The following is a 52,040-nucleotide window of genomic DNA, read 5'->3' as shown; positions in this document are numbered from 1 at the left end:
CTGTATCACTTATCCTTCTGAAGTTGTTGTTAGTCATTCATACAACTAGCCGGGCATAGTGGTGTGCGATGGTAGTCTTAGCCACTCGGAAGGCTGAGGTGGGAGGCTAACTTGAGGCCAGGAGTTCTAGGTTAGGTGAGCTACGATTGCACCATTTGCACTTTAGCCTGGGTGACAGAGCAAGCTCCTGTTTCAAAAATAATGATAATAATTGCTACCACTTATTAAATGCTTAATATAAGGCAAACACTTGCTAAACACTTTATATGCTTGATGTAAGCATCAAGCCAGTTCTGTGAAGGGTACCAGCAAGTTTCCCATTTTTTAGATGAGCAGACTGAGGTTCTTCTCACTGTTTCATACTGGAAACTTGCACTTGATTCTAAGGCCCCTGCTTCTTCAAGAACTCCACTTTGGGTTTGCTTCTACTGTCCCCCGGGTCTACCTTTGTGATGGTGGTGAGCTGCTTCCTTTCTGAATCCACTTTCAACCCTACAGTTCTCCAGAAGCTGGATGATGGGACCGAGTAAAGTCAGCTCCCCCAGCAGTGAGGGACACGGAAGCTCCATTCTCATCTACGGATCACAGAGGGGAAGCCAGGAAGAGCCAGGGGACGGTGGACTTGGGGCTGGGAGGTCATTTCAGAGGGAGAAGGGGTGAGAAGCTCTGATTTCAAGTTCCAAAGCCCTAGGGCCTCCCTCTTCTCTGTCTCCCTGCATTTCTAGCTGCCTCAGCAGCTGAAGGCCCTTGGGCGGGTGTAGGAAAGGTCATTGTACCAAGAAGATAGTTGGGTAAATGCTGTACCTTTGTTGTAGGATTCTCTTGGGAGATGTCTGCATCAGTGGGGATGGCATAAAGTAGCCAGAGTCAGGATGTGGGGTCTGACTCAGTGACAGAAAAAGTGGCAGTGTGTCTCTCATAGCCAAAACAGCCCTTGGACCGGGAGTCAGGAGTCTGGGGTTCTCGGTTGGCTCTGCCTCCTGGCACACTGGGTTTCTGGACCTCAGTTTTCTCCTCTATAAAACCAGGGGGTTGGCCGGGCATGGTGGCTCACACCTGTAATCCTAGATCTTTGGGAGGCTGAGGTGGGCAGATCGCTTGGGCCCAGGAGTTCAAGACCAGCCTGTGTAACATGGCGAGACCCTGTCTCTACAAAAAGTACAAAAATTACCCGGGCATGGTGGTATGCACCTATAGTCCCAGCTACTTGGGAGGCTGAGGTGGGAGAATTACTTGAGCCTGTAGGGGGTTGTAGTAGATGATCTCTAAGGTTAGTTATTTTTTTTTTTTTTTTGAAACGGAGTCTCACGTTGTCGCCCAGGCTGGAGTGCAGTGGCGCGATCTCGGCTCACTGCAAGCTCCGCCTCCCGGGTTCACGCCATTCTCCTGCCTCAGCCTCCTGAGTAGCTGGGACTACAGGCGCCCGCCACCGCGCCCGGCTAATTTTTTGTATTTTTAGTAGAGACGGGGTTTCACCGTGGTCTCGATCTCCTGACCTTGTGATCCGCCCGCCTCGGCCTCCCGAAGTGCTGGGATTACAGGCGTGAGCCACCGCGCCCGGCTCTAAGGTTAGTTATAATTGAGGTATTGGAATATTTAGGAAAGAGCACCTAAATATTCTAGGAACTAAATATACTAGGAACACCTGATGGAGATATCTTTATTTCCACGGCAGCTTCGTGGATATGTCTCATTGATGCTCATGGTATCACTCTTCCCATGTAGGTGGGCAGGCATTGTTACCCCTATTTAATAAATGAGGAACCAACAGAGGCTTAGGAGAGGAGTTGCCCGATGTCCCATGATTGGTGGCAGAGCCAGGATCAACAGTGGGGCAGGGTGGGGGGACCTGGCCAGGCAGCGACTGGATGAGACCTGGGGTGAGAAGTGGCAGGGACCCAGTCAGGGCAGAAAATGAGGGTTAGGACTTACTTTGAGGTTTGGATTGGATCGGTAAATTCCCAAGAAAGAGGGAGACTAGGAGGCTAGTGAAGAATTGTGGAGTAAAGGGGAGGATTACTAAGGGACATGGAGTATCTATCATGTGTCAGACGCTTATCTATGTCTCTCGTGTCTGAACAAATCCTTGCAGGAACCCCAGGAGACAGGTTATCTCCACTCTGCAAATTGGAAAACGGACCCAGAGAGGTTCAGTTATGTGTCCGAGACCACCCAGCTAAGAAGCTAAGCATTCTGAACTGGAACCCAGGGAATTTGACTCCCAAACTCTGGGTCCTTTCACTGCTGTGTTCCCTTTGGGAAAGGCTAGTGATGCGGGGAAGCGGCTTATTGCCCCTTGGTGTTTGGTTGGGAGTGGTCGGATTGGTGGGTTGGGGGCGCAAGGCAGCCAGATCTGAGACTCTTGCGCTTGTGACTGGACTACAAAGAGTTAAAGAACCTTGGGCCTCCTCCTCCCGCCTCCTCTGGCCTCCTCCTCCAGCTCTTCCTGTCCCGCTGTTGCAACACCGCCTCACTCTTCCCCTCCCACCTCCTCTCTCCTCCTCTCTGCTTTAATTTTCTCAGAATTCTCTGGACTCAGGCTCCAGTTCTGGCCTTTGGGGTTCAAGATCACTGGAACCAGGCCGTGGTCTCTATGCCCGAGTCTCAACCCTCAACTGTCACCCCAAGGCACTTGGGACGTCCTGGACAGACCGAGTCCCGGGAAGCCGCCAGCGCTGCCGCTGCCACACTGTCCTGAGCCCAAATGGGGGAGTGAGAGGCCATAGCTGTCTGGCATGGGCCTCTCCACCGTGCCTGACCTACTGCTGCCACTGGTGAGACCAGGGACAAAGGGAAGAGTGGGCTGGTGGGCGAGGCACCGCCCGGCCGGCGTGGGCCCTCTCCGGGAGGGGGCCGAGCCTCTCCTGCCCGGGCCTGGTCCTGGCGCCGGCCTCAGGCCTGCAGGTCCTAACCTCAGCCACTGCCAGTGTGGGGTTCCCCATGCATCCACCGCTTGGAGTAGGGGCTGCGCTGAGGCAGGGGAATGGGAGAAGTTTGAGAGGGAGAGAGTAAAAGGAAGCCCTGAGCCCTGACAGCCGTGAAAGTTTGCGAGGGCCAAGGGAATGTGGGCAGGTGATAGGCCCAGGGTGGGGCAGATTTGGCGGGGAAAGGAAAGGAGTGGGAGTAGGAAGGTTAGCGCTCTGGGAGTCCAGACGGTTCTGAATTCTGTCCCTGCAGTCAGCTGGCTGGCCTGCAGTGTGCTGGGCCGTGGGGAGGCAAGGCTGCCTGTGGAACCTGGCAAAGCACACCCTGTAAGGCAGGAGTTTGGCGGCTGGTGAAGTGGGGGAGTGAGTTGAGGAGTGGGGATGGCGTGGTGTGGTGGGTTTGGGATGCCTGTGGTGGGAGGTATTTGGGAATGGGCTGGGACACTGGATGGGGCAAGGCAACCCAGTGGACAGCGTCCCCAGTACCCTGGCCAAGCCCCGGTCTCTCACCTGGGGACATTCTTTACCCTTCTGCCTGCTGCTAGGCGGGTGGCCTCTGTGGGACTGAGCCTTCCCAGGGAACTAGCCCTACCCCCACCTGGTCAGTGTCGCTGGGCCTGTCCTCCAGCTTCCCCTCCCCCTGCTTTCCACAGAGCTAAACAACAATCCCTTGGTTTCTTATTCTACAGTTCAGTTTGGGGAAGTTGGTAGAAAGTTGTTTTCGTCACTGGAAAATGTCCCTTTCTCTGGCTTCAGCCTTGTTTCAATGTATCCTTGATCGTCCTCCACGTCTTGGCCCGGGAATCATCCCGTTCAGATGCCCTGGGCCCATCTAGTTGGGCAGATTTTCCCTGTCCTGTTGTGGCCCTGCCCTGCCCGGCCTCTGAAGGCTGCGCCTACCTCCCCTCTCTTTAGTGCCTTATACTTTTGCTCTCCCACCATTCCTTTCTTTCCAAGAATCTCCCCAGACTCTCCTCAGACTTCTCAGAGCCTCTTTTTTTGAAATCTTTTCTCGCTAGTCCTCCTTCCCCTCCTCTCTGCTCCGCTCCGGTCCCACATTTCCAGCCTCAGGTCCCCAAGCAGCACGTCCCTTGTCAGGGTCTCACTCTTCTCCTTCTCCCTCCTCCTTAGTCCCACCCCCTCTTCCCTTCCTCCCGCTGTCCTTCCCCCCACGGTCTCCCCACCAGCCAGCTGCCCTGACATCCTGCTTCTGTTTTCTGTTTGGGGGCAGCCCTGGCTCCCTCACGCACCTGCTGCACGAACAGGAGCAGCTTCTATAACCGAACCTTCCATGCCTTTGTTTCTTTAGCTCCACAACGGGAGTCATAGTCAGGACCTCATACTGTTGTTTTGAAGATTGAATAGACTGATACATGTTAAGTGTTCCTTTGATTTGTTAAGTGTGCACTCTGGGCTAGACACTGTGATAGGTGCTGGGATTACAGCAGAGAACAAAATCCCTGCCCATAGCTTTGACAGTCCATCAGGGAAACAGGTTGTAGCAAATAGAAAGCACTCAATAAAGTGTTTATATTGCTGTGATTAGTAGTAATTACTGGGTGGTTACCTGTGTTTGGAAAATAGAGGGTAAATGTAGCCTGAACAGGTAAAGGGAAGTGCCTGGGTCCTGGGGTGCTTCAGCCCAGGTGGGATTACGTCTCCTAAGAGACAGAAGCCTGGCCTGGAGCTGGGGGAAAGGGGAAACAAAGGGAATGCAACATCCTTCTGAATGTCTCACCATTCAATGGGCAATGCAGAGCGTACTGTGTGGGGGGTGGACGTGGGGGCGGGGGGGAGGTGAGGTGAGGTAGGGGAGTAGGGAAGAATGATACAGGAGAGATGGTGGCAAAGCAAACAGGATTTTGCTGCTCTCAAAGAGCTTACAGCCTGGGCCGGGCGCGGTGGCTCAAGCCTGTAATCCCAGCACTTTGGGAGGCCGAGACGGGTGGATCACGAGGTCAGGAGATCGAGACCATCCTGGCTAACACAATGAAACCCCCGCTCTACTAAAAATACAAAAACTAGCCGGACGTGAGGTGGCGGCTCGTAGTCCCAGCCACTTGGGAGGCTGAGGCAGGAGAATGGCGCGAATCCGGGAGGCGAGCTTGCAGTGAGCTGGAGATCCCGCCACTGCACTCCAGCCTGGGCGACAGAGCAGACCTGGGCTCCCCAAAAAAAAAAAAAAAAAGAGCTTACAGCCTAGGAACCAAGATGGCTTACAGTGAAAAATGATGTCAGAGCAATCCGGAGGAAAATATCCACAAATGCATGGTGATGTGGTGTCCTGGAGCACCAATGGGAGGAGAAAGAACTGGGGAAGGAGACAAGCCTTAGTCCACTGCCTTGCCTTGCTTAGCAGGTCTCAGCTCCTGTGCTCAGCTCCAGAAAATTCAGGAGCTTCCCCACGCTGCTTCAGTGTCCTTCGCCGTGCAACTGCAGCATTCCCTGTATAGAGGTCAGTGCCAACAACTGACTGTCTTTGACTCAAGCGAGAGTTCTTGAGAGCACGAGCTGTGTATTATCCACCTCAGCATCCCTAGCACCCATACAGGACCTGTCACATAAACTGTATTCCTTAGCTATTTGCTGAATGAATTAAGGAACAAGAGATGGGTCAGATGGGATGGGGGAGGGAAAGCCTCATAGAAAAGTGGATGTGGAGCTGACATCTGAAGTCACTGCCTGTCAGGGTAGCTATAAAGGAGGGAGGCAGAATCGGACACTGATGTGAGGAAGGGGAGAGGAATGGAGAGATGGGATTTTGTGTTGATGGGCAGGGTGGCAGGAAATCAGACACCTTGGTGGGAGTGGAAAGACCATGTTGAGAAACACTAAGAAATAGGAATGGGAAAATTAGAGGGAGTCGGGGAGAGGATGGAGGAAGAGTGTTGAATATGGTCCCAGGTGGAGGAATTCATTTCATTCGTTTATTCAGAAGCTGTTCTCCTAGGGCACACTCTGTGCCTGGACTGTGATTAGAAGTGAGGTGAGGCATCTCAGATGGGTGCCGTGGCTCATGCCTGTAATTCTAGCACTTCAGGAGGCCGAGGCGTGTGGATTGCCTGAGTCCAGGAGTTCGAGACTAGCCTGGGCAACACAGTAAAACCCTGTCTGTACAAAAAATACAAAGATTAGCGGGGCATGGTGGGGCATGCTTGTCATCCCAGCATTTGGGAGACTGAGCTCAGGAGAATCGCTTGGGCCCAGGAGGTGGAGGTTGTAGTGAGCCCTGACCACACCACTACATTCCATCCTGGTGGTGAAGGTTGCAGTGAACTGTGAGTGTGCCACTGCACTTCACCCTGGGCGACAGAGTGAGACCCTGTTTAAAAAAAAAAGAGAAGTGAGGCATCCCTGGAGGTGCCCATTCAGATCATTTCCATGACCATGGAAGTGTTTTGGAGCCAGGCTCTGGAGATGGAGAGGAAGGTTCACACACTTGTGCGTGCCATTTAAAGCCTGAATGAAGATAAAAATGTGTGTAGGATGGGTGGGAGCAGAAGAGAGGCTAGAAGACAACTGCAATAACCCAGGTGTGAGGCAACCCAGGGATGCAGAGAGGGCTAAGAGATCACAGAGGGAGGCCTTGCAAGACGAACTGACACACGGGATGGCAGCAGGGATAGGGACAGGGCCCTGGGGAGGGAGCATGGCAGGGTCTCAACATTCATCCCGGAAGTTGATGGTGTGACATTTGTGTAGGTGAGGAGATGGATGAATTCTGTTTGGGGCATGTTAAGGGCCAGGGGAATGGTCGTGTGGAAGGGTGCACCTACCAAGCTAGAGGAGAGGTGCTCCAACTTCTTTCTGCCTTTGTATCATTCGGACGCACTGTGTTCACTCATCAGTGGTTCTCAAAAGGAGAGGAGCACACCAGACTCTTCAGTAAGGGTGTGTGTGCTTGTGTGTGGGGAGGTGGGGGGATGGTCTGAAAACTCTCCCCTGGAGATAAATATATTCCTACTAGGGGTGCTGTCTTCTCATCTCCCTCTTTGAGAATCACTGGCTTCCACCAGAGTGGAAGACAGATGTGTCATTAGATCCATCAGTTGATCTGTATTTATCTGCTCCCAGTCTGGAGGCCTGGTTCTGGGAGCTGAGAGGACACCAGGGGAGGATAAGATACTTTCTGACCAACACATTATTTGATCTGTCATCTTACAAGGTTCGTGGTCACTTTGGGGAGATCCTATCTGTCAACCAACATAACCATATTATGATAAGAGCCAAAAGTAGATAGGGTCAGTTCACGTGAGTTGAGCCCACAGGGGCTGTGGGTTTCAGGAGCTGGGGTGGAGGAAACAGATATCATCAATGGAGGCTTCATGGGAGGGAGAGGGGATCTCAGCTGGGCCCTTGGAGGAGAAGCTGCCATGACCTCCCCCAACATCTTGACATTAAATGAACAGACACATGAATGAGGGGGAAAGGAAGACTGATTGGGTCCCTGCAAGGTGGCTGGATCAGGGTCAGACCACAAGGCCGATCTCAGCTTCGCCTCCCCACTCTGCAGCCCCAGCACAGGAAGTCACACTTTAAAGCCTTCTCTGGCGGAAATTGTGGGGGAGTTGGAGGGGTGTTGGGCCACCCCCTCAACTGTCTCTCCACAGGCACCCCAGCTTCCTGCCCTTCTGCTCCAGGCTGGAGTCTGGGCCTGAAGAGCTCACCTCCTGTTTCGGCTGTTTTGCTTCACTTATGCAACTGCTGAGGACTGGGCTCACTGGGGCCAGCTGATGCCAGCAGTGGTGCCCAGTGGTGAGGAGTCTGAGGGCCCTGGCTCCCAGGGGTCAGGAGGGCTGACCCGGAGCATTCTGGGGGCCAGGGGAAGCCTGGGAAGCAGGGCTGCTTCTTCCGTCTGGCATCCCTTCTCGCCTGCTCCCTGGTTCCTGGAAGTGGGCGTTCAGGGCTCTGGAGCCTTTCCTGTGCTGCCAGTGGGCTTGGGGAGGGGCTGTGGAGACTCAGAACTGGCCTTATTTCCTAAGGATTGTCTGGGGACCCCAGGGAGGCCCCCAAACCCAGCACAGCTGGCCAGAACCAGCCAGGCTGTGGGAACATGGTGAACCCAGGGTGGGAGGGCAGCCTCGGCTTGCTTCCTGCTGGGACTGGGGTGTGTTGGGGGCTGGAGTGAGAGCTCACGGGACGGGTGTTGAACTGGGAGGAGGAGCTGGGGCGGGGCCTCAGCTAAAGGATGCTGAGGGGCTAGGAGGAGCCAAGTGGCCCTCAGGGAGGGGAGGGCACAGACCTGATGGGCGGAAGCCAGGGTCGAGGGAGACTTCCCTTTGGGATGGAATGGGGAGTGGGAGGCATTTCCCGGAACATGAGGGCCAAGTGGGACAAGGGTCTGTGGCCTGGCTTTTGGAAAGGGGAGGGGTTGAAAGGGGGTTGAGTGGGGATGGGAAGGAGGGACTGGGCCATAGGAAGAAGGGATTAGATGGAGTCCCTCTGGCAGGCTGGTGCCTTCTGCCTTTCTGCTGACTCATGACCCTTGAGGAGCTGGGGAAGCTGCTAGTTCCCTCTCCCCTCCCTGGATCTCCCTCCCTCTGGCCTGAGTCACTGGGGCGGAGTTGCTGGGAAAATATTTCCCTTTCCCGGATCTGACTTAACCCCCAGAGTGCTGGAAAGAGAAGGGAACATGTGGCCTGAGAAAGCCTCTCTCCCGCCCTCCCCGCAGGGAGGCTCATCCCCCACTGGCCAGAGGTCCCTGAAAAGCTCCCTTTAAGGCTGTCTGGGGTTGGCGTCCCCCAGTTCTTCGTCATGACTCTGTCTCTGCCTGTTGACTCTGCCTCAAGCCCCCTGGATGGGATTCAAAGTGCCAGTGACCTTGGGTGCTCCAATAGCTTCTTCAGGGAAAGGAACCACACTTTCAGGACTGGGAAGTTCTTCCCATCACCACCCCAAACCCTTCCTGTTGCCCTGGAAGCCCCAGTCCTGTTCTCAGGGGAGGTGGCACGGCGTTGGCTGGCGTGGGCTGGGGAAGGTTGTCCTCTGAGCAGCGGCGCACACCTCCACCTGCGGGGGCTGCTGTTGTGTTTCTGTGTGTGACTTCCCATGTTTGCGGCTGAGGCTTGAACTTCCGGGCCTGCGCAGCTACAGCTGCAGCATCTCCCAGTGGCTGACTCAGGGTGTGACTGGCCTCCTGCTGCGAAATGTGGAGTTGGTGAGGCTGGGTGGCTGTGGGCTGCCTGGCCCTCCTTCCCTGCCCTAGGGTTTCTGTGATCTGGTGAGTCAGTTGCTCCTCAGTATTTAACAGACGTTGAGGACACCCTCTTATCTTTACACAAAGTGTCTCATAGTAGAGAAAAAAACAAAACAAAACAAAACTGAAGCCCAGGGAAAACCAGAAATGAAGCTGGCAGAGATCAAAGTCCAAGTTGGAGCTAAATATTCCCTCCTGGCTTTGCTTTCCTGGCACTGATGCCAGAACAGGACAAGCCGTTTAGCTGCCGTGAGGTTGGCCTGAGACTGCAAAGCGTACCTTCCAGAATACCGTGGCGTGCAGGGGCTCCAGGACTCCCCAGCACGCCCTCAGCTCCCACCTGACAGTCATCCAAGCTGAGTCACTAGCCTTGGCCAGCTCTATTTGAGTGTTCTGTACACCTTTGCCCACTCCTCCCCCCATCTCAACTTTGTCCCCCGTCTACCCATGTGGGATCCCCAACCTTTCCCTTTTACTCTCCTCCCCATTTGTCATTGCCAACCCCGGGTGTTTGCGTAAATTTTGAGGTGGAGGGGATGGGCCAGGGAATGTGAGGGCAGGAGGCGGAGTAAGGTTTGATACAAGCATGTAAGGAAACTTCCTTCTGCTTCTGCCCACTCGCCAGGAGTGGAGCTCACAGGAACATCACTCGCCCCCACCACCAGCTGACCTTTTTAGAAATACTCCCGGGATGTGCACAGATCCTCACTGTTTACCTCTGTGAATGTTCACAAAGCAATCACACGGTGAACCCAGCACCCAGAGGGAGAAACACCGCCCCAATCTTTAGGGCTGCTTGTTGGAAGAAAGGGCCATCACTGAAGTAACCTGCCAATTCCCAATCAAAAACACATCCTTTCAACATCTGCCCTGTGTCCAGCACTGTTGGCTGCTGTGGGGGATTTCACAGTAAGGATAAAATACAGGGCTGGACTCACGCCTGTAATCCTAGCACTTTGGGAAGTCAAGGTGGGAGGATCACTTGAGCTCAGGATTTTGAGACCAGCCTGAGCAACATAACAAGACCCTGCCTCTACTAAAAATAAAAAAAAATTAGCTGGGCATGGTGGTGCACGCCTGTAGTCCCAGCTATTCAGGAGGCTAAGGTGGGAGGACTGCTTGAGTGTGGATGGTGGAGGCTGCGGTGATTTTATCACTGCACTCCAACCTGGACAACAGAGCAAGATCCTGTCTCAAAAAAAAAAAAAAAACAGCTTAGGTCTGGGGCCTACTAGCTTTGAGTTGAGGGAACAAAAATGAACACACAGGACAACTAGAGAACAATAAGCATCAGATTGTATGATCCCAACTGTCTAAGATTCAAGGAAGAACTCTAACGTTGGTGAGTGGGTTGGCCTGGGCAGCATGTTTCACAAGGAATGACTTGAGCTGGGGAAGTTTTATTTATTTATTTTTATTTTTATTTTTTATTTTTTATTTATTTATTGAGACGGAGTCTTGCTCTGTCGCCTGGGCTGGAGTGCAGTGGCTGGATCTCAGCTCACTGCAACCTCCGCCTCCCAGGTTTACGCCATTCTCCTGCCTCAGCCTCCCGTGTATCTGGGACTACAGGCGCCTGCCTCCTCGCCCAGCTAGTTTTTTGTATTTTTTTTTTTTTTTGGAGACGGAGTCTCGCTCTGTCGCCCAGGCTGGAGTGCAGTGGCCGGATCTCAGCTCACTGCAAGCTCCGCCTCCCGGGTTCACGCCATTCTCCTGCCTCAGCCTCCCGAGTAGCTGGGACTACAGGCGCCCGCCACCTCGCCCGGCTAGTTTTTTGTATTTTTTAGTAGAGACGGAGTTTCACCGGGTTAGCCAGGATGGTCTCGATCTCCTGACCTCATGATCCGCCCGTCTCGGCCTCCCAAAGTGCTGGGATTACAGGCTTGAGCCACCGCGCCCGGCCGTTTTTTGTATTTTTTAGTAGAGACGGGGTTTCACCGAGTTAGCCAGGATGGTCTCAATCTCTTGACCTCGTGATCCGCCCGACTTGGCCTCCCAAAGTGCTGGGATTACAGGCTTGAGCCACCGCACCCGGCCAGAGCTGGGGAAGTTTTAGATCTGCTGCCCCTAAGCTTCCCATCCCTCCCTCTCCTGATGGTGTCTATCCTCTATCTGATTCTTCCCCAGGTGCTCCTGGAGCTGTTGGTGGGAACATACCCCTCAGGGGTTATTGGACTGGTCCCTCCCCTCAGGGACAGGGAGAAGAGAGATAGTGTGTGTCCCCAAGGAAAATACATCCACCCTCAAAATAATTCCGTTTGCTGTACCAAGTGCCACAAAGGTAGGGGCAAGTGGAAACGGTGAATGCCCTCAGGTCTGGGGTGCTGCTTCTTCCTCTGCTTCTTCCAGATGTTCTTCCCTAACTTTGCTGCCTCTCCTGGACTGGGATTTTCTCCCTCCCTCCTCTCCTAGAGACTTCAGGGAATTGGCTCTGGCTGTTGTCCCTAGCATGGGGCTCCTTCCTTGAACTCTCACCTGCAGCCTAACTGCTGCTCCATTCACAGGAACCTACTTGTACAATGACTGTCCAGGCCCGGGGCAGGATACGGACTGCAGGGAGTGTGAGAGCGGCTCCTTCACCGCTTCAGAGAACCACCTCAGGCACTGCCTCAGCTGCTCCAAATGCCGAAAGGGTGAGTGTGCACAGGCTGGAGAGTCAGGCGGGTCTTGACCGGTGTGTGCATGCCTGTCTGTGTGCAGGCTGGTTGGTGTGGGCAGGAAGGTGTGTGTGTTGGTGGGACACTGCATGGATGTGAGTGTGTGTTACAGAGACAGACACACACTTAGGGGAATATCAGGAAGGAGATGCAGGGACAGGAGGATGCAGGACTCATACCTCATCTTCTCCCCTCACCAGAAATGGGCCAGGTGGAGATCTCTTCTTGCACCGTGGACCGGGACACCGTGTGTGGCTGCAGGAAGAACCAGTACCGGTATTATTGGAGTGAAAACCTTTTCCAGTGCTTCAATTGCAGCCTCTGCCTCAATGGGACCGTGCACCTCTCCTGTGAGTGCAGCTCTCCTGACGCCAAGCCCTCTCCCCCGACCAGGGGCTGGCCCCTTCCCCATGTAGCGGCATTTCCTTTCCTTCCCCTCCCATAGTCCGTGGGTCTGACGACCAACTCCTCTCTGGCCGCCCCCTCCCTGTCCCTCGTCACTTCCTCTGTCCTGTGGGGTGAGGGTGCAGGGTGCTCCTTCTTTAGCTATGCTGCACTTCTCCCTACAGGCCAGGAGAAACAGAATACCGTGTGCACCTGCCATGCAGGGTTCTTTCTAAGAGAAAACGAGTGTGTCTCCTGTAGTAAGTGAGTATCTCTGAGAGCTGCTGGGCACTGGATGGTGGCATGGATTGGGATGGGTGACTTTGGTGGGAGCCACTAGTGGGACAACGGATGCCAGGATGCCCCAGAGTGCTCAGGCTCCTACTGGCTGAGTGGGAGACACTTCGTTAAGACACCAAGCAGTCCTTCCCCTTGCTCTTCAAATCTTAAGGAGTCTTTGAGGATAGAAGATCATGCCCCAAGGACTTATAGCCCTTCCAACTCAGATATGTCGATTCTTGGGCCATAGGATCTACGATAGTTCATTGATTCTAGGACATACACTCTGACAGCTCTGAAATCAAACTTCCTGTAATTGATGATTCATCATGGTTTCATTGGCAGCTTTGTGTGTGTCTGGGTAGTCAGGTAAAGAAAAGTGCCTTTTATTCTTGATGGCATCTTAGGTTTGATGAAATATGGTATTTCCCCCTTAGTCTCTGTGTCCAGGCCTCCTCACTCCTGGCTCCACAGTGACTGTTCTTGTCACTCACTTGCAAAGAATAAACTCTGAGGGCTCTCAGAGTTTGAACCCCAGCATAGCCACTTATTGGCTATGTGACCTTGGGCAAGCTTCTTAACATCTCTGAGCCTGACTTTCATTTATTTATTTATTTTTGAGACAGGGTTTCATTCTGTCACCCAGGCTGGAGTGCAGTGGCACAACCATGGCTCAGCCTCCACCTCCAGGGCTCAAGCCATCCTCTTGCCTTAGCCTCCTGAGTAGCTGGGACTATAGGCACACACCACTACAGCCAGCTAATTTTTTACTTTTTGTAGAGACAGGGTCCTACGATTATGCCCAGGCTAGCCTCGGACTCCTGGGCTCGAGCAATCCTCTGCCTCGGCCTCCCAAAGTGCGAGGATTACAGGCATGAGCCACCAAGCCTGGCCTGGGCCTTGCCGTTCTTATATTTAAAGTAAGCATAATGACATTCATTTGGTAAATTTATGAGAACCAAAAACAAACAAACAAAACCTACAACACATCTGACACAAAGCTATTTATTTTCCATTAATCTTCATCTTTTTTTTTTTTTTTTTTTTTTGAGACAGAGTCCTGCTCTGTTGCCCAGGCTGGAATGCAGTGGCGCAACCTTGGCTCACTGCAACCTCTGCCTCTCAGGTTCAAGCGACTCTCCTGCCTCAGCCTCCCGAGTAGCTGGGATTACAGGCACGTGCCACCATGCCTGGCTAATTTTTGTATTTTTAGTAGAGATGGGGTTTTACCAGTTTGGTCAGGCTGGTCTCAAACTCCTGGTTATCCACCCGCTTCAGCCTCCCAGAGTGCTGGGATTATAGACGTGAGCCACCGCACCTGGCTTGTCTCTTCCTGAAAGCACTTTTTTATTTTTGAGATGGAGTCTCACTCTAATGCCCAGGCTGGAGTGCAATGGCACGATCTCGGCTCACTGCAAGCTCCACCTCCTGGGTTCATACCATTATCCTGCCTCAGCCTCCCGAGAAGCTGGGACTACAGGCACCTACCACCATGCCTGGCTAATTTTTTTTGTATTTTTAGTAGAGACGGGGTTTCACCGTGTTAGCCAGGATGGTCTCGATCTCCTGATGGTCTCAATCTCCTGACCTTGTGATCCACCCGCCTGGGCCTCCCGAAGTACTGGGATTATAGACGTGAGCCACTACACCTGGCTTCGTTTCTTCCTGAAAGCACTTTTATACTATTCTATGTGGTTCTCACCATGAGCTTGAGAGGTGGGCTAAAGTGCCTCTCCCTGCTTTCATCTTCCTGCTGGGAACTCACTCTCTCAAGTTCCTTCCAGCACCACCCCATAGAGTTCTCATCACTCCACACTGTCCAGTGACAACTCCCAATGTGGAAGTTCTGCTAGTTCTACAGCGTGCTCTCTGGCTGCCCCAGTAACATGTATTTTTAAATTTTTCATATGCATGTTTGACTCCCCCTCCCCGAAGTCAGGGATTGTAACTAGCAGTGTCATTTAAGAAAAAGCCCTTTAACCTCTCTTTGCCAAAGGATTCTTATCAGCAAAACAGTGATGAAACAGCAATCCCATAACAGCGAGCTAGTTACCTTCTCAAGCACTTATTAAATGAGGCATAATCATTTTGCTTAATCCTCAATCCTGAGAGGTGGGTGATCCCTGTGGTGATGAGGAAACCGAGGCTTGGGGGCTAATGGCTTGCCCAGATTCACACTGCTAGCCAAGGAATGGACTGGAATTCACACCCTGACCCTGACTGCTTTTCACATTTTCTCCATAGCCTTTTCAAGATCCCTGCCAATTCTAAAATTAAATGATTCTGTGATTAACTGTGTTTCATTCTTCTGCATCAGTTCCCAAAACAAATTATATCAAGAGACAGCAAAAATATTTGTAAAGAAAGGATGTCCAACAATCTGTGTTGCTGTTTTTCTGCGTTCCTCCAATGGTAGGGCCGCTATTCACCAGTGCCGTCTCTTCTTTTAGCTGTAAGAAAACCCTGGAGTGCACCAAGTTGTGCCTACCCCAGACTGAGAATGTTAAGGGCACTGAGGACTCAGGTGAGGAGAAGTGACCGTGCTCACCTGCCCTCTCCCTCTCCTTGCCCCGACCCATCCATCCCACCCATCCGTCTATCCCTGTGGCCCCCCCCTGCCCCCTCCTCTGACCAACACCTGCTTTGTCTCCAGGCACCACAGTGCTGTTGCCCCTGGTCATCTTCTTTGGTCTTTGCCTTTTATCCCTCCTCTTCATTGGTTTAATGTATCGCTACCAACGGTGGAAGTCCAAGCTCTACGCCATTGGTGAGTGGGGCCTTTGGGAGGGAGATGGAGCTGGTGGGGGTGAGGGAGGATGTGGGTGGGTGCGATGGACATATGTGGAGGGAGGTGAGGAATGTCCCCTCAGTTCACACTGCTGCGGACTCTGGGTAGAAGGTGGCCCTGGATGGCTGGGGAGAGGTCGAGCTGCATGAGTAGCTCTCTCGTCCCTGGGGCCACATAGGCCCTGAGGCGTGTCACCACAAGTCCCCACTGCCAGCTGAGTCTAGGGTGCCAGGGCTGAGAGAGGAAGTGAAATTTATGATGCTTTCTTTCTTTTTTCTCAGTTTGTGGGAAATCAACACCTGAAAAAGAGGTGAGATGAAATCAGAGAGCTACTCCCAGATGTCCCTGACCGTTCGTCATAATTGCCTAATACTCAGATCCCCTGGAATCATCCTTCACCTCCCGGAGTCGCCTCGTTCCCTCTAAGTCCCAGCCCCTATCCAGAATAAAGAGGGACGGGGTTGGTTTTGCTCCCCCACTAATGCTGCACCACCTTCTCTCTTTCAGGGGGAGCTTGAAGGAACTACTACTAAGCCCCTGGCCCCAACCCCAAACTTCAGTCCCACTCCAGGCTTCACCCCCACCCTGGACTTCAGTCCCATGCCCAGTTCCACCTTCACCTCCAGCTCCACCTATACCCCCGGTGACTGTCCCAACTTCGCGGCTTCCCGCAGAGAGATGGCACCACCCTACCTGGGGGCTGACCCCATCCTTGCAACAGCCCTCGCCTCTGCCCCCATCCCCACTCCCCTTCAGAAGTGGGAGGACAGCGCCCACAAGCCACAGAGCCTAGAGAGTGAGTTTCTCCTGCCGCTGGAGACTGGGGGGAGGAGGCTGGGGGAGGGCCGGGTGAGCGCGGGCTGCCTCCCAGAGGGGACCAGGAGAAGCGGAGGGCGCGGGATGCGGGGCGGGGCCTGGGGTTGCTGCCCGAGGCTCACCGGCCTGCGTCCCCGAGGCTCACCAGCTTGCGTCCCCGCAGCTGATGACCCCGCGACGCTATACGCCGTGGTGGAGAACGTGCCCCCGTTGCGCTGGAAGGAATTCGTGCGGCGCCTAGGGCTGAGCGACCACGAGATCGATCGGCTGGAGCTGCAGAACGGGCGCTGCCTGCGCGAGGCGCAATACAGCATGCTGGCGACCTGGAGGCGGCGCACGCCGCGGCGCGAGGCCACGCTGGAGCTGCTGGGCCGCGTGCTCCGTGACATGGACCTGCTGGGCTGCCTGGAGGACATCGAGGAGGCGCTGTGCGGCCCCGCCGCCCTCCCGCCCGGGCCCGGTCTTCTCAGATGAGGCTGCGCCCCTGCAGGCAGCTCTAAGGACGGTCCTGCAAGATCCCCTTCCAACCCCACTTTTTTTCTGGAGAGGAGGGGTCCTGGAGGGGCAAACAGGGGCTAGCAGCCGCCTACTTGGTGCTACCCTCTAGATGTACATAGCTTTTCTCAGCTGCCTGCGCGCCGCTGACAGCACTGCGCGCGGGGAGAGAGGAGCGCCGTGGGCTCAAGAGCTTGAGTGGGTGGTTGCGAGGATGAGGGACGCTATGCCTCATGCCCGTTTTGGGTGTCCTCACCAGCAAGGCTGCTCAGGGGCCCCTGGTTCGTCCCTGAGCCTTTTTCACAGTACATAAGCAGTTTTTGTTTGTTTTTGTTTTTTTGTTGTTGTTGTTTTTAAAAATCAATCATGTTACACTAATAGAAACTTGGCAGTCCTATGCCCTCTGCCTGGACAAGCACAAAGCAAGCTGAACTGTCCCAAGGCAGGGGCGAGCACGGAACAATGGGGCCTTCAGCTGAAGCTGTGGACTTTTGTAAATACACTAAAACTTCTGAAATTAAAGCTCTGCTCTTAGAGAGAGTGGTTTGTCAGGACCGGAGGCGGGGGCAGAGGCCCAGATCCTGAGGGGTGAGATGGGAAAAGCCCTGCACTAGGGCCAGGTAGCCCACCACGATCACGCCAACTGACAGAGGAGTAGCAGGTTCTTGTTCCGCCCACCCTCATCTGTTGCCCAAGCTGGAGTGCGCTCACTGCAGCCTCCAACCCTTGGGCTCATGGGGTCCTCCCACCTCAGCCTCTGGACACAGGTGCACCACCACACCTGGGTAATTTAAAAAAATTTTTTTTATAAAGACAGGGTTTCTCTATATTGCCCAGGCTGTCCTGGAACTCCTGGGCTCAAGGGATCCTCCCACCTCAGCCTCCCAAAGTGCTGGGATTACAGGCAGGCATGCCCAGCCAGGGCAGTCATTTTTATGCACAACTTTCTGTGGGGCTTAGGTGCACCTATGATACATAAATTTACAGTTCTTGATCCCCAAAGTCCTCAGAGCCGGAGGCAGGGTGCCTGGGCCAGGCTTCCTTTGGGGAATGTGGTCCTTGAGGTAGAGTCACGGATGCCGGAGGGTGACCAGCACTACTGGGGAGAGCGCTCCTCTGGGAGAGATGCATGCCGAAGGTCCTCTGCCTTCCTCACACCTCTCTGAAAAGACAGGAGGGGGTGTTAGGCGACAGTCAGTGGCCATGGGTGAGAGTCGGGAGAAGAGGGGCGGAGAGCCCTTCTTGCCTGCGCCCCGGCCCCTGCACTGCCCTCTTTCTATACTGCGTCCCCCGCCCCATACAGACATCCCTGTTTGCCCCCTCCCAGGCCAGCTTCCCTCCAGCACTTACGATGTGGACAGAGGGGTGTCCAGATGAATGATGTGGGGTCCCCGCATCCTCTGCAGCTGGGCCCGAGTCAGCTTCCGTGGCCTGCTGTCCCGGGGCTCCGCGGCACCCTCTATCCTTTGGCTGGCCAGCTCCTCCCGGATCTCTCTGAGCATGTCCTCAGCCCGCATTGGGTGCAGGGATGTGTGGCCAGCTCTCAGGAACAGAGGCCCCTCTTCTTCCTCCTCCCCTGAGGACTCCCAGGGGCTTTCCCCAGCAGAGTCAGCATGGGCTGGGGAGGAGGGAAGCTGGCCCCGAAGCTGGGCCCTGTGCAGTGTTTCCACCACCACATTCCCTCGCACGGAGGCCCCCTCTTCTTCCTCAGACCAGGTCGGTGGGTCTCCCTGGGGAAGACTGGCTCCTTTTAGGATTCCTTCTGGCAGTTCAGGGGCGCTTCGGCGTTGAGGAGCTTGGGGGTTGGGAGGCTGGGGACGCAGAGGGACGTCCCGGAGGTCCAGGGTGGAGAAGGTGAGGCGAGGGTCCCGCCGAAGGGCTCTTTGTCGTAGACGGCTCAGCGGGGAGCGGGAGCCCATGGGGGTGCCTGGGATCAAAGTGCCATAGCCAGAGTCTGAGGTATCATCTGGCACAAAGGGAGCATCTTCATCTGTGTCTTCTGTCACCACCAGGTGGGGGATAATGGTCGAGAACTCAGGAGTCCTACAATTAATGGCAGAGTCAGATGCATAGGGGTCAAGTTCAAGTCCAGGGAGCTTCCCTTGATCACTACATCCAGAAACGGCCCCTCCTCCAAACTTATTTTGGTATCGCCTTTCCATCGCACTGTGATTGTTTTTCTCATCTGGCTGGCTAGATTTTAAGCTCCTAAGAGAGTGCGGGCTGCCTCTAAACTGTTTTATCCATAGCACCTGGTCCAGGATGTTGTATCGAGTGGGTGGTCAGGTTTTTGCTGAGTGGTTCCTGAACTTACTTGATATTATCCTCAATGATCGATCCTTCTTTTCTCTTTAAGCTGCTGCCAAGCAGTGGTGCTATCCTAGATGGACCTCTCACACTGGGGGGTTTGGCAGCTCTGATGTTCTGCAAATCCACACCTACCTTCATTCTCGAACCTGCTCCTCTCAGGGCGCTCCTGTGCGCCTCTAGGCTGGCTAACTCTGTAGGCTGTCTGTGCCCTACCCCCCACCCCCGACCCAACACTGCTGATACCGACCTTCCCTACCCTGCCCTATAGCCTGTGTTCCTCTATCTATTCCCAGTTCCACCAAAAGTGTACAGTGATGCCATTTCTCAGCCTTATGGCTTCCTCCTCTTCCCCTCCCTGTCTGTGGCCCCCTACTCGGGGAGACCTTGTAGTCCATGTGAGCCTTACCTCCCCTCTGCGCTGCTCTGAGAGCCCTCCAGGGAAGGCGTGGAGGGCCTGGTGTTGGGGGACTCCCTGTCCTGGTCCCGGTAGAGGGCCAGGAGCTCCCTCTTCTGTTGAACGTACTCCTCTGCCTTCAGTTTCTGTAGGGTGATCTGGGACAGGACACTTTCATTATTAAGAGCTCTCATTTATTGAGCACTTGTTGTTTGCCAGGCACCCTGCTAAGTGCATTACATATATTACTTTATTTTATTTTATTATTTTTTGAGATGGAGTCTTACTCTGTCACCCAGACTAAAGTGCAGTGGCATGATCTTGGCTCACTGCAACCTCCACCTCCCGGGTTCAGGCGATTCTCCTGCCTCTGCCTCCTGAGTATCTGGGATTACAGGCGCCTGCCACCATGCCCGGCTAATTTTTGTATTTTTGGTAGAGGCGGGGCTGGTCTCAAACTCCTGACCTTGTGATCCACCCCATTTGGCCTCCGAAAGTGCTGGGATTACAGGCGTGAGCCACCGCACCCGGCCTACATTACCTTATTTAATCTTTACAAAAACCCCATGAACCAGATATTTTTACCCCTACCTTACTACTGAGACATGGAGACTCTAAGGTTAAGTAACTGCCCACAGGGGTACTTCTTACAGTAAGAAAGTGGGGTGGTGCCGGGATTTGGTTGGCAGCAAACTCTGGAGCTAGTGCTGGGGGTGAGTGGGGTGAACAGAATGGCCCTTTTCCTACCTGTACAGTCTTCCTGCTTCTCATGTCCCATTGGCAGACCCGTTATCAGGTCTGCCCCCTCCTTCAGGAAGCCCTCCCTGGTTGGTGGTGATGGTGGAATAAGTGTTCTGAATTGGTACTGGTTGCTCCTTCAAGAGCGTCCCTCTCCTACCACCTGGGCCTCTGCCCTGAAGCTGGGAGGAGCAGGAGGGCAGAACATGGGCAGAGGTGGGCTTTGTCCTGGGCTGAGGTATCTGCTGTCCTTCAGAGGGAGGAAAGTTCCTAGAAGGCTGAGGAGAGGACACATTATATTGTTTGTCTTCCTCCCCGCCCGCAGCGATCTCATACAGGTACCATCAGAATGAAATGGCGCCATCTGAGAAAAAATTTTCAAAGCACCTTTGCACAGGTGGTCATTTGATACACACCATTGCCCTGTGGTGTGGAGAACATGAATCCTAGCCCATTTTACAGATAAGAAGCCTAGACCTAGAGAGGTGAAGTGACTTGCCCAAGGTCCCACGGGTACGGAGAAGCAGAGCTGGGGCAGGGCCTTGCTCTTTGAGTCCTAGTTCAGTCAATGCAACACGTTCAAAGACAGCCTTGAAAGGTAAAGAGTTATGAAAGGTCAGTTGTTAGCTTGGGGAGGGGGAGAGGGAGGGGGAAGGAGAGGGAAGAGAAGGTGGTAGAGCTGAGGTTGGAGGCGGAGGCAAGCCTTGGCAAAAGGGAGGTACCGGTGGCTGCAGTGGGCAGCACTAATGTCAGCACTTGCTGGTATGGCCATATCATTGTTAAATATTGAAGTGTTCCGTGCTGGTAAGGAAATGGCTGCTGCCTGGGTCTCATCCACTTCCCCCACCCCCATGATCTGGCAACCAGGGGGAGAACATCTGGCACAGCAAAGGACCTCTAGTGCACGCTGCCTTCTGATTGGCTGATGCCCGTGCTATACTAATTGTGAAATATTTCCAGTATCTCCCCAGTTTGAAGTATATGAGCCAGCAATTCCTGGGCACCTAGACTTTCCCAAAGCCTCTCCAGAAACGCTGGGGGCAGCTGGGTCGGGACAAGAGATGAAATGGATGAACGGGGATAGGAAAATGACATCAGGCTTATATTTCCACTTCTGCTTTTTCTGGCTCTCCAGTCACTTAGTCCCAAGGGTGACAGCAGTCTCCTAAGATGTGGTCTGCTGGCCAGAGCAGGGGAGGGTGCCTGGGAGCAGGAAACCTGCCAGGGCTAGGACCTGGGGCAGGACTCCTTCTTTCCCAGGCCTCATCTCCCAGCTCCACGTGAAGTGAGGGAAGGAGTGAGAGAAGGGAGGGTGAGGCGCTGGGCCGACCTGCTTGTCCTGTTGGGGTGCCCTTTTGCCCCACAGGACCAAATTCAGGTTTGCGTTTGGGGTGCCAGGGGAGGGATATTATGTGAAAGAAAAGGACTGGAAGGAAGCAGAGTTTCTGTAAGGGGCGTCCAATGCCAGCATCTCTGCTAAACTTGCCCCGTGCCCGACCCCAGGAAGAGGCTGGAGGCCGGGGTGGGGGGAAGCCATGAGCATGGGGCGGGGGGTCGGGGGAATGGGAGGGATGGGGATGGGCCTCTTTGAGGTGCCTCCCGGTGAGCCCAAAGCCTCTCCAGCAACCCTGGGAGGATTTTCTTGGCTTGGATAAGAGGAGAGACACAGAGGGGGCAGAGGGGAGGACGGGAAAGGAAAAGGAAATTGGTGCTTGAGCCAGAATGTGACACCCCTACAAAACTGAGAAGAGGAAGGGAGGGCCCCCAGCAGGATTCTCCTTCCTTTGTCCCCGTGGAGAGGAAATGCCTCCTTTCCCTGCTGTCTCTGGGGTGTCTCCTAGATTCACCCACTCTCCTAGAACTCCCCGGTGCTGGACTAAAACCGAGCTTTGAAAGGTGCCCACTGACTTCCTGGGCAATTGATGTGGATGCGTTTCCCCAGTCAGCAGCAGGCCCTACCCAGGCCCAAAGACCACCCCTTTCTCCTAATGATGACAATGGCAAACATTTATGGAGTTCCCATACAGTGCTGGGCCTTGTGCCTGGCCACTTGCGGACTGTCTGTCCTGCGTGCACTGCATTTCCCCAAGAGGTGAAGTAACTCCCTGACAGCTGCTCCGGCCTCTCCTTCAGACCCTGGCTCTTAGCTTCGGCTGCCTCCTTCAGTCTCCCTGCTTTCATTTCTCGGTCGCCATCTCTGACAGCTCTTTCTGTTCCTGTCACTGTTCCTTTTCCTCTTCTCAGTCCCTGGGCATTCCCCAAGATTCAGTCTCTTTTCCCTGGAGAAGCTTACTTTCTCTGAAAGCGTGAGTCATCACAGCTAGACCCGCTAGGAATAAATCTGCAAGTCAACATTTCTGTCAGGGCGAGAAAACAATAGTCTGACCCCTGGGGACTGTGCCATGAAAAGGACCAACAGAGACTCTACTGCCCTCTTCAGTTTATAAAGACTGATGGCTCCAGAGAGGATTCCCTAAGAATTTGGTGTAAGACAATAGCAGGAAAAGTAATTCCAAAGTTTCGGTTTTGTTTGTTTTGCTAAGGAAGGCCAGGGAGCCTTGGTGCGTATCTTGGTTATAGATCTTTACAGATCTTTCCTGTTAGCCTGGAGTGAGGCTACCAGGGGGCTGAGTTGTTTTGCTTAGTAAAATACCGGTAATTTTTAGTAGCCCTGGGGGTTCTAAAGGGAGGAGGTGAGGGTCTGGCTGCTGTTCTGCGACTAAAAACCAAAAAAGAGGAGAAAGTTCTGAAGGTGGCAAAGAAAAAAGGCAGCCTGGCACTCACTGCCACCCCCACTGGTTGTCCTGGGGAAGTGGGGCTTTAGGAACACTGATGCCACTAGCTTCTGCTTTTGTCCTTGGGCTCCCCTTGAGCCTCTAGCCTTCAGGAAAATTTTTTATTTAACTTTTTTTTTTTTTTTTTTGAGACAAGGTCTCACCCCGCTGTCTAGGTTGTAGTGCAGCGGTGGGAACATAGCTCACTGCAGGCTCTACCTCCCAAGTTCAAGCGATCCTCCCACCTCAGCCTCCCGTGTAGCTGGGACTACAGGCGCACGCCACCACGCCCAGCTAATTTTTGTATTTTTTGTAGAGATGGGGTTTTGCCATGTTGGCCATAGGCTGGGTCTTAAACTTCTGGGCTCAAGCCATCTGGCTGCCTCAGCCTCTCAAAGTGCTGGGATTACAGGAGGTGAGCCACGACGCCTGGCCAAGAAAATCTGATTAACCACCAGCATGATTCACTTGCCAGTCAGTCCAGCCTAGGGGAAAGTGTGTTTAGGCTTAGGCGGAAGTGGTGGAGAGAAGCCCCTGCCCCGCAGAGGGGCCTGTGAACGTAGCTGGAAGCAGGGGACAGGGCAGATGGGAGACCACTCTCATCACAAAACCCACCTGCCTCTCCTTGGGGTGTGTCTTTTGTCCTTATTTTTCACCTGAATTCCGGGTCTTTCTTTCTGCATTTCCCAAAGCCCCTAAGATATCTCCACTAGGGTGTATCTTGGCTGCCTCGATTTCAAAGGGCTGCTGTTTAAATATTCCTACCCTAAAGCCACCTCACAGAGGAAGCAATAACTAAACAAACGCGTTTCCCTTTCCCTTTCTAATGACTGCATTTCTCTCTGAGGTCCCATTGCCAATGCAGTCTTCCAAACTGAAACTTCAGGAGGCCAGTTGTGCTCTTTGCCCCTGGGTATCTGAGTTCCTGAGCCTGTGCCCAGTGCTGGCACCAGGTTATGTGCCTAAGCTGAAAGACAGCTTTGAATCTCCCTAGGAAGCAGGTACTGTTATTGTGTATATCTGTTTTGCAGTTGGAGAAATTGAAGTTGAGGGAGGTCATATAACTTTCACAAGGTCACATGAAAAGTCACATGGATTTTTCTGAACTCAGTATAGACTTTAACTGCCGTGTCCCTAAAGCTCCCCTGCCTCTTCCCTCTTCTTTAGCTCCTTTCTTCTCCTTTGTTTTTTGTCCTTTTTTGCAATGTCTCCCTAAGGCTGTGGCACTAAACCTTCCATGTTTCACACCCAAACTAGTACAATAAACCTCCTGTCACCAATTTCTCCCTCCTCCAGCCCACCTAGCACACTGCTACCTGATTTCCTGAAAACCCAATTCAAGAGGAAACCCACTGATTTCACCCTTGCTCAAGAATGCATGGCAGGGTCATGCACGGTGGCTCACACCTGTCATCTCAGCACTTTGGGAGGCCGAACTATGCAGATCGTTTAAGCTCAGGAGTTCAAGACCAGCCTGGGCAACATGGCAAGACCCTGTCTCTACAAAAAAATGCAAACAATTAGCTAGGTGTGGTGGTGCACACCTGCAGTCCCAGCTATGTGGGAGGTTAAGGTGGGAGACCCACCTGAGCCCAGGAAGTTGAGGTGGCAGTGAGCTGAGATCATGCCACTGCACTCTAGCCTGGGCAATAGAGTAAGACTCTGTCTAAAAAAAAAAAAAAGGATTCACGGTGGGCTGTCTCTTGTCGACCCTATTCAACCCAAGCCCATCCAGGCCACAGGGTTCTGCAGCTCTGAGGGTCTGTAGAATCTGGCCTCTTACCACGCACTCACACACCCTGTGCTCCAGACTTAGGCAGATATGGCCGTTATTCCAGGAATATATCCAGCCCAATTGGTCCTCTGATTCTTCTGCTCATGGTCTTCCCATCCTTAAAAGTCCAACTCAAATCTTCACTCCCTTTGGCCATTCCACTCCTGTAGTGGGTGGAATAGTGGCCCCCCAAGAGATAGATATATCTGTGTCCTACCCTCTGGAACCTGTGAATGTGACCTGATTTCGAAGAAGAGTCTTTGCAGATTTGCAGAGATCCTGAGAGCTCATCTTGAGCTCTCCCTGGATTTAGGGTGGGCTCGAAATCTAATACTCATGTCTTTGTAAGAGAAAGGAGGGGAAAATTTGGACACAGACATACGGAGAGGAAGGCCAGGGGAAGACAGAAAAAGGACTGGAATTTGGTTGCCACAAGCCACGGAACACCTGGGGCAACCAGGAGCTGGAAGAGGCAAGGAGGGATTCTCCCCTAGAGCCATCAGAGGAAACTCAGCTCTGCCCACACCTTGATTTGAAACCTCTGGCCTCCAGAACTATGAGAGATTAAGCTTCTGATATGTTTTAGGCCACCAAGTTTATAAGACCTAATACAGCTCCATTTGCATCTCTCTTCTTTTGAACTCCTCCTGCTTTTTATCTGCTCACATCACTCCCCTGCCCGGCCCTTTCACTGGCCCTCTGTCATCCAAAGGACAAAGCTCACCTACAGGATACCTTATCGTGACATCCAGAGATGGGCATGACCTGGTGGCACCTACCCGCCAGCCTCTCCCTGCTGCATCTACTCTTGTACTTTATACTGTAGCAATACTAATGGGGGCAGTCCTCTCAACACACACAGCTGTTTCACATTTCTGGCCTTTGCACTTTCTGCTCCTCCATGTGGAATGCCCTTCCCTTCCGCCCTTGACTTCCTGACATACTCCTAGGTATCCTCCCAAATGGTGCTCAGACATCAGCTCCTCTGTGTTCCTTCCAAACAGACCCAGCAGACAATGCATTGCTCCCTTCTCTGTCCTGGCTTCATTCTACATAACGTCTTTCTATTATTTGTATACTAATTACTCTAACTAGGCTACAGCACCTATACCTTGAGGGCAGGAATGGTGGTTTATTCTTTTCTGATTCCCTAGCACCTAGCCCTAGCGCCTGTACTCAGCAAGTGCCCTGTAAATGTCTGCAAATGGAAGATGACTTCTAGAAGTTAATCATTTCGGGCTGTACAAACCTTCAGGGGATGCCATGTCTTATTGTCCTGTTCATTGCATATTGCCTTATCTTCTGATATTTGTTCTGTTCCCTTTAGCATCAGATTGTCCAGTCTGAACCTGAATCCACCCCAGCCTCTCTCTCCTCCTCCCCTCTTTGCTCCCATCTTCCTTCCTTCCTTCCTTCCTTCCTTCCTTCCTTCCTTCCTTCTTCCTTCCTTCCTTCCTTTCTTCCTTCCCTCCTTCCTTCCTTCCTTCCTTCTTTTTTTCTTCAGGGTCTCACTCTGTCACCTAGGCTGGAGTGCAGTGGCACTATCTCAGGTCACTGCAACCTCCACTTCCTGGGCTCAAGTGATTCTCCTGCCTCAGCCTCCAGAGTAATTGGGACTACAGGCACACACCACTATGCCTGGCTAATTTTTGTATTTTTAGTAGAGACAGGGTTTCACCATGTTGGCCAGCTGGTCTCAAACTCCTGACCTCAGGTGATCCTCCCGCCTCGACCTCCCAAAGTGCTAAGATTACAGGTGTGAGCCACCGCCGTGCTCCCATTTCTGAGCTCTAGGGACCCCTGCCCATGCCTCCCCATCCCTGGCTTTCTCGTACCTGAGCCTGCTGGGTCTTCTCCAGCCACCGGGCACGGTCTGTAGGACTGGGACACTGCACAATGAGGGCGCTGGAGACACACTGGAATTCAGTGAGGTGGATCAGCAGGAAGCTGTCTGGATGGAGGAGACAACCTTCAAGAGGCCAGCCTTTATTTGATCTCCATCCCAGCCCCTCCTTCCCCTCGCTAAGAAGAGGGAGAAGAAAAGGCTCCCCGCAGGAAGGACGTACGAGGGTCTCTCAGGGGTTGGCACACGACCTTCTCCAGCATGAGAGGGGGGCGGATGACCTTGGCTTTGTCCACCTTGCGTTGGGGCTTGGTCACGAGGAGCACGTCAGAGAAGAGGAACAGGTACACGTCCAGCTGGGGGTGGGGGCATAGGGGAAAGAGACAGGGTCAGCTGGAGCCAGGGGCAGGGCTGGTCCAGGAGGAGGCACAGGCATGGTGCTCAGACACACAGGGACACACGCAGAGCCCAAATGCGGGAGTGGCCAGGGCCATCACTTTGGTCCCATCTCTCAATTTACAGGCAGGGAAAGTGGCTGGCTCAGGGTCACACAAATGACTGGGGCTTAGCCAGAGCCACATCCTTTCCCAAAACCCCTCTTCTCCCACTTCTGGCGTTTCTGCCTCTTACCTTCTCCCACCATGCCCCGTCCCCTCCACTCTGTCCGCAGCACCCTCACCTTCCCTTCTCGTCCCTCCTTCACTCGCACGGGTCCCTCCAGCAGCAGCTGTCTGGTGTGCTCAGAGGCAACCCCCAGCATGGGGGATGTCAGGTCCAGGGTGGAGAATGGACGCAGGTTCTGAGGGACACAGAGGGGAGGGGTCAGTGTGCTCGGCAGGCTGCCTGGACTTCCTGGCCAAGAGCAGCTCCTGGTTCTGCCACCAACACCTTTCTGTTTCTGTCCTTCCCCCATGGGCTAGAGGAAGCCTCCCAGTGCCTGCTTTGTACTCTTCTGACCTCTACCCCTTGGACTGTCACCACCGGGAAGGAATGATGGACACCCTCGTGGCACCCAAGGACGGGGCGTTCTGGCCTCGCCAGGCCCCCCTTCACCAGTATCCCTGGGACCTTGCTTTTCCTGGGCCCCTTCCCTCTGCCCTCTCACCTTCTCCACCTCATCACTGGGTGGCTCCAGCACTTCGTAGGGCCCAATGCGCTGGGCTGCAGCTGCCAAGCTCTCTTGCTCTTCGCCCTGGCGGACCTGCCCATTGACGTGTCGCAGGAATGACTCCACAGCTTCGATCTAGGTGGGGTTGGGGGTGCGGGAGGAGGGACGGCTCAGCACCTCTCCCAACCAACGCCAGCCACAGCACAGCGCTACATTGTCACAGACGCACTAAGAAAGAGACGCCCTCCCAGTCCTAGCCCCCCTGGGGCACCTACCATGGCATTCAGGGCCTCTTGGGCTCGTGCCTCGGGGCTCCTCTTGAGAACAGCATGGAGCAGCAGTGGGTACTTGGTGATGCGCTGGTGGGGCTTGATGAGCAAGTCACAGAGCATCTGCCTCCCGGAGCGCTTGTGCTTCTCACACCACTGCAGGGAAGGCGGGTGGGGCTCAGGGGTTTGCTCCCTCCTGCCCTGCCTAGTGGTGAACTCAGCCTCAGGCTCAGCTGGAGACTGGCTGGCTAAGATGCACCCGTCCCCCTCCCCAGCACCCCTCTCCCACCTGCACGAAGGCATGGAAGAGAGGGTTAGTTTCTTGCTGCTCTCGGGCGTAAGCCATGGTCTGCTTCACTCGGAGGCAGTACTGGACATAGGGGTGGAACCTCTGGCCAAACTGGAGAGACAGATACAGGAGGTGGGGAGCAGGCACGGGGAGAAGACCATGAATACAGGCTCTGGCTGCAGGACCCAGGAGCAGGTGAAGAGAGTCTCATGGAGGCCCTGAGCCCAGCTCCTGACAGTCCCTGCCTCCCAGGATCCTCCCAGGAATGCTCTCAAGGCTAGGCCTCTCTCTGGATGCCAGGGAGGAGCCTGAGGTCCCGACACAGACCTAGAGCTCTCTGAGCTCCCTCCATCCACAGTGCTGCTGGGGCCTGCTGCTCTGAACTTACTCTCCCACCATCAATAATTCAGCTGGACCGTTTTCAGGACACTGCAGATCCCATTTCACCCTGGGGGTGGGGTGGCCACCTAAGGGTTTGCTCAGAAGCCTTGCTCCTGTGGAGGGGGTGCCTAAGGCTCCCAGGAGAAGGACGCCTCCCTCTCTACCCCACTGCAACTTTTCCCTGCAGGGCCCACATTTTCCTGGCTAGGTAACATTGTAGAAGAAAGTCAGACCCTAGGCCCTCTTGCTTTCTCTGTCACTCTTCTCCATGCCCCGGGTGCCTCCTGTGGCCTTTTACACCCGCCCAAGTCATCTTAAGGGTCCCCTCACTTAGGCCCCATTGGCTGCACCCAGCTTTTGTAGTTGATGGGAGCCGAGGTGTGACCCTTCCCTGAGACAGCTGTATTTTCATTTCACAAGGGCCTCCAGAAGAACAAGGAACCTGTGGCACAGAGGTCAGACTTGTGGCATGCAGGGAGGAGGTGAGGTGATATGAGGGGTAGGGGCTGTGTCCTGCGGCCCTTCAAATCACAGAGAGTTGCGTACTGCAGGCATGCCCTACACACAGGACCCCCGCGGGCTCCCAGTCCTGCCCCATCCGGACACAGCCCTTCACAGGCCTCACCGTCAGGAAGCCACTTTCCAGACCAATGGGGTCCAGGGGCTGGCCCGAGGCCCGAGTTTCCTCCAGGGTGGGCCCCAGCACCTCCTCCCAAAAGCTCCGGTGGGTTCGAATCAGGCTGGGGACATTTCCAAACAGGGTCTCAGCTGACACCTGGAGGAGGGAGCAGAACTGAGCAGCACACCTTTGGCAGGTCACCAGGGGTGGCACTGGCCCAGGAAAGGTGAGGACCCTAAGCTTGGACAGCAGGGGCGGGGGTGAAGAGGGATGAACGGGGCAGTGGGCCTGGAAGATCTCAAGGATGCCAGTCTGGGAAATGGGGGGCCTGTGGCCTGCTTGGAGTCCCCAGTAACAGGGAAGTAGGGAGGGCAAGGCATCCCAAAAAACAGGGCAGTGGGAATGTAGACAGGGATGGCTGCAGGGCCCACCCTCATCCCCAGGCTCAGAGCTCGGGCTGTGCCAGGATCCCCCCCGAGCACCCACTCACTTCTGTCAGCAGTCCCACTCGCTGCAAGTTCAGCAGGCCAGCGGCTAGGAGCTGCAGGGAGGGGGATGAGGGTCTCAGGACCCAGCGCAGCCCTTCAGTGTCACCTCCCACCCCCCATCAACTTCAGTACTGCTGACCTATCTTCCTGGATCCCAGACTGGCCTGAAATCCTGCCCCTCCCTCCCCCAGTGACCTGTCTTCCAGTCTGGGAGGATGGGGGATCATGCAGGGAAGAAGGGGCCAGGGCTGGGGCTGAGGGAGGCTCACGTCGGTCATGATCTTGAGCTTTCTCACGTAGATCAGCTCGGTGGTCAGGAGCTCCCACAGGGCCTCCTGTTGGTGGCAGAGCTCCCGGCTCATCTCCTGGGGTGGGGAGAATGCTGGTTCAGTGGAGAATGATGATTAGAATGGCATGTATCAGCTGCTAAGTGCTACTGGATCCACTTCATAGGTTCTAGGCACTTTGTACATGACCATGAACTTTTAATCCTCAAACCAATGTGTAGGTGGTATTATCCCCACTTTACATATGTGGTAACTGAGGCCCAGAGAACTTTACTGTCTTGACCAAGGTCTCACTAGTAAGTGGCAGAGCTGGGGTCTGAACCCAGATCAACGCATTTCCAGATGTTTTTTCCATATGACCCCACTTCCCAAGGCCTTTCCCTCCTCTAGAGCAGAATCTGTGTGTGCATTCACGCCGTGGGGACGGACTCACCTTGTGAGTTTCAGGCTCACCTTGTGCCCAGGCACCAGCTCCCTCCAGGACTTCTCGATGGCCAGGCCGCTGTCGCTACCCTCTCCTATCTCCCAGTGCCGCCGGTCCTCAGGGGGCAGCCGGGGCATCCCAAACATGCTGAAAGTGTGCAGCCTCACCTCCAGCTCATGGGCCTTGGTGACTTCCTGGGGGAGCCAAGCAGGGCATCAGCTCTGGCCACATCCTTGGCACCCAGCCACAGGGCTCCAGGAGGGCTGTGTGTGTGTGCATGCGTGTTTAAGTGTGTGTGTGTCTGGAATGGGAGATGGCAGGCAGCACTGAGTATGAGTGGGGACACGGAGGCCTGGAGGACAGGGGTCGGCCCCAGTTGGAATTCCAGGGAAAAAGGCATTGCTGGAACGTGGGTGAAGAGGCACCCTGGTCTGCAGAAAGATCCCTGGAGAGGGGTCTGATCTAGGCTCACTGACAGGGAAGAGGCTTTCCATGGGTCTCCTGAATCAGAATGAGGTAGGGGAGGGACAGAAACAGACACTCAGAGGGAACTTCAAGTGAATCAGAACAAGACTTAGAGAACCAGTGGTCTCAGGCACCACTGACAATTTGCCCATAAAATGGCATTTTTTTATGAGGTAGCATGGCTTACATTTTACAGGTTTCTTTTTTCTTCTTTTTTTTTTTTTTGAGACAGAGTTTCGCTGTTGTCGCCCAGGCTGGAGTACAGTGGCACAATCTCGGCTCACTGCAACTTCCACTTCCTGGGTTCAAGCGATTCTCCTGCCTCAGCCTCTTTAGTAGCTGGGATTACAGGTGCCCGCCATGATGCCCAGGTAATTTTTTTTGCATTTTTACTAGAGACGGGGTTTCCCCATGTTGGCCAGGCTGGTCTCAAACTCCTGACCTCAGGTGATCCACCCATCTGGGCCTCCCAAAGTGCTGGGATTACAGGCGTCAGCCTCTGCGCCCGGCCCATTTTACAGGTTTCTTTGGCACCTAGTAATGTGAGCAACAGACACTCCTGACCCTCACTCACTGCATCCGGATGTGGCTCGAGAGGAGGGGTGAGGCTCACAGCGGCGGCAAAGGATGATGTGGTCCTGAGGATGGAGGGAGCATACCTGACTCTCAGCGACTTGGTAATTTGACTTGGTAACTTTCAAAAACTGAAAGCTCAATATCAATCGTTTATCCACATTTAATCAAAGTGTCTCAAGTCAAAGTCCCCGGTTGCCATGCATAGACCAAGGAGAGATATATCCCTGAGGGGCCCTACACAGAGCCATGTCTGACTGGCAGGCAACAGCCTCCTGGACCTGTGGTCTCAGCCCCTGGGGCTTGCTGGTCATCTGTGGAGCCATCACAATTGGGGCTGCATGCGTGGGGATGGGAGGAGAGGGACCCCCTTACCTTGAGTTTGGGGGAGTGAGGCAGGCCAGCCCCCACATGGCCCCCGTGCCTCTTCTCAGGCTCTGGATCTCGCAATCTCATGGGTGACAGGCCTCGGGACTGGCCAGACCCCCTGACAAAGGGGACATACTGCTGGAGGCGTCGGCGACTGGGATCCTGGGAGAGGAGTAGGGGAAGTTCTGGGGGTGCCTCCCTTTCCCCAGAAACCCCAGAGAGGTAGTAGGGGGGCAGTCTTGGCTCTAGATGTTGTTCCCCCACCCTGGTAAGTCGGGCTGGCTCACTTCTCCCCGCAAACCAGTTTGGTGTGGGCTGCTCCTGCCCTGAGTCACAGCGGCTGCTGCCAGCAAGGCTAAGCTGAGTGGGCAGGGGCATGACAGCCTGGCTCCCCGAGTGGGCCTGGGGCAGCAGTGGGGCCTCCTGCCGAGCAGGTGCACAGGCACACACATGCCTGGGCTCTGGTGTGTGTGCCCCCGCTGCCTCCTGCTCTCCGTACCACGGGGGGGTGCATGGACAAGGCATAGTGCACACAGCATTCTGGTCTCTCATAACTCTCCTTGTCTGTGACCAGCCTCCCTCACACATGGGGAGAGGGCACACACATGTGCAGCCTCCTCCCCGGGGGCGTGCAGCCTGCATCCCATCCAGCTGGGAGTGGCTGCCCTTCCGTGTGAAAGGCTGAGGCCACTGCCACCACACGGCTCCTCCCAGGGCAGGCCTGGTCACATTCCTTCATTTGCCTGTGGCCTGAATTACCCCACATGCTTCCTAGTCTCCCTTCTCACCCACAGCCTAGGAAAGTCCCATCTCCACAGGCAAAATTCTCGTGCAGTGAGGCAGGGGATATCCCAGCCACAAGCAGAACTGTCCTCAAGGTGGAGGGGAAGCCTGCAGGCTGAGGGACAGACTTGACTTCCACACCCCTCTCCTTGGTCACGATGGGAGGAGGGCCAGGCAGTTCCAACCAGGGGTGGAGCCAAGGCAGGCACCCTCCTGTCCCTACCCACCACTGGAGGAGCAGGGACACCCTGAACCTTTGCTCATCTTCATCCTGACTCAGGGAGAGGCAGATCTCAGGAAGCCCTCAAACCCCTGCCAAGCAGAGGCGGGTGTCTGGGAGGCGCCAGCTCTGGGGTTTGATGACCTTACCCGCAGCTCTTTGTCTGAGACCTGTCTAACAGCACTCCTCTATGGGCCTGGCTTCTCCTGGCTCTGCCTCTCCTGCCCAGCTGCCTGGGACTGGGGTGTGACATCCCTGGAGCCTGGCCTTGTCACTGCCCTCCTCTTCCCCGCAACCCAGGAAAGAAGAGTAGGGTAAGGGGCAGGAATAGCTCAACCTCTGAACCTGTAAGGGGACAGAGGCTCCACAGCCTGGGTGTCCTCCCTCCTGCCCCACCAGGTCACTTTTGGGGCACTGTCTGGACTCACCAGCACCAGGCCTCCTCGGGGATAGAGACTGCCAGCAGTGCTCTGAGCGGAGGCTCGATGCCGACCCCCATAAGTCTCAATGCGGGAGGCCACGAGTCCTTGGAGGGGGCCCTCATTTGGAGGACCAAAGGCCTTCATCCCTTCTCTGCTGGGTCACCTCCAAAGGGCCATATCTTCAATGTCCAGGAGAAAGAGGTCCCCTAGGGCTGCAAGAGAGAAAAGAGAGGAATGGAAGGGCCATTCCCAATCAGCAAATGGCACCAGGTGGGAGACCAACACTGGTGTGGGGCCTGGGCAGGAGGGTATAGTGGGGGAGGAGAGGGCCAAGGGCTTAGTCACTTGTTGGGGGCAACATGGCTGCCTCATCTATGACTTGATGGGAGTAGGGTAGGTCCAGGTACATACTGTGTAGGAAGCCCCTTGGAGATGTACTTCCTCTCTCACATGTGTGCATATTTGGGGTACAAGCTCCTGCACTGGTCTCATATGGGAACAAGGGTCACAGACAGGTCTCGTGCTTTCTGGATACACCCAGGTGGGAGGGTTCTAACCCCATCCCCTTCCCCATATAAAGACTGGGAAAAAGCTGGAGGAAGGCCGTGGTGGGTGGGGTGGGCTGGGAGTGGGGGTGGCTGGAGACAGCCCAGTCTGCCACCAGTTTTTATACAGCCTGCAAGCCTTTACATATCTACACAGTTGAAACAACTTCTGCCCCCCTGCAAAAAACCCACCAATATTTTGGGACAAGTAAATATTATATGATATTCAAATTCAGAGTCCATAACTATAGTTTTGTTGGAATCCAGCCTCCTCTGCTGGTCTCCTAATAATCTGTGGCCGCTTTCTTGCTAGTTGGGACAGACGGTGTAGGCTGCAAAGTCGCTGATATTTACTGTCTGGCCTTTACTGAAAGGCTTGCTCGTCTCTTACCCGAACCCTCCTGGCCACAGACAGGGAGGTGAGTGGGGCCAGCTCTCCGGCCACTGGCCTTAGGGATCAGTCAAATAGAAGAAGAGTTTCTCGGGCTGTATATTTGGTCCTTGCCAGCCTCTGGGAACACCACCATGGAGCTGGTGGCCAGGCGTGGGGCTCCATCCCTCCCGGCTAAACCTGGAGGGAGGGCCCGCCCTCCAGTGGGCAGGGCCTGGAAGAGGAGAGGCCTCCTAAGGGGCGGTGGGCTCAAGGAGGCAGGTGCTTGTGCCCCGACCAGGTGAGCCTGAGGTCCCGACTCAACCCTCCCTTACTTTCCTCCGATTTAGGAGCAGAGGAGGAAACGTTCGCTGTCCCTCCTGCCGCCTCCCAGTAGTCCTCCCTCTGAGGGCGCCGTCTCCCTCGCACTGCTCCCTACCCAGGGTCCTTTCTCAGCCCGGCCCCCGGCTCCCCTCCTCCGGCCTTCGGGAGGCCAGGCCTTCCTTCCGCTTCGCCCCGGCTTCCAGACCCCGGTCCCGGCCGCCCCGCCCCCGGCCGCGCAGCCTTCCCGCCGCTCACCTGTGCTCACAGGTGTCACCGCAGCCGCTGCCCTGCGCCGCCCTCCCCGCCCGCGGGGCTCCCCGTCGCCGTCGGCTCCCAGGCGATGCCAGTCAGCCCCGATGCCCGGCCTGGGACTGGGATCGAGCGGCCCGCCAGAGCCGGGCAGCGCGGGGCCGGGCGAGGAGGGCGGGCACCGGGCCGGCCCCTCCCTACCGCCAGCACCGCTCGGGGCAGAGGGGCGGGACCCTGGGGACCGAGCAGCCCCCGCCCTCCCGCAGCCACCGCCTCCCCTGGCGAGGACAGCTCCCGTGGCAGTGCCCTCCTGTCCCCTTTTCGGTCGCACCTGAACTCAACACCCGCCGGCCCAGCGGGAGGGCTGGGACCGCGCGCCCTCGCCTCCGGGCCAGACCCCCGCGAGGCGCTGCAGTAATGAGGGCGGAGTGCGGGGCGGGGCGCCGCCGGGGGAGGCGGCGAGGGTGACGACCTGTGGCAGGCACCCCTCTCTCCTACTGGTCGCGGCCAGTGGCCGACTCTCCCGTCCTCCCCCTGCCTCGGCCTAGACCCCTAAGCAGGCAGGGAGCCCGCCTGCCAGCTGGAGGGGCGGGGGTCCCATCGCTGCTGTGGAGTCCAAAGTGTGAGCCTTATCTCTCAGAGGGCCGGCTGGCCTGCCTGGTGGAAGGTAAGGGTGGAAGGCTGTCCTGGACTTTGCCTTTGCTGCAGCGATAGGGCCTGGTGTCCAGCGGAGGCCTGACCCGCACTTCTCCACCCTCCCACTTCACGCGCAAATATGCCAACTCCTGGCTACACCAGGGTCACCCAGCCCTTGCAGTGGCTGCTAAAATAGATGATATGGGACCGGGTGTGGTGGTTCAGGCCTGTAATCCCAACACTTTGGGAGGCCGAGGTGGGCAGATCACAAGGTCAGTTCCAGACCAGCCTAGTCGATATGGTGAAACCCCGACTCTACTAAAAATACAAAAATTAGCTGGGCGTGGGGATGGGCACCTGTAGTCCCAGCTACTTGGGAGGCTGAGGTGGGAGAATCGCTTGAACCTGGGAGGTGGAGGTTGCAGTGAGCCGAGACAGTGCCACTGCACTCCACCCGGGGCGAAAAAGAAAAACTGCCTCAAAAAAACAAAAAAAAAAAAAAAAAAAAAGATGCTCTGGAAGGACTGACACGTACTGGGCATTGCATGAATGGACCATACTTTGTTTTCTTTATTTTTCATTTTTTAAATTTATTTTTTTTTAATTAATGTTTTTTGTTTTTTTTTTTTTTTTTTTTTGAGACGGAGTCTCGCTCTGTTGCCCAGGCTGGAGTGCAGTGGCCGGATCTCAGCTCACTGCAAGCTCCACCTCCCGGGTTCAAGCCATTCTCCTGCCTCAGCCTCCCGTGTAGCTGGGACTACAGGCGCCCGCCACCGCGCCCGGCTAATTTTTGTATTTTTAGTTGAGACAGGGTTTCACCGTGTTAGCCAGGATGGTCTCAATCTCCTGACCTCGTGATCCGCCCGTCTCGGCCTCCCAAAGTGCTGAGATTACAGGCGTGAGCCACTGCACCCGGCCTAAATTTATTTTTTAAAAAGAAAACAGAGACTGTATCTTGCTGCGTGGCCCAACATGGTTTCCAACTCCTGGGCTCAAGTGATCCTCCCGCTTCGGTTTCCCCACCTTTTCACTTCTCGGAATCATGGCACCTTGTCTGACAGAAGCACTGGGTATTCGAGATAGAAGTGTCCTGTGGATGTGTGGTCATTGTAATCTTACAACCATGAAACCCAAGACCCTGTAGTGGGCAGGTGGCAGGTCTGAGGCTCCCAGCCCCTCACCCTGCCTGTGGTCTATTTCCTGCCAATGGACTCAACAGTGACTGATAGGCGCCTTACTTCTTCAGAGCATCCTGAAGTTCAGGAAACACTTTCAGAAGCAGAATCTCCTTGAGTTGCCAGGGGAAAGGGTCTCTATTCCCCTTTCCCATCTAGCGTATGAAACACATACATGATCAGAGTGTTCTAGTCCTCACTCGGACTCTGGTGACTCTATTTCATTTGGAGGAGGAATCTCTATCTTTGGACGGTTTCTAATTTTGTATTCCCCGTGTCCATCCTCAAATCCGCCCTCCGGGATTCTCTTTCTCTGAGCTTGCTGTTGTGTGATTGCTCTGCTGGTTCAGAAGTGTCCTCTGTTCCTCCAGCTCCTTGAACCAGCCTCTCTCCTGCTCCTGCCTCCCAGCTGGTGGTGGGACCAGTTTTGGGGGGTGAAGTCAGGTGGGAAAGGAACTGCAGTGGCAAGAAACCAGAGTATGCCTAGTTCCTAGCCCTTCCCTCTTCCCATTCACTCTGTGTGTGTGTGTGTGTGTGTGTGTGTGTGTGTGTGTGTGTGTGTTGTGAGAGCTAGACAGAGCTAGAGAGACATCCAGGGATGACAAGAGTAGCCATGAGGGAAAGAGTTAATAAGCCAGGAGAGGAGGTGGTGATTATGGACAGTATTAAATGACACCCCAGAGACAGCTGGTGCCAGTGGCCCCTAGCTTCTCCTCCCAGTGTCTCCCAGAAGGAGTGGGAAGGAGGAGTAAGAGGGAAGATGAAACTGAGAGAGCACCAAAGACAAGCCTGGGCTTACAGTGCTCTGGGGTGAGCTGGCTAGACTGGCCCAGTGGAAGGTGGTTGGCGGGGGGCGGGTGGGTTGGGGGGGGTTTAAACCCTTTCACTTCCCTCTAGGCGCTGAGGTCCAATCTCCACCCACCACTGCCCCAGGGCCTGTCTTCAGCCTCCCTGGGAGGAGAGGTTCCCAGGGAAAGCTGAAGTCTAGAACCAGAGGTGTGGCGGGGCATGGGTGTGTGGCCTGGGAGGCAGGCCTCCATGTTCTGTTTCTTCTCCTCTGTCACTCTCATCGTCTCCACTTCCATGACCCCTTCTGCGCTGCGGAGAGCACACTCCTGTGGCAGGCTGAGGGGAGCGTTCTGAGGGAGCTGAATGAAATCTAAAGAATTGGGAGGCTGGAGGCTTGGCCTCTGCCAAGTGAGGCTGGGGGCCACCTGGTCCTTGGACCAGAGTATGCCACCTGGATACTTCTCTTTATTCCTGGTTATCCTAGCCTTTCCTCATATGCCTAGCTTGAGTCATATCCCTCACTTTCTCCCAGGTAAGATGCTCCTCATTAGGTCCCTGAATTGACCCCATAACTGATGGTAAAGTGTGTGTCCACGGCCAAAGCTCTGAAGATCAAATGCTTCTGTCCAATAGCAGCCTGAGGATAACTGCCTGGGGTTGGCATAAGGGGCTCACCAGGCAGGAAGGGCCTCGACCTCTGCCAAGCCCATATCTCTCAGGGCAGGAGTGGGGATCATCTGGGCTAATGAGGGGCTGGCAGACACTAGCAACAGGAGGCAGCTAATGGGAGCTGTGTTGTCCCTGCCCAAAGCGAGGCAGAAACTGAGGGTTCAAGCAGGAGGCGCCAGGTCATGTGAGGCAGATGAATACCAGGCCAGGCCACAGAGCACAGCCTCTGGTGCCTCAGGTCAGAACTGGTGCTTCCAGTTTCTTCTTTCCTCCCCTCCTCCATTCCTTCCACATTTATTGGCAATGTGCAAGACAGTAGGAATATAGAAAAGAATAAGAGGCCCTGACTTCTAGGGGCTTACAGACTAATGGGGAGGCAGATGGACGCACAGAACATTGATATTTAAGTTAGACATAGAAGAACTAAGTCAGGAGCTGTGGGAACACTTTGGAGGGACCGGTTACTACAGAGGGGAGCCAGGGATGGCTTCTAGAGGAGGCGAGCTTTGCATTGGGACTCGAAGGATGAGTAGCAGTCAGCTGGGCTGAGAAGGAAGAAAGGGCATTTCCGGAGGAGGGAAGAGCATGTTTAAAAAGAAATTGAAGAGCAGACTTCCCTAAAGGCCTCCTGAGGGTCTACCCTATTGGCTCCCTGGGAATATCCCAGCTTCCAAGTCGAGGATCTCTGGGTGGTGGCTTAGGAGGACGAATCTTCTTTTTGGCCTTCCAGGACCTCCACAATTTGACCTGTTATACTTCCCTACTCAGTCCCTAGATGTGTCCCCATTCCCTGGGTCTGCCTCGATTTTCCTGACTCCATGCCTTTGCTCAAGCTGTTCCCCTCAGCTGGGTGCCTTGTCCTCCATCTCCACTTACCTCCTTCGAGGTCTTTCCTAGGACTGCCTCCTTCACGAAGCCTTTACTAATAATCCCGCAGCCCGGCTGATCACTTTCCTCCCTGGTTGCAACAGCCTTGACCGCTATGTTTCTTTAAAAGGCACTCTTGTCCTGCCTACTACTGTTGATATTAGCATATGCCGCCTATGCCCGAGGGCAGGGACCAGCCTAACACAAGACTGGCATGGTGTTTGGGAATTGAACTGGATTGACTTGCTAGAGGACCCAGACAGAATGACTTGCAGATGGACTGGCATGTACTGCTCCATCCCTGACCAAAGGAACCACCTTTGCTTTTTAGATACCTGGCATTCTTCCGTAATTTCAGTTTGGCATTCCTGCTTGGCATGCAGCCCCAGAGAGGCTATGGAATTTTTTTTTCTTTTTTTGAGACAGGGTCTCACTCTGTCACCCAGACTGGAGTGCAGTAGCACCACCACAGCTCTCTGCAGCCTAGACCTCCAAGGCTCAAGTGATCCTCCCACCTCAGCCTCCTTAGTAGCTGGGACTACAGGCACATGCCAACATGCCCTGTAGTGAACAGAACAGTGGATGAACAGATGGGTGAATAGAATATTGATATGGAAGTTAGACATAGAAGGGATAAACTGGGAGCTGCAGGAACACTTTGGAAGGACCAGTTACTACATAGGGGAGCCAGGGATGGCTTCTAGAGGAGGCAAGCTTTGTACTGGGACTTGAGGGATGAGTAGTAGTCGGCTGGGTAGAGAAGGAGGAAAAGGGGCTGGACCGAGAGCTGTGGAATCTTTTCTTTTCTTTTCTTTTCTTTCTTTCTTTCTTTCTTTCTTTCTTTCTTTCTTTCTTTCTTTCTTTCTTTCTTTCTTTTTTTAAAGAAGTAAGCCTTTATTTCCTTGTTTTGCAAATAAAGCTGGCTAAGTTGGTTGCTTTTTGGTGATTAGTCAAAGAGACCAAATCCCATATCCTCGTCCGACTCCTCTGACTCTTCCTTGGCTTCAACCTTAGCTGGGGCTGCAGCAGCAGCAGCAGGAGCAGCTGTGGTGGCAGCGGCCACAGGGGCAGCAGCCACAAAGGCAGATGGATCAGCCAAGAAGGCCTTGACCTTTTCAGCAAGTGGGAAGGTGTAATCCGTCTCCACAGACAAGCCCAGGACTCGTTTGTACCCATTGATGATAGAATGGGGTACTGATGGTTTCCAGCTGATGTAAATGATGAGTTGATGGGTGCAGCACACCAACATGGCACAAGTATACATATGTAACAAACCTGCACGTTATGCACATGTACCCTACAACTTAAAGTATAATAATAATAAATAAATTAAAAAAAAAAAAGAATGGGGTACTGATGCAACAGTTGGGTAGCCAATCTGCAGACAGACGCTGGCAACATTGCGGACACCCCCCAGGAAGCGAGAATGCAGAGTTTCCTCTGTGATGTCAAGCACTTCAGGATTGTAGATGCTGCCATTGTCAAACACCTGCTGGATGACCAGCCCAAAGGAGAAGGGGGAGATGTTGAGCATGTTCAGCAGCGTGGCTTCGCTGGCTCCCACTTTGTCTCCAGTCTTGATCAGCTGCACATCACTCAGGATTTCAATGGTGCCCCTGGAGATTTTAGTGGTGATACCTAAAGCCTGGAAAAAGGAGGTCTTCTCGGGCCCGAGTCCAGTGTTCTGGGCTGGCACAGTGACTTCACATGGAGCAATGGCACCAGCACGGGCAGCAGCTGGCACCTTATTGGCCAGCAACATGTCCCTGATCTCAGTGAGGTCCTCCTTGGTGAACACAAAGCCCACATTCCCCCGGATATGAGGCAGCAGTTTCTCCAGAGCTGGGTTGTTTTCCAGGTGCCCTCAGATGGCCTTGCGCATCATGGTGTTCTTGCCCATCAGCACCACGGCCTTCCCTCGAAGGGACATGCGGATCTGCTGCATCTGCTTGGAGCCCACATTGTCTGCTCCCACGATGAAACATTTCGGATAATCATCCAATAGTTGGATGATCTTAAGGAAGTAGTTGGACTTCCAGGTCGCCCTGTCTTCCCTGGGCATCACGGCGGTGCGTCAGGGATTGCCACGCAGGGTTTAAAGACGATGTCACTTCCACGAGGACGCCTGGCGAGAGAAGAAGCATCTTTTCTTTTCTTTTCTTTCTTTCTTTTTTTGAGATGGAGTCTTGCTCTGTCACCCAGGCTGGAGTGCAGTGGTGGCGCGATCCCGGCTCACTGCAACCTCCGCCTCCCGGGTTCAAGTGATTCTCCTGCCTCAGCCTGCCGAGTAGCTGGGACTACAGGTGCTCCCCACCACGCACAGCTAATTTTTTGTATTTTTAGTAGAGACGGGGTTTCACCATGTTGTCCAAGATGGTCTTGATCTCTTGACCTCGTGACCCACTTGCCTCGGCCTCCCAAAGTGCTAGGATTACAGGCATGAGCGACCACGCCCAGCCAAGGACTATGGAATCTTAACCAGACCTATAGGGTCTTTGTGGCTCAGGAGCCCCAGCAGGTTCCTTAGCAGGTGATGTTGAGGCCATGGCACCAAATGTCCCAGCTGTGGAAATGTTCCCCATCTTTCTCTCTTTCCAGGCTGCTCAGGCCTTCGGGAATGACAAGGGCATATCCAAAGTGAAAGACGTCTGGAGCCGTTTTATTTCTTGGCCTTCTATCTTTGCCCCACTGCACCTGAGAGCCATGGTCTCCCCTAGTGACCTCCCCTGGAAATGCAATGAAACCTCATTGCATTGTCTTGGTCTTTGGGGGCAGGAGTGGACAAGCCTCCAAGGCCTGGCCTTCCTTCCTGAGTCGGATGGGCCCCAAGTGGTCTTGTAGTCCAACACTTCTCCCCAAACGGGAGCGCGGGCTGATGCCCTCGGCGGACGGCTCCTGCCTGTGCCCAACACTTCCATCAATGCTTCTTCCAGGGTCAATGCCTTTGTTCAAGTGGCTCTGCTCAGCGGGTGGGGTCACTTCCTTCAAGCCCCCTTCCTTCCAGTGGTCATTTGATTTCCTCTCTCAGGTCTGCGCTGACACTGGGTCCTCTCAGGTTTATCCCACCTGAGGATGACTCAAACTTACATGCACCTAGGCAGTTAAAGGCTCTGGGTCAACCCTTGCAAATGTCTTCAAAACTAGAACAGCCCTTCTCCCATGGCCAACTTCTACTAACTCTGTGGCCCTCGTCACTTAGCCCAGGGTCACAGCCAGTCCTCACTTAGGGCACATGTATTTTGAGGCCCATTTGCCCAGGGTGGCTGATTGTCTGGGCCAATCTCATGATGGCACACCTTGCCCAGCCCAGGCAGATGAGCTGGTATTCTCCTCTTAGAGTAGACACTAGCAGCACAACAGTCTTAAATCATCATTTCTAATTTAATTTGACAACCCTGACTTTCAGAAGTTCTTTCTCATCTCTGACCCAAATACTTGCAGCTTAAATTTAATTTCCTCGTGCTCTGGGGAATACCCTTCTCTGTATCATGAACCCCTCTTTGGATAACTGAACCAGTTTCAGTCATTTTAGCAGGTTTAGAAACCCTGGATCCTTTTGCCTTGCTTCAGAGACTATGTTCTGAGTTTGGGTTCATACAGGCAGACAAGGTCTGAGGAACCACCCTGTGCACCAGGCACTGGGTGAGATGCTCAGAAGATATCATTCCATTTCTCCTTACAGCAACCCAAGAGGCAGATGCTACCGGTATCATCCCACTTAGCTGGTGCAAGACTGAATCTCAGAGGTAAAATAGCTTCACCAAGGTCACAAAGCCAGGATGTGGAAGAGCTGGCTCAATTCCTGTATCTAACAAGGCTTTAGAGAGGACATTTGGTCCAGCCGCCAACTGCCAAACAGGAGACCACTGTGAGTATGTAGGACAGATGTCTGCCTCTGACTTCGCATCCACTTTGGGTTGGGTTCTACCTTAATTTTGCATTAATCATTTCTGCCTGCCTAAATGACCTTCAGTTACGGATCTCTGCCTCCCTTACTGCTCATGCACTTGTTTGTTTGTTGTTTTTAGAGTACAAATGGACCGTGCAGGGCTCAGAGGCTTGGAGTCATCTCTGTCTCAGGCCAGGGTCTTTGTTCATAGGGAAGCCCTTCATCAGGCTTTGGGGGCAGCTGGATTTGATTTGTCTATATCTCCATTCTTGTATGTAAAACAAGGATAAAATAACTAAATTTTGGAATCATTGGATAATTATAATAATAACAATAGCTAGCTTTTTTTTTCTTTTTAAGAGACAGGGTCTTGCTTTGTCATCCAGGTTGGAGTGCAGTGGTGCGATCATGGCTCACTGCAGCCTCAACCTCCTGGGCTCAAGTGATCCTCCCACCTCAGCCTCCCAAGTAGCTGAGACCACAGGTGTGTGCCACCACACCTGGCTAATTTTTAATTTTTTGTAGAGAAGGGGGTCTCCCTCTCTGCCCAGGTTTGTCTTGAATTCCTGGCCTCAAGGGATCCTCCTGACTTGGCCTCCCAAAGTGCTCAGATTACAGGTATGAGCCACTGTGCCCAGCCAGAGCTAGCTTATTAAAGCAACAACTATGTGCAAGACACATAGTTTATATGTCTTATTTTATTTAATCCTCACAAAAATCCTATGAGGTAGATACTATCATACTCCTATCACAGGGGAGGAAACAGGCTCAGAGAGGTTATATGACATGTTCAAGATGACACAGTTAGCAAGAAAAAAAGTGAGGATTTGAACTCACTTGTCTCATTCCTAAGCTGGCACCTTTGACTACTATCCGATAGGAAAATAAACAAGTTGCTTTAGGTAAGCCTGGTGTATGGAAAGGAAACCAGATAAAACTGACTGCCTCGTTTCAGCCCTAAAGGTCATCTCAGCATTTGAAGACACAAGAAATCTAACTCCTAAAGCTTTGAGAAGTATTTACTGAAGGCTGCTGGCCAGGGCTGGTCTTTACTGAAGGCTGCTGGCAGGAGCCCAAACCCAGGGCTTTGTTGCTCATTATACAGCATCGTTTCCTACCAAGCATCTTCACTCCTGTCTCCCCAAAATATTCTTCCTCATAGTATCTATTCAGTCCTCTCCTCTCCTGCTCCCCCTTCTGTCTCCTTCCAACCCCTTTTCCTGATCTTCCCCCTCCGGTGGCTCCATTCCCTTTCCTTTATGGAACCATCTACTCTTGTCTTTTGGTAATCTCGTCTGCCTTTCTGCTCAGTAGAACAAAGATGGCATCACCCACAGTCCTCAAAAGGAGGATAGTAAATCCATGTAACAATGAAATACTGTTGTCCTCAGCATGCTGGGCTCTCAATGCCTGGCCAAGGCAGATAAAAGGAAATCCTAAGGGGCTGAGGGGACAACAGAGAGGGGATTTAGAAAACTGCTTTCCTCAGGCCGGGCATGGTGGCTCACACCTGTAATCCCAGCACTTTGGGAGGCCGAGGCGGGCAGATCACGTCAGGAGATCGAGACCATCCTGGCTAACACGGTGAAACCCTATCTCTACTAAAAATACAAAAAATTAGCTGGGTGTGGTGGCACGCACCTCTAGTCTCAGCTACTCAGGAGGCTGAGGCAGGAGAATCACTTGAACCCAGGAGGTGGAAGTTGTAGTGAGCCAAGACTGCGTCACTGCACTCCAGCCTGGGTGACACAGAACAAGACTCCGTCTCAAAAAATTAAAAAAAAAACAACAAAAAAACTACTTCTTCACAGGCCCTGCATTCTGTCTATTTTCCTTCCCTTCCCTCCATCAGTACCTGGGGGAGGAGGAGGAGGAGAAGGTGCGGGTGTGCATCCCTCCTTACTATCTGACTCAACTCTGCACATTCTCCAAGACCTGAATCAATCGCTGCCCAGACCCTCCTGGACCAACGTGGTCCACAGTACCTCCCCTGCCCCGATTCCTGCTGCATTTGCCCCTCTTACGTTTGCCTTACCTTTCTTGCTACCAAACATTCATGGTGGGTGTTTTGGCTCCTTATCTTGGCCATAAACTCTTTAAAAGCAGGACCTTGCTCTTTCACAGTGCCAGGCCAGGTGGAACTTGACATAGATACTAATTAAAGATTTGCTTGGGAGATGACTGTGGAGTAAGACCTCTAGGAGTGAGGTCTCTGGAGTTTGCATTCGGGCTCCATCACTATGGTTGCTTGTCCCTGATTTTTACATCTCTGAGTGTCTATGCCATTTGGTAAGATCCTCCCGCACTGACTCTGTGCTTGGCCTTGTGATTCGCTTTGGCCAATAGAATGTGGCAGAAGTGACAATGGACTCGTTCTAGTCTTGGAGCTCCAAAGGCTTTGTCCACATTCATTGTCTCGGAAGCTTCCCTCCATGATGAGGAACAAGCTCAGGAGGACAAGAGACCACGTGCAGGAGAGTAAGTCATCCTAGCTCAGGCCATCCTAGACCAGGCGAGGAACGCCAACCCATAGCCACAAACACACGAGGGAGCCCAGCTGAAATCTGACTAACTTGGACCAAATCAGCAGAATGACTTAGCCAACCTGATTGATTCATGTGCCAAAGTACATTTTTATTGTTATTAGCCTGTTAGTACATATTTTATGGGTGCTTGTTACGCAGCACTAATGTGGTGTTGGAGAATGGACACAACCATTTACCAGCTCTGTGATCTTGGGAAAGTTATTTAATTGCTATACTCTTTTTTTTGAGACAGGTCTTGCTGTGTTTCCCAGGATGGAGCGCAGTGGCGTGATCTCGGCTCACCGCAATCCCTGTCTCCCGAGCTCAGGTGATCCTTCTGCCACAGCCCCCAGAGCTGCTGGAAATACGGGGTGCACCCCCATGCCTGGTTAATTTTTGTAATTTTAGTAGAGACGGAGTTTCACGTTGTTGGTCAGGCTGGTCTCTAACTCCTGACCTCAAGTGATCCACCCAGCTCGGCCTCCCAAAGTGCTGGGATTACAGGTGTGAGCCACTACACGCAGCTGATTGCTATATACCTCAACTTCCTTGTCTGTAAAGTGGGAATGTAGTGGACACTGTCGACAGCTTCAGCTGAGTCTCCTCTCCCAGTGATTGCTTCAGCTAAAGAATTGCTTCACTCAAGATTCTGCGCCCTTTGCTGGGGCCACCTGTATCCACTCAATGGCTGATGTGGAAGCATAAAAGTCTGGGCCCCTTCTTCCAGCTGGGGGTAACTCTGCAGGGCTGTCCTAGCTGCAGAGCTGCCTGTGGCTAGGGCCTTGGTGATGACTGCATCATCCTCCTGCTTCCCCCTCTGCCTAATCCTGCTTCATTTCTTCAAGGGTCAAATTCAAGAGACTTCCAAATCAACCTCTTACATTCATATCCCCATCTTAGAATCTGATTTCCTGGAACTAACCTGTGGGAAGTGGATACCAGTGACTACGTAGCAGAATCTGGCCAATGAGAAAAAAGCAGGTATGTTCCCTAAGACTGTTTTGCCTGTGACCGGGCTCGGTGGCTCACGCCTGTAATCCTAGCACTTTGGGAGGCCGAGGCGGGTGGATTGCCTGAGCTCAGGAGTTCATGACCAGCCTGGGCAACACGGTGAAACCCCATCTTTACTAAAATACAAAACATTAGCTGGGCATGGTGGTGTGTGCCTGTAATCTCAGTTACCCTGGAGGCTGAGGCAGGAGAAATCACTTGAACCTGGGAGGCTGAGGTTGCCATGAGCCCAGATCATGCCACTGCACTCCAGCCTGGGCCATAGAGCGAGACTCCATCTCAAAAAAAAAAAAAAAGACTTCAAATTTCGGATCTGTTACTACTACCAAAAGCATTTTGAAAAACTGCATACATCTTTGTATACTTTTGAATCTAAAATCTTTCTTTATATTTTAAAATGTAACATTTAGCATATTATTGGTGACATTTAAGATGAAATAATTCTCTTTAACTTTTTATTTAAAAAATTCAAAGTTTTAGGAATTTGCAAGAATAATATAATGACCTTTTGTATACTCCTTACCTAGACTTGTCAGTTACTGATATTTTGCCCCATTTGGTCTCTCACATTCTATCACTAGAATTACTGATATATAATTAAAACAGAAATATATATATATGTTTTTTTTTTTTTTTTTGAGATAAGGTCTTGCTCTGTTGCCCAGGCTGGAATGCAGTGGTGTGATCATGGCTCACTGTAGCCTTGACCTCCCTGGACTCAAGTGATCCTCTCAGCCTCCCAGGTACCTGGGACCACAGGCACCTACCACTGCACCTGGCTAATTTTTGTATTTTTTGTAGAGACAAAGTTTCAGTATGTTGTCCAGGATGGCAGAAATATATTTTAAATATATATTCAACTTAAAAAGAAAAATTTGAGATGGTACCCTTCCCCATTGAGATGAACAGAGCTTCCCCTGTACCCCAACATTTTTTCAAGGAGAGGCAACATGTGCAGGGGTTTGGCTCATGTGTGGATTGAGGCAGCCTTGGTCTGAATCTTGGTTTTGCTACTTATGGGCTGTGTGGTCTTAGACAGGTTGTTTAACCTCTTTGTGCCACAGAATCTTCATATTTGTGTCTACGTCATATGGTTGTGGTGAGGACCAAATGAGTTAATATATATAAAGTACTTAGAACATTACCTGACATATTGTAAGTATGGTTTATGTTTATGGTATAATAGAATGTACCAGTGGATGAATAATTATTTATTGCTAGAATAATTAGGGTGCAGAGCAAATTAACAAGAAGATATATCATTAGTAAGTCAGAGGTTTCCAAAAGATGTATTCATGATCATTGTTCAATGCATTATTTACAGTAGAATCACATCTCAGTGGTAAGTTAATCTAAGAACATGGTAGGAATAAATAAATGAGCCGAGAAGTGATTGATAAATGATAGCAAATTGGAGACATGTAAAAAAAATTTTAATGACTGAGACTAGGCTTAGTGGCTCACGTTTGTAATCCTAGCACTTTGGGAGACTGAGGCAGGTGGATCACTTGAAGCCAGGAGCTCGAGACCAGTCTGGACAACATGGTGAAACCCCTCTACAAAAAAGTACAAATATTAGCTAGGTGTGGCGGCTCCCACCTGTAGACCCATCTACTAGGGGAGTTGAGCCTGGGAGGTGGAGGTTGCAGTGAGTCAAGATCATGCCACTGCACTCCAGCCTGGGTGACAGAGTGAGACCCTGTCTAAAAAAAAAAAAAAAAAAAAAAGAATGTGACTTTCCATTATTCAATAATTGGGAGCAAAAGGGAATGAAGATGTTTTTTCCTACAAGTCTTAGTAAATATAGAATAGTAAAGTGCCTTTGATATATGTTCCTTTTTTTGGAGGATGCAATGCTCATCTGTTGCTAGTAAATGTGAAACTTTTTACTTCCCCCTTCTTTTTTTTTTTTTTTTTGGAGACAGTCTCACTCTGTCACCCAGGCTGGAGTGCAGTAGGTGCAATCTTGGCTCACTGCAACCTCCACCTCCTGGGTTCAAGCGTTTTTCCTACCTTAGTCTTCTGAGTAGCTGGGATTACAGGTGCCCGCCGCCCACACCTGGCTAATTTTTGTATTTTTAGTAGAGAGGGGGTTTCAACATGTTGGTCAGGCTGGTCTCGAACTCCTGACCTCGTGATCCGCCCACCTCGGCCTCCCAAAGTGCTGGGATAACAGGCGTGGGCCACTGCACCTGGCCTCACTTCCCCCTTCTTGAAGTTGTGCAAAATATTTGGAGAAGAGCAGCCCTGCCAAGATGGCAGACAGCCTGGCCCTGGACTCTGTGTGAGGGTTCAGAAGCTGCTGTGTGGCAGATCTGCCTCGAGCTTCACAGGAGCTGGGCATTGTCTGGGTGCTTTTAAGAATCATGATGATCTTTAAGATAAATAGATAAGACATGGAGCTCTGCCTCGATAAGCGAGCTTATCACATGCATGATGTAAGGTGCTATCACTATCAGTATTTACTACCTGACTCTCCCTCAGCACTCCAGTATTCCTGGGAAGCTTTGGGGGTATGGAAAGTAATACTGTCCCTACTCCTACTCCTGCTGCACCCTGTCTGAGCCCACAACATCCCAACACATCTTCTTAACTTCACATTTTGCCCTTTACAAAAATATATACAGGACAGAGAAGACACGAAGACCTACAAGAGGTTTGTGGTGATTTCATTAAAAGAAGACTCACCCACACCGATATCATTATTATTTATTTTTTAAAATTTTATTTCAATAGTGTTTGGGGAACAGGTGGTGTTTGGTTACCTGGATAAGTTCTTTAGTGGTGGTTTCTGAGATTTTGGTACACTCATCACCTGAGCAGTGTACACTGCACCCAATGAGTAGTCTTTTATCCCTCACCCTCCCCACCCTTTTCCCTGAGTCCCCAAAGTCCATTATTATCATTCTTATGCCTTTGCCTCCTCCTAGCTTAGCTCCCCCACTTATAAGTGAGAACATATGTTGTTTGGTTTTCCATTCCTGGGTTACTTCACTTAGAATCATGGTCTCCAACTCCATATACATATCACATTTTCTTTATCCACTCGTTGGTTCAACTCAAACTGATATTATGAAGCATCCTTTTTTCAGGGCCATGACGCTTTTACACTCCAAGCATTCTATCTTAAGATTTGGGAAAGTTGAGAGGTTGTGTGCTGCCTCAAGTATTCTGTGGCGTGGGTTATTATTATGATTGTTTGTAGACACAGGTTCTTGTTATGCTCAAGAGAGCCACCTGCCTGGCCTCCCAAAGTGCTGGGATTACAGGCATAAGCCACCGCACCTGACCAGCATGGATTATTTCTTAACACCCCCTTTCTCTACAAAAGTTATTTTCAGCAATAATCATGAATTGAAGTTTTCATATTGGCCCTCATAAAACAAAACTATTACAACTTGTAATTTGCTTTCCATTTCACTTTTTTTTTTTTTTTTTTTTAAAGACAGAGTCTCGCTCTGTCACCCAGGCTGGAGTGCAATCTCAGCTCACTGCAATCTCCGTCTGCTGGGTTCAAGTGGGTCTTGTGCCTCAGCCTCCGGAGTAGCTGGGATTACAGGCGTGTGTCACCACGCCCGGCTAATTTTTGTATTTTTAGTACAGACAGGGTTTCACCATGTGGGCCAGGCAGGTCTTGAACTCCTGGCCTCAAGTGATCCTCCCACCATGGCCTCCCAAAGTGCTGGGATACCGGCGTGAGCCACCACACCTGACCTCCTTTTCACTGTTTTAAATTTTTAACACAAATAAAAAGTCCAAGTAGACAAGAGGAAAATAAGTTATTCCTTTGTCTTTGCAATCATGGCACCATCATTGTGTGTTTTGAATCTACCATTGAAAGGCAGAGATACGTGGTTCTGTTCGTGGAAAAATGGGTATTGATCCTTGAAGCCCAGAGGGTTCTGGGATCTCGTGCCGGAAGGAATTCAAGGCGAGTCACAGAGTTCAGTAAGAAGACAGTTTATCGAAAGCTATTCTGTTACCCAGGAGGGCGTCCTCCGGAAGCAAGCAGAGGACTGCCCCGGCTTTGTTTTAAGTTTTTCTCCTATGGGGGTCTGGTCGATATGAAGGTTAAACTAAGCTGTGTCTACATGTGGGTGAGCAGACTGCATGAGAGAGTTGATAACTCTGTTGATTTAAAGAAAACTCTCCATGACGTTTTAGTGTGTAAGTATTAATACATCAAGGTATAACTATGATTGTCTTCAGAGCATATGTTGATGTGGGTATCGGGACATATGGACTCTCCATTGTTCTCGGAGCAGGTCTTTGTAGGCATCTTTAGACTGTTTCCTCAACTATAAACACACCGTGACTATAGGCTGTGACCAGCAAGGGATGTGCCTGTCGTGTGTGTGTGTGTGTGTGTGTGTGTGTGTGTGTGTGTGTGTGCGCCTTTCCAGTTCTGAGATGGAGTTGATTGGCCGGGTGCCATGGCTCATACCTATAATCCCAGCACTTTGGGAGGCCAAGTCGGGAGGATTACTTAAGACCGGGAGTTGAGACCAGCCAGGCAACATGGGGAGACCCTGTCTCTAAATTTAAAAAATATATATATATAGATGGAGTTGAGTGTAAAATGGTGTCACTGGCTCTCCCAAGCTGCTGCTTCCATAGCAGCTCCACAGGGACGGAGGCGCTGACCAGCCCGAAGGAAGAAACCCGTGTAGCTGAGTCTGCGGGTGTCAGGGGCTCACTGTATAATGGGAGTTTTCAGCTTCAATTTCTGCATAGGAGATAATGATATTTAAATGCTAAGTTATAAAAACAAGTTAACTTGAAGTTCACATATTATTTATTTATTTTGAGACGGAGTCTCACTCTGTCACCCAGGCTGGAGTGCAGTGGCCTCATCTCGGCTCACGGCAACCTCTGCCTCCCGGGTTCAAGTGATTCTCCCGCCTCAGCCTCCTGAGTCACTGGGATTACAGGCACGCACCATCACGCCCAGCTAATTTTTGTATTTTTAGTAGAGACGGGATTTCACCATGTTGGCCAGGCTGGTCTCGAACTCCTAACCTCAGGTGATTCGCCTGCCTTGGCCTCCCAAAGTGCTGGGATTACAGGCATGAGCCACTGCGCCCGCCCGGCCGAAGTTCACCTATAATGAAAACTCAGTGGTAATGACAGCATTTATTTAGATTTAGAACTTAGACCAATAAAATACATTTTCAGGGAGGAATGTTCTATCACTGGCATTGTTTAGGATTGCTGGCCCAGGGGATAACAAAGAGCCTTCGGTTGGTTGGTTACTCTTTTACAATTCTCTAGGGACAATGCAGCCTCTATTCCCTGCCTTGGCCGTGGTGGGAAAACGGTTTCCACTACCCTGCTATTGCCTACCACTGATAAGAGGTCTACCTTTCTCTTATAAAGTGGCGGAAGGGTGACTCATGTCAAAAGGCTGGTGGGACGCCAGCCAGCATGAGCCCTTGACCCCTCTCCTACTTCGTTCCTATCCTGTCCTGTCTCCATCCTGCTGTTTGGACAGGAGATGTTGCAGTCCTGAACCTTGACACTGAGAGACTTGCCCTAGGGCTGGCATACCGGAAGGAGCCCAGGACCCTGGCTCATCAGCACTCCATGGAAAGTGCTCCGTCTTCAGACTGTGAGGGAGAAGTAAGATCTCATCGTTTCCGGGGTCTCACTCTCCCACCCAGGCTGGAGTGCAGTGGTGAGATCGCGGCTCACCGTCACCTCCACCTCCTGGGTTCAAGCAATTCTCCTGCCTCAACCTCCCAAGTGGCTGGGATTACAGGTGTGCACCACCATGCCCAGCTAATTTTTGTATTTTTAGTAGAGACAGGGTTTCGCTATGTTGGCCAGGCTGGTCTTGAACTCCTGACCTCAAGTGATCCATTGGCCTTGGCCTCCCAAAGTGGTGGGATTACAGGCGTGAGCCACCATGCCTGGCCCTCTTTT

At 52.7% G+C, this 52,040-nt stretch overlaps 3 protein-coding genes and 1 long non-coding RNA gene across 7 annotated transcripts; 2 read left to right on the top strand and 2 right to left on the bottom strand.

Moving 5' to 3' along the window:
- Window positions 1-2,436: 2,436 nt before the first annotated feature.
- On the top strand, window positions 2,437-17,077 carry TNFRSF1A (TNF receptor superfamily member 1A). The gene is made up of 10 exons (XM_031650213.1): window positions 2,437-2,774; window positions 11,248-11,401; window positions 11,625-11,753; window positions 11,978-12,127; window positions 12,347-12,425; window positions 14,891-14,964; window positions 15,094-15,207; window positions 15,510-15,538; window positions 15,736-16,024; window positions 16,208-17,077. The coding sequence occupies exons 1-10, from the start codon at window positions 2,736-2,738 to the stop codon at window positions 16,516-16,518; spliced, it is 1,368 nt and encodes a 455-aa protein (XP_031506073.1). The 5' UTR covers window positions 2,437-2,735; the 3' UTR covers window positions 16,519-17,077.
- A 255-nt stretch (window positions 17,078-17,332) lies between these two features.
- Window positions 17,333-44,681, bottom strand: PLEKHG6 (pleckstrin homology and RhoGEF domain containing G6). Of its 4 annotated transcripts, none has more exons than XM_009180028.4 (16): window positions 44,618-44,681; window positions 33,076-33,281; window positions 31,651-31,806; window positions 30,267-30,431; window positions 29,796-29,891; window positions 29,529-29,579; window positions 29,045-29,194; window positions 28,039-28,149; window positions 27,756-27,905; window positions 27,478-27,615; window positions 27,052-27,171; window positions 26,596-26,728; window positions 26,365-26,480; window positions 19,256-19,401; window positions 17,890-18,582; window positions 17,333-17,701 (listed from the first exon to the last, which is right to left on the bottom strand). In XM_009180028.4, exons 2-16 carry the CDS (start codon window positions 33,211-33,213, stop codon window positions 17,692-17,694), a joined length of 2,373 nt encoding a protein of 790 aa, XP_009178292.2. In that variant the 5' UTR covers window positions 33,214-33,281; window positions 44,618-44,681; the 3' UTR covers window positions 17,333-17,691. The 4 variants fall into 4 exon arrangements, with proteins under 4 accessions (XP_009178292.2, XP_009178290.2, XP_021777627.2 ...); XM_009180026.3 differs by lacking the exon at window positions 44,618-44,681 and adding an exon at window positions 34,564-34,678; XM_021921935.2 differs by lacking the exon at window positions 44,618-44,681 and adding an exon at window positions 34,006-34,475.
- LOC116268822 lies at window positions 35,020-46,207 on the top strand. Its single transcript, XR_004175977.1, has 3 exons — window positions 35,020-35,224; window positions 42,376-42,561; window positions 46,008-46,207. It is a non-coding gene; the product is annotated as an uncharacterized LOC116268822 (long non-coding RNA).
- On the bottom strand, window positions 39,567-40,843 carry LOC103875584 (60S acidic ribosomal protein P0-like). The gene is given in 3 exon segments (XM_031650212.1): window positions 39,567-39,887; window position 39,990; window positions 40,048-40,843. Coding segments are annotated over 3 exon segments (957 nt in total). The 5' UTR covers window positions 40,756-40,843; the 3' UTR covers window positions 39,567-39,639.
- Window positions 46,208-52,040: the final 5,833 nt, after the last annotated feature.

Source organism: Papio anubis, chromosome 9 (assembly GCF_008728515.1).
Source record: "Papio anubis isolate 15944 chromosome 9, Panubis1.0, whole genome shotgun sequence".
NCBI classification, from domain to species: domain Eukaryota; kingdom Metazoa; phylum Chordata; class Mammalia; order Primates; family Cercopithecidae; genus Papio; species Papio anubis.
The sequence above is the reverse complement of the archived record's forward strand: the minus strand, read 5'-3'. Positions and strand labels throughout refer to the sequence as shown.

Bases quoted from the DNA above. Each gene is read 5' to 3' on its own strand.
- PLEKHG6 (XM_009180028.4), bottom strand. From the start codon at position 33,213: ATGAAGGCCTTTGGTCCTCCAAATGAGGGCCCCCTCCAAGGACTCGTG. The intron at 31,807-33,075 runs GTGAGTCCAGAC...CTCCTCTCCCAG, and splicing joins CCCGAGGAGGCCTGGTGCTG to GATCCCAGTCGCCGACGCCT. The intron at 26,481-26,595 runs GTACGTCCTTCC...TCCTCCATCCAG, and splicing joins CCAACCCCTGAGAGACCCTC to ACAGCTTCCTGCTGATCCAC.
- TNFRSF1A (XM_031650213.1), top strand. From the start codon at position 2,736: ATGGGCCTCTCCACCGTGCCTGACCTACTGCTGCCACTG. The intron at 14,965-15,093 runs GTGAGGAGAAGT...CTTTGTCTCCAG, and splicing joins TAAGGGCACTGAGGACTCAG to GCACCACAGTGCTGTTGCCC. The intron at 16,025-16,207 runs GTGAGTTTCTCC...GCGTCCCCGCAG, and splicing joins CAAGCCACAGAGCCTAGAGA to CTGATGACCCCGCGACGCTA.